Source organism: Electrophorus electricus, chromosome 21 (genome assembly GCF_041902795.1).
Source record: "Electrophorus electricus isolate QZ-2024a chromosome 21, ASM4190279v1, whole genome shotgun sequence".
Taxonomy (NCBI): domain Eukaryota; kingdom Metazoa; phylum Chordata; class Actinopteri; order Gymnotiformes; family Gymnotidae; genus Electrophorus; species Electrophorus electricus.
Window position 1 is genome coordinate 6,935,530 of NC_137517.1, and position 72,076 is coordinate 7,007,605.

Genomic DNA, 72,076 nt, shown 5'->3' on the forward strand with positions numbered 1-72,076 from the left:
CAAAGACACAGAATGTATTTTTACATTCCATTACTGCACAGGTGACATTAACTGGTCTGTGCGAGTTAGAGGAAGGAGGCTGGATATCATTATGGCACTTAAAACTCAACTAAGCTGAGATGTACTCGTGAGAGAAATCAATGACCTGCAGTAAGTGTCAGATGTTTTACTGGGAACTGAAGCCTAATGCCAGTCTTTAGGCTGAGGAGGAGCCTTCATTTTCTACCCATGTTGCCTTGATGACATTCTCAGAGACAGTAACGCTATGAGGAGCTGACGTGCAGTTTTAAGGAGCGAACTTACGCTTATTTTCGTAGCATCCTTTGACATCTCATCTTGAGGCACCACCTGCAGGATAAAGGATACAAGGTCGTTAGGCCCATCTAATTAACCGTTTCAAATAGTCCGCAAAGAAGATGGCATCTTGTCATGCATCTCTTGTGCTGAATTCTTTTACATACTGGTTAAAGGAAAGGTCAGATCTGCGTTGATCCAGTGACATTTGTTCCCGTGTTGCCATGTGAATTTTTCCCTCTCTGAATGTTGATTTGCAAAAAGTCATTAACCTGCTATATTTACAAGGTCTCTGCTGCACTTTGTAACATTACAGTTTATTTGAAAATTTCAAAACAGCTCTCAAGCACCCAAAAGAGTAAGCCCAGTTTTGAACAAATCAACAAAAATATGTAACGTAGAGAGCCTTGAAGAAGGATATACGGCCAGTAGGTTTTCATCACTGACACATACCTTTCCACTACTCCAAATTACACCTCTCGCTCGGTATGAAACCAGCGGCAGTGTTGTTATCCTCTAGTACCAAACCCTCCTTGGTCAAAGGTCAAGTTTCCTGACCACCAGGTGCAGAAGGAAATTCATCTTACAGACGGCACTGTGTAGAGTAGCTGTGAGGGTGGAGCATGGATACTGGGATGTGAGAAGCAGTGGGTTGTGTGTGTGTGTGTGTGTGTGTGTGTGTGTTTATGTGGACCTGGTACACCTCTAGCTAGTAGCAGGCTGCACCCTCCTCAGGGGGCTGGATGAATAATGCATGGTGGGGAGGTGAGCGAGAGTTCCTCCACCTCTCCCCTCCCCTCTTCTCTTTCGCCTCCCTCTGCCCCTTCATCACTCCCTCCAATTAAAATGTTTCCTGGTTGCGCACGCGTTTCCTGTCGGCAGCAACCCCCCTGCCACTCCCTCGCTGTCTCTCCCCTCCCTTCCTGTCCACACTGAAATGACTCCATGCCACCTCTCACTCCTGCATTGTCTCTTTCTCGCCACCTCATTCAGAGCCCATTCTATCTGCATCTCTTAGCACCTCTCTCTCTTTCTCTCTCTCTCTCTCTCTCTCTCTCTCTCTCTCTCTCTCTCTCTCTCTGTCACACACATACTCTCCTTCTCCTTTTCATGGTGCCTAGGGAACCTGATGCTATTTCTACCTCTGTGATTAATGTGTAGGTACTGTTTCCTCCTGCACACTCCGCGGTGCATTGAAGCCTGTGTATTTTTCTCCACTGTTCTCCGTCTCCCTTGTTTATGTAAAGCACTTGGTATTATCCGTGTGTATGAAATAGGCTGTAGCAATGAACCTGCCTTACATTTGTCTCCTCTCCTCTCCTCTCCTCTCCTCTCCATATTGTTTCTCTTCTCTTCCCTTTATCCAATCCTCTTTCTCACTTCTTCTCTGACAGTATAGACGCATATAGAGCTGTCAGGCCCCCTTGTTGTCCCTGCTGAGCCAGGTCTCACTTCACTCAGCATGGCCTCTGCTGTGCCGCTCTCCGTGGTGCTGAAGCAGTTCTGTGGCTTCCAGAGGGTTCATTGTAGCCGCTGACCATGGTACTGGCCATTCACATGCACTTTAAAAGCCTGTCCTACTCTTCCTTGAAGCCTCCACTTGCAAATTGGAAATTGAAAAACATTTTCGTAAAGAATTATCTGCATGTATGCCTGTGTGTTTGACTAATGGTTGATTATTCTTATTGTGTAGTCATACGCTACCAAATAAACACAACACAATGGTAGTAGGTTAAATGAGGAGATCATTGATTATCACTAAAGATGGGTAATCAGCTCAGAAGCAAAACCAAATGGAGTGGATTTTTGAATGACTCATCAGCTCACAGAAGAGAGGACAAGAGTAACAGAAGGGGGGATGAGAGAGAGAGAGAGAGAGAGAGAGAGAGTGAGAGAGTGTGTGTGTGTGTGTGCGCAATGGTGTGTGACAGTGTGGTGGTGATGACTGAATGTGACAGTCACACTGGGTAAGAGTATAATAATTAGAATTGTTTGCTGCTTGGAAGTCCATTGTTGTTTAAACACCACAAAGATTTTGAGGCCCTGTGATACCCCATTTAATGCCTGAAGAGATCAATTGGTGAAAGTCATGGAATATTATATGGAGCTTTTAAAATTGTGTCTCATGAATGGATATGCGCAAAAAGGCCTCACCTGATTGGTGGTCCACGTCTGCTTGTCTGTCCACTCCCGATGATTCCTGATGTACCACCACTGGATCTCCAGCGAATATGAGGGTGACCCTGCCCCCCGAAAAGAGCATGCCATCTCGACGTCCTGCCCACTCTGTGCTGTGATGTCATGAGGGACTTCTGTGAACAGAGCTGAAGCGAGAGAGAAGAGGGACAGAAGATAAATTCCATTATGCTGAAACACATTTAAATAATGACAAAACACCCCCTGTATCATCTCCATTATAAATACACTCTGTCTATTAAAGCTTTGCCAGAGATTATTTACTGTTTCACACAATTTATGCTCTTAACAGAGTGCTTCCCTGCAGTTGAGATGTCAAAGCAAAACACCTCACCACATGTAACCACCTAGCACCCAACGCTGGAGTCATCAAGAATCAACTACTGATATGTTAATTCCCTCCGATGGTGTTGGACAAAAAGGTGCACGACATGCCTGCTTCAGCAAAAGCACAGCGGGTCTCCGGGGGACTCACGAGTAAGTTGTGCTCATCAGCAATTCAGACAGGCACGGTCCAGTTCCACGCCACATCACCCCCAGCCAGAGAGCACTCCCATAACAGCGTCTTTTCACCGTGAGAAAAGACGGTCCAAACACTGATCCGCAGTCAGCGTTTCCCATAACAACCCGTCAAAAGGCAACAGCCAGGCTGATCACCAAACAGGCTAACACGAACGGGGCACTTTCACCAACTGTGGAAGCTTATCAGGACGGACACGCTCCCTACATCCTCCCCCCGCAGCCTACCCGCTTCTAAGCAAGAGAGCCTCCCTCCCACACTTCCCTGTCAAGCCTCAGACTGCACGTGTGTGTAAAGACCCAAAGTGGCCAGGAGGTGGCACGACTATATGGCGCTGACTCCGGGATGAGGCGAGGGAATGGGGCATTTGGCCTGACTGGAACGCGTTGTCTACAAAGACATCCGATCATTTTGGGAGCAATGGGTCTAATGTTGGGGAAAAGTGGACATTATAGTTGACCTGAGTAGGTGTGCACTCCAAAGTTACACAAAATCTCCCAGCCCAGCAGTTTTTGTGGAAGTCGCTCGCACTTTCACAGGAATGCTTATCTTGTAATGGTCAAGATCAAACAAACCAAACTGAGCCTGTGCCCTGTGCCATCTGATCTACTGTACATAGGTCAACAATAGGTTACTAGTGCATTTTTGTTAAAGGGATAGCTAACTTTTAAAAAGCAGACAACTACTGACGACTATATAGTATAAACTGAATTACTCCTGTGTCCCAGTGGACTTATTTCATTATCATCAGTGTTTTTAAGAGATGAACTACCTCTTAACTAGTGGAAGTTCAAACAGCTAAGCCGACAAACACCAAAGTGTAAAGGCTTGCCTTTCTGTAGGGGTCTGTAGCTGTATCCCTGGGCCTGAGCATATGTGCTGTCATGTACAGAAACTGGCAGGGAGTTCTGTGGCTAATACCGCCTCTGATAGCGGGTAGTGTAGAACCAGCCCCATGTGGAATGAACACATTAGTCTAGCTGATCCCAACCCATATGGCTAATAACTCTACCCGAATCCTCTTAACTGCTCCCCTCAGAACAATTTTAATTTCCCCCATAATCCCATTCAAACGAGCCAGGGCACTGCGGGGGCCACCAGAAGGCCCCGAGGGTGTTCTGGTCACTTCCGTTCCACACAGGGGCCTGGAGATAAGGCTGCTGTCGGAGAGGAAGAATAAGAGGAGCTTATGGAGAATGCGGCAAAGGAGCAAGTAGGGTAGGGGCATCACCTGAAAATACTCCGTTAGCATGTAGGTGCTGGGAACTACTGAAAGAGGACCAGACCCGAAGTTGCGAAGAATGTTGAAATAGATATACTGGTGAAGGCACTGATAAGGCACTAATCCGCATTTCTGCATGAAAGGATCGAATAGACTTGGGAGTTGAAAAGAAATCCTTAAGCTCCAGGTAAAAACATCGCAACCAGGGTCCCAGCCCCGGTCCATGGACTGGCTGGGCATGGCTGAGAGATTTACTTAATCTCAGGGGGGCGCAGAAAGGGGTTCACCGAAAAACCAACTGCCACAACTCTGTTTGCCTGCTTCTTTTGTTCTGCGAGCACTTCAGAATGCCCATGCATTTTCAGAACGCCCATGAAACTGACAAATCACAAGCGAGCTTTTCTTACGGATGCTCTTTGACCAAATCCATTGCTCTGCGGCAGCAGGCCAGGCTGGAAATGCCACAGACCCAGACAGACTCTAAAGCAGCCCCAATCCCCACGCTGCTCTGGCATGGGCTACCGGGGGGGGAGAGAGGGCCATTATAATACAGCTGCCAGCACGTTGTCCAAATAGTGCCTCTTCATTTGGATGACTCAGTTAAAAAATATTACTCGATATCAACTGTTGACCTTCTAGTCAATCCAGGTGACTCCCCCCTCCTGCCCAAAAAAAAAGGCCACCAACGACATTTCAGTCTCTGTAAGATGTTTCTATAAATTATGTTCTACTACAATTGGGGAAGAGGAGTTGTTGTATTATTTTATTATCTTTTATTACTATTACTATCTACTTTCTATAAAGTTTTGGCTCTTGTAAGGGGAAACCAGGCCAGCTGAGAAATATTCAGTCCACTCACTACTCCATCCTGTCTGTCGTTTCGAAGGTGCTGACGTTAATAGCTTTTTAAAATCTGCAGGCCCACTGTATGTCTGATAAGGAGGAGGACAGTGCACAGCCTAGCTACATCATGACCCGTGAGGCAAACTGCAGAGTGGCCGTGAAACTCACTGGCTGGAACCCATTATAGTTTTCACTTGTGAACGTACAGAACCCACGATGTATCGATTTGACATAAAAGCAGAGAGATGGGGAGGGGGGTGTTTGCGGTCCGTGCCCCTCTATGGTCTGGGAAGAGCCATGTGGTGAAGTGTCGTATGGTGTCACCCCACATATTGTCCCCTCGTTTCAGCAGTTGAATGTGTTCCTGCTGCGAACACTGGGACACCTCCTCAGACGCATGGCTGCTACTCACAGTCTGCAGCTTTTCTCTACTCTGCTACACCCGATCAGGTTCACTAAGACGCCGCCAATTACCTAAAGGGACAGATGAGGGGTGCCGAAGTGCTGAAAAAGACGAAACCACTCAGGCAACGGGGAAGAACAGCACATGCCGAGCAAAAAGCACGCAAGATTCAGTGCGGAGTTTGATTGCCTCTGCTCTGTGACAGTTTGCTGCTTCAAGGGATGATTAAATACAGGAAGTGGAAATCCTACCCCATTAAACTGTGTGCATCCACAACTTCTTCTCTCCAACAATGAGCGCCAGAGACATTAATTAAGGGACCCCTATCTGCGCATCATAATTGTGGGCCTCAAAGGACTCCGTAAGCCATGTTCAAAAAGAGGCCCAGAGACATCATTATCTCCGGGAGAAATGAAAGAGCCGATCAGATATGCCGCCCCCCGTCTCGTCATCCCTGTTGGTAGTGGGAAAGCCGTTCTAGGTGAGAATGGAATGGGCCTATCCTGTCGGTGAGGAGTGCGAAGATCGGGCCTGCCCCCTTTCCTGTGAGACGGCCTCTTAACCTATTGCCTTGATATGTGAAACGCTGGATTATTAGCACGAGATCAAAGGGAAGACTCATTGTGAGGGGCTTCGGCGTTCGTCACGGTCTCACAATCCACCCAGTGAGAGTGAAAGCGAACTGCACTGAAATCTGATCATGGGCTTACAAATCAGCCCAGAAGCACTGCGCCGAGCTCAGAGCCAAGAGCGTGAGTGAACGCGGAGGCTCGAGCGGCGCTTTAAACAAAGCTCGTCTGGTGTTGGGCAAACAGGGGGCTGCCAAGCACCGGCAGGTACGCCATATGTCCGAGGAAAACTGTTTGATTTTTCCACAGCGGAGCCACAAAAACATGAGAAGTGAGAGAGAGAGAGAGAGATAGAGAGAGCGAGAGCGAGGGAGGGAGAGAGGAGGAGAGAATGGAGCAATCAACAACTCCGATAATCTGAGCTGAAACTAAAGGAAGAAGAGGTAGACGTGGAGGTGTGGAGGGAATGTTGTCAGTCTGTCTGTCGACAGACCTGTCTGTACTCTCAGTGGTGAATCCTCTTATTCAGAGCACTCTGCTCACACTGACCTGCACCACGGGCCATATTTAAGTCATGTGATTACTGGGGTGCAGGATCAGGGGCCTTGCCCATCAAACCTTTTCATATCTACTAGCAAACACATGTATGTCTTGATGGAAGAAAGCCAAGGCTGATCTGAGCTCAGCACTTAATCTGAAAAATTTACATTCAGACCTAATAGGAAAAACAGTCCATATGCAATTAACAAATCATCAACTAAATATAGAGTACTACCTTGATTCTCTATGTTAAGTAGGACAAAAAACCTTAACATCTGTAGGATTTCCTGCACCTCTGATTATTATATTTGTTCTGTTGGTGTGAGCACAGAACAGGAAGAGAAACACTGGAAAGCAAACCTCTGCCGCAAAGACTCAACACAGTACAACACAGTGCAGCTCAGCACAGTCATATGCTACTGTTGTCCCTGGAAACGGGAGGGGGACCCGATACTGAAACCCTGTCTTCCGAGCAGAACCCTGGGTGTGGGTCGCCAGGGGTGCATCAGCAGGGGTGTGGCGTCAACATGTGCAGGTCTCATTGACATTGAGTGAGCTCACTCAAAGTGCTGTCATCATACAGCCATGTGAATGTGAATGAAAGACGCACATTAAAAGAGACGTACATTGTAAACACTTCAAAATTCTGAGATTGATTGTATATCGGGGTTGGCCTGAAGAGTCTAATCCAGATGTGTGGATTCCCTCCTCTTACATACCTACTAAACCTGGAAATTACACAGCGAGTTGAACCAGACTGGGTTCCACTCTAGATCTCCATGACTGGTGCTGGGAAGCTATGTTGCAGACACGGAGAAGAGTCTCTCAATGTTCTGACTGTAAATGAGGATAGCTCTAGAAGACCCAGATCTATGTGAGGAAAACTAACCATGGTAGGTCTACATAAGCAGATGCAGTTCTGGTATGTTTCATCGAGGTTAGGTGTACTTGCTGTAACAGCTCGGAATCTAGGTGAGGAGAACCAACTCTGGAAGCCATGGGTCTATTTACAAAGAGTCGAGCAATCAAGATGTGTAATTTGTTGAAATTAGGATAGCTAACTCTAGAAGGTCTGAATCTGGGTGATTGGAGATTTGGAGATAGGCTTCCAACTAGGGTGATTGGAGCTAGCTGTTTGAATTGAAGCTAGTAGAGACTCTATTAAGACTGACTCTGAAAGTAGCGCAGGCAGTGTTTGGGTTGAGTGTCTGCAGTGTGGGTGGACAGGCAGACACACAGCACACAAAATGATGAATGTGCTGCTGCTCTTTCACATCATAGCATTATTGTATCCACGGTGAATCCGCTGATATGAATCACAGCGGCATATGCGCTATCTCGCGTGTCGGAGTTGGGCGGTGCAGGTGGCTGCACAAATGAACTACACTTTTCAGTTGAAGCCGAGGCATAGATATTTCAGGGCTCTAACATAAGGCTTCAGAGAGAGAAGGAGGTTGGGAGTGTGTGTGTGTGTGTGTGTGGGGGGGGGGGGGGGGGGACAGGTGCAATATGAAACGACTTAGACATCTAAAAGGAGATGAGGGCGAAGGATGGAAATAGACCCAGCCGGAAAAGTGAAGGGCGCACAACGCAGCGTGGAGGGGAGAGAGACAGCAGAGGGAAGTAGAGAGAGTGAGTGGGAGAGAGAGAGAGAGAGAAAGAGAGAAAATTTATACGGGGCTATACGTGAGAGTGAGCGCATGAGAGAGTAAGGAGCGAGGGAGCAAGGGAGAGTCATGAATAGGAGAGAAAGAGTTAGTGAGGATAGAAGGGCTGCTGTGGCAAACATGGGTAAAGCAGAGGAAAATTATGAAGCAGAGAACGTTGATCAGGGAGAAAACCTGCAGGGAAAAAAAAAATCCCCATTTAATTACATATTTTTACAATGCAGTAACAAATTACCACCATGTCAACCCAAATGTTCTTTCAGTCTCAGAGAGCAACACAGGCACGTTTATGAAACTACCCAGAGCAGAGCATGAGAAAACAAATTATGCCATGTTATGTTCATGTTGTCAAGAATTGACAGAGGACACAGTTGAGCAATTAACCTCACCCGCCTACACACAAAGATTGGGTCATCGTCCAAATAACGCTCACTCTTTCCGTAAACAAAAGGAGGTGTAGCACTTCACCAAGGTGAACAGAGGAAAGTCGCTGATCACTCCTCCTGCTGCAGAACACTTCCTTCTCACTTCTCACTCCCACTCACATTTACACACCTGTCTTTACCTGACTTCACTTTTTCATGTACTGTACTTTAGCACACCTTTACCCGACATTCGGTGTGTGTCAGCGCTCAGTTCATGCAGTGCAACTACACCAATTTCTTACTGGGCTTTCTGCTCTTCCACACAGTTCACTTATCCAGGAGTCATTTTCATAACACGGTATATTCTAATAATAACTAGAACTTTTGCTTCTTTTTGTTTCTGTCATCACCGTTGACAAGCAACCTACACAAATAAGAAGTGCGAAAATCACTGCCAAATCACTGTGTTAAACTGATGTGTGAAACAGTGTCGTGTAAGCACAGGGAAGCGTGTGTGCACTGAAAATGCCAGTGTGCAGCTGTAAGGCTGTTTAATGGAAAAGCGCATATGCTATGTGTAGATGGCCAGTATCAGGACTGCAGTGCAGGGCTCCCTGAGAGAACGCCTGTGTAGATTAGCCCTCGGTTCCGGGCCAACCCCACATAACGCCGTTTAACAACCAACCAGTTAAAGCTCCATAACACATGACCTTTGCGAGCCTAATGCACCCATATTAAAAAGGATTTACCGCCCGCTCCTTTTATATTTATGGGGACAGCAAAAGGCAGCTTTTACCAAAATCTTTAAAACATATAGCAAACCATTCAGGGGTCTTCTCAGTCAGAGCAGAGAGTTGTCATAATCCTTACACCCAGCGCTGTACGCAGCTTAGACTTTAGTATATCACGGAAACATTTATTCGCTCTGCTCACACAGCAGAGCACCTTTGCCCGAACATTTTCCAAATGGTAAGATGCAGACTGAAGTCAGCACTACTGGCTTGGATAAGCTAAGGGTATATAACCTTACACAGTCGCACAGCATCGACCTGTAAATGGCTTCCAATGAGTTCTATGGTTCATATAATAATTATCATACCAGTGAGTGGCATTTCATTATTCCCGCAAAGACTTTGTGGCAAGTTGCATTCAGTGATGCATTGATTGTTAGCTAAATGCATCCATACTACAGGTACCTCTCATTTAAAAGCAAGAGGCACACATCAGATGTGTGTGAGTGTGTGCGTATGTGTGTGTGTGTGTGTGTGAGCATTCCAACTGAGCATTCCAAGAGGCCATAAGTATAGCAATCTCCTCTCCTCTGCCATGCAGGAGGCTGTAGTCCAGCTACGGACACACCGACGCTTAGCAGGCATGTCCGAACAGAGGGGCAAAAGGTAGCTGATGTGTTCCAGCAGGCAAGAAAGCAGAGGTGGCAGACTTCAGTTCGCGGATGATAAATGACGGGGCTGCCGGGCCGTCGTCACTCGGCTTTCTTCCTCTCTCCTTCCAGTGTGTATCCTGTTTGACATATTCTACAGTCTTAGAAGTGACTTGTGTTTCTGCGCGAACTCTCTACATTAGCTTTCATTCTCCAGGTGCAGGTATGCCGCCAGTCAGTCACTGAGACGCACTTTCAAAGCAGGCATGCTTGACTACTGAGACAGGATCGGCTGAATGTCACACTGAGTCAGGTTAGTCATGCCACTCAGTGGCTATATGTAGAGCAGCAAACCAGAGCCAGTATCAGCGTACAGGCAGAAACTGCCACCCCGCACCTCTGTCTACACCCAAAACAACGGCAGAGGACTTCAGAGCTCGAAATGATGGCTTGTACCTCGATTCTCATACAGTGCTTGATCTGTGATCTGCAGCCCAGCAGTGGAGAAAAATCATTGTTTTCAGTGACATTCAGTGACCTTATATAATTTGATGGAGATTGAAAGCTCGAGCTGTCAGTCAAGCTAAACAAGCATGCCCATGTGTTGTACGGAACTGCCGCGTAATTAGAACAGGGATGGGTGACACATTAAACTCAGTGCTCAGAATTCAGAATATTTAACAATGGGAGGGAAAAAATACCCCAAAGGACCCGCCCAGCCGAGCAGCAGCATTGGATCCGCCCTGAGAGCGTTATTCAAGAACAGGTGCCAGCTTGATATCGCAGTGCATCCAAAACCACCCAAATCCCAACCAAAGCCTTCAGTAGGCAAGACAGTAGAATTCTGCACCACGTTTAACAAGGGTGGCAGAGAGGGAGTGCTGTTTTGGAATCAGCTTTGCCTTAATCCTGATTTCAGATCTCTCTCTCTCTCTCTCTCTCTCTCTCTCTCTCTCTCTACCTCCCTCGCTCTCCCTCCTTCTCTCCCGCCCCCGCCCCTCGTCCTACCCTCTCCCTCCACTCCTCCTTCTCATTCCTCTCTCTCTCTCTCTCTCTCTCTCTCTCTCTCTCTCTCTCTCTCTCTCGTGCCTTGGAGGATTTTGTCAGTAGGTGTCTCTGCATGCCTGCACCTGGGAATCGGGGCAGGGCTCTTGGGAATCACGCAATAGCAGGAATTCAACAAAGCTGATCTCACCCCCCCCCCCCCCCCCCCGACAGCGACAGGCAGCGCAGCATGGGCTATGTGATCTCACAACCTACTCTGACCAGAAACATAAAGAGGGTGTGAGGACAAAGGAGAGAGGGATGAAGAGAATGAGAGAGGCAGACAAAGGGAATGAATGAACGAGGGCAAAAGGGAGGATAAAAAAGGAAAGGCAGAAGGAAAGTGCTTTGGAAGAGTGCTGTGGAGGAGTGCTGTGGAGGAGTGCTTTGGAAGAGTGCTGTGGAGGAGTGCTGTGGAGGAGTGCTTTGGAAGAGTGCTGCGGAGGAGTGCTGTGGAGGAGTGCTTTGGAAGAGTGCTGTGGAGGAGTGCTTTGGAAGAGTGCTGTGGAGGAGTGCTGTGGAGGAGTGCTTTGGAAGAGTGCTGCGGAGGAGTGCTGTGGAGGAGTGCTTTGGAAGAGTGCTGTGGAGGAGTGCTGTGGAGGAGTGCTTTGGAAGAGTGCTGCAGAGGAGTGCTGCGGAGGAGTGCTGTGGAGGAGTGCTTTGGAAGAGTGCTGCGGAGGAGTGCTGTGGAGGAGTGCTGTGGCTCACTGCCACAGCTGGGCGTCTGAGATTTAGGGGAACGCTTTGAGGAAGCCCGTGCCGCATGGCCATACTGCAGTCCGTCTACTGCCCCTGCAGAATCTACTTCCAGTGCAGCCTGAGCACAGCAACAGCCCTTTTCGGCCCTGTCAGGGGGTAAACGTGACAGGTTCTTATTATGGGCTGAGTAGCAGTAATGCTTTCAAGTTTCTGATCGTGAAGGTGAAAAGGTAAAACTGAGGCAAAGCCACACATGACCTGCAATCACGCTGATGACGTTGTTGTCGTTAGTGGCATTGTAGTGAGCAGCGTGTTTCTGTAAGTGGGCTTCATTAACATGCACTTGCAGAATAAGCTGCCTTGACTTATACTGTGCGTAACTTGTGTGATGATATTTAGCGGAGGAGATGGCGATTCAGGCTTGTCTTATTACAAAGAATAGCAGAGGAGAGAAGTGTGTCACATTCAATCAGCCTTGACACAGCAGCGTGGCCCGGTCCCATGATGGCCTCAAAAGCCAGAATACACACACGCACACATACAAAGAGAGAGTGAGAGAGAGAGAGAGAAAGAAAGAAAGAAAGAAAGAAAGAAAGAAAGAAAGAAAGAAAGAAAGGAGGAGGGAGAGAAATGGGATGGGGTGAAGACTCAACAGCGTTTAATTAGAAGGGATTTTGCACCAGACTAGATGAAGTATGCTGAATTTGAAATCTCACCCTTTATTTATTTATTTTTTTCTCGTTCACTATTTATTCTGCTCCTTATTGTCTATATTGTTAATATTCTGGTGACCGTTGTCGGCCAGAAGAGGACGGGCCCCCCCCCTTTGAGTCTTGGTTCTTCTCAAGGTTTGTTCCTCATTCTCTAGGTTTTTCCTTTCCACTGTCGCCCTTGGCTTTCACACTTGGGGGTTTGGACTTGGACATTTGTAAAGCTTTGTGACAAAATCTGTTGTAAAAAGTGCTATATAAATTTTTGACTTGACTTATCTGTGAATGAATGATGTAAAAATCACTTCTTCAACCTGGACATCGCTCATCTACACAAGGCCTTCGCTGGAATCTCAGACAATCTCACACCTTCCGCACAATCTCAGACAATCTCAGGTCCTCTCTGGAATCTCAGATAAATCTCACACCTTCTCCAGAATCTTGGAGGATCCTCCCCACCACTGTCGCCCTGAAGCCTTCTCGTTCCTGGTCACTGAGCACCTGAATGTGAAATGAAGTGAGCCTGGCTTGAGGTGACTCCACCCCAGCTCCCACTCACTGTAGCTCGATTTACACCTGCTTGAGCTTGCTGGGAAACCAAAGGCCTTGGGGCCATGCTGAAGATGTACTCACTGAGAAAGCAGCAACATGGCTCTGGTTAGTGTCCACATGGAGCACATGTAGGCACTTCCATGACAATGTTCTGGACATCTCCCTTACCACACTATGCCCTCAAAGCACTGTGGCTGCGAGCTGTATTCCTGGCACTCCAAGTTGATCCGGTATTTTCAAACAATATTCAGTGACCTGACTGCGAAATCCACGTGTCCTAGTCCGGCCTGCTAATCCCAAACATGTGTGAGCACAGATAAGCAGCCAGTGACGAAGGAGACAGCAGGACGTGATTAGTCGCAACGTCTCTGCAGCGTAATCGCAGATCGATCCGACACTCCGCGCGCACTCGGTCCCCCTTAAGCGCTTGACGCCACGCGAGGCCATAAACGACCCTGGCTGGTTACGGCTCCGCCTTCGGCTGGGGCCCCTCCCTCCATCCCCACCCACAGTCCACCCGACTCCACTCACAGTGGTCCGTGGTCACTGTCGACTGCCGCCCGTCAGCCGCATGCTCCACGTGCAGCCCCGCGGGAGTCTCGGGTGTGACATTTCTAACAGGCAGCGCTTCATAAAACCTGATCCATAGCATGCCGTTATGAGACAAACGGGCGAGACGAAGGAGCTGGCCGGCGGCGGCGGAGTTGACCACGGTAACGGCACAGGACATATTTCACCAGCATAAGCACAAGGGCTGGTCACCGTGCTTCTTCTGCCACAGAAGAACCGGAGGGATGTGTCACTACCCATTATGAAGACAGAAGGGTCCTTCATAACAGAGGCGTAAAGTGTCCCAGATGAATGATGTTACATGTCTCCATCCCGCACTAATATTTATATGAGCAGATATTAATGAACACAAACACAAGCAAACGAACACACAATCTTAAACAGGATTAGTGTGTGTGTGTGTGTGTGTGTGTGTGTGTGTGTGTGTGTGTGTGTGTGTGTTTGTGTGTGCATTTGTGTTTAGTGCAGCTAGCAGAGATGCAACCAAAATGAGGGGCAGGAGGTGTGTTCAGGGGCCGGGCTGAGTATGTGAATGGGGCGGAGCCAGTGCCAGTCCTCCACCACTCTGGCACACTGGTGCCTGAAGCTCCATGTCTCTGAGCTTACTCTCAACATGGACTCCATCGCCTGGTAACTGTTATCAAAGTAGAAGAAGGGAAATGAGCAGGAATAATGGAAAAGTGATTGGACTGTGATTGGGGTTGTGAGGGTTCTAGTCTCCAGAAAGGCAATATAAACAAAACAAGCTGATTGGCTACAGTGGAGATCACTTCCTTAGCATGCAAATTAGACTCACAGCTAGGATTACCAGCCTAAAACAGAGGACAAAACCTCTGCCACAATGCAAAGACAAATGATCAAAAATATTGCGTGCATCAACAAATACATAGGCACTAAATACAAGTTAATAAATGTTCTACCCCTCTAAAGAGAAACATTGAAGAGATGCGGTCTCATACCAAATAGCCGAGTGGCTTGGTAGTGAGCAGTGGGAATGGTTCTGTTTGCCACACACATGTTCATTAGCTCCTGTGCCATTGCACTGGGACATCGTGGTCCTTGCAAACAACGCAGGGCTTAATTAACTAACAAAAGCCTCTCCCTCTCCCCTTTTAGTGAGTTTTCCTGAGGTTTCAGCACTCCAATGCAAACAAAGGATCAGTGAGGAGGGGCTGCAGAGACGGACTAGCTGGACTAGCTCAGAGAGAGAGAGAGAGAGAGAGAGAGAGAGAGAGAGAGATAGAGAGAGAGTGATGTTTAAAGAGAGGTTGCGAGAAGAACCGTCCCTGTGTCTCTCTCGTTCTCTGGCATGCGCTGCCAGAAGAGCATGCTGCCAGCCTGATCCCAGGAGGTGTGGGATGGCAAGCCTGGCTCAAATGTGTCTAATGTGAGATAAGCTGTTGGGATGAAGCTCTGGAGGCTCTACTGAGGATCACGCTGCCTCCATCTCTCCCTCTTTCGTGCTGTCTGTGTCCTCTTCAGATTAAGTCAGTTGTGGGGGGGGGGTGGGGGGGGGTTGGACTCACACATAGAAAGCGGGCATGACAGACCGCCACAGCTCAGCAAGAGAGAAAGAGTGCGAGAGATAGGGGCGGGGGAGTTACGGACAGATAGATAGATAGAGAGAGAGAGAGACTGCAAACATGCTGATTAGCTTCTTTCACTGTTTATATATAGATACTTGTATCCAAATCCAATAAATACTGGACTGGACCGGCGTCCCATTTGTCTGCTGACTGCTCTGGAGCCTCAGAGACGCCATCAGCCGCTGAGTGTGTTTCCGCCAGCCTCCTCCCAAAGACACTGTAAGGACGAGCTAACCCACAGCACTGAAGGACTTGAAAAAGCAGGAAGAAAAGGCCAAGTGCAGATCTGAGCGCTCTGAGGCATTAGCTCTCCACAGGAATACTTATGTAAAGATGAGTAGCCTGCAGAGGAGAAAAGAGAGACAGACAGGGGAAGAGAGACGGCTGTCTGTTGCCTGACCCAGCTATTTCAGACTTGCTATTGAAGTGAAAAGCATTTCATCTCTCTGGAGAGGAGACCCATGGAGAAGAAGAGATGGAGGTAAGCCAAAAACAAGCCAATGCCGTTGGTGGACGTAAACACCGCCTTGTGCTCCTGTCTTCCCTCCGGCCCCCAGTGCACATCCAAGATTGCCTCTTAAGTTCGATACATAAAGTGTTTACAGTGTTGGCTGATCGTTAAAAACCAGTTTCATTTTCTTGCCACGCTAGGAATGTTTAACTGCTGTGCATGCCCTACAAAGACTGAGTATCACTTCACAAACTGTATTTGCTGAATATGTCAGAATTGCTTTGCTGGAATCGGAGAACATTAAAACCTGTTGAATGAAGTCGAATGAATCTGAAAATGCTAATCTGAAACTTCGCCTCACACGCAATCAGAACTCCCCTGTGGTGACATGTGACTCCCTGCTATGTGCTGATTGGCTGAGCTCCAGAAAATTGCGCTTCCTTCTGCAGTGTCACACTGAACATCCAATTTCACATCCTAGTGCATCACAATGCTCCAAGCGAATGCAGACAGAACCTCACACTCTCAGAATAACACATCGGCAAAAAAAAGTCCAGTGCTGATCCTTGTTGCTAGTGCAGTAACAATGAGATGCTGTATTAGAGCCCACCGGTCAACTGAACGCATGGATGCTAGTTCTGAGTGAACAGGACGGCTGTCAAGCGTCCACAGGTCATCATGTAATAAGGTTTCTCACTCGGGATTCTGTCATTTGCCCGCCTGTGTTGGTCCACAACACCAGATGTGTTTATATACACATTTCTTGTTTTTGTGTCTGATGATGTTTTTGTGGCCCCATGAACAGACAGGAAGCAGAAGTTAAGCAAATCCATAAGTCATCACTTTGTAATCAAGCAGCTATTACGCATATGCACACAGTTATTTATACGAGCTACACATTATGTGGTACATCTTGGCAAGTTTCATTAAGGAACTGCTCAGGGCTTCTGTATGGCATGAGGAAGGTCATATGCATCTTTAATCAGTCTGAAACGGGGCAGCACACCTGTGCGATGAGCATGCGGGACCTGTATATTCAGGCCTCTGGTGGCTGAGTTGTGGCAGTCCGGCACGCCGAACAGGAAATTGTCACACTCCAGGGACCATGTATCTCACACCTGTGCACCTGTCCAAAACCCGCAATGCTGCTAAGTTCTCTCTTATTCTCTCTCTCTCTCTCTCTCTCTCTCTCTCTCTCTTTCTCTCTCACTCACTCACTCACACACACACACACACACACACACACACACACTTGTAAATGGTTCTGTTGTGAAAGTAATTTATGATCTCAAATTCTGAAAATGTGTCTTAGATAGTCTTAGAATGGGCAAGCAGTATATTATCAGAATCACATGCTTTAGTCCATGACATCAACAATCACATTCAATATAACAAATTCTTTATGATAGAAATACCCAGGGCAGAGTCACCATGAGGAGGCATAGAGACTGCAGACAAAACCATGTAAACACATATGATGCTTATCAGACCAAGTATATCTCTAATAACACAGCAAACAGTACTGATCTGTGAGCAAGTCAAAACATCCCCTTAATGGCATCATATAATAAAAATAAACAGCAATCGAATATTACACAACCAACAAATCAATGCGGCATTTCCTAACACACAGTTTAATTTAATCTAAGAAGGATCTAATTGCATCACAGGACAAACGCTTCAGCCAACAGAACAAGCAATATCTAATCTAAAATATTTAAACAGCTACAATAAAGGATGCATTCTAAATATCTGACAAACAACGAGACAAACAAAAAACTGTCAGGACTATTGTTGTGACGTTCACAAACTCCACATGCATCACCTTGTGGAGAATCGGCTAATTTTTGATTTCACACATCTTAGATTAATGACTGGTGGCCTGCCAAGAATTCAGTGTTCTCCAACATATCACCCACATCACTACGATTGTCGTTTCCAATGTCCTCTCTAATGTCTGCCGTTTTGTCCAGAGGTGCAGCCACCTAGACTGAAGCTGGTGGCATAAGCATTTATCAGCAAACCCCAGTAAACCCCAGTACTGAGCTGCCATCCATGACACCAAGGAAGCTGGACAAGCTTTTCACTGTGAATTTTCCAGCACAGTCAAAGAAAAGAGCCCTACACCTCCAGCCAACAGACAAATCCTGTTTAACAAGGAAAGCCATTTCATTCCAACACAGGAATGAGTCAGGGTACGGAAAAGCCTGCGACCATCAGTGGGCATGAAGAGAACAGGGAAAGGAATACCCCGGAGTGCTCTTCCAATCAACACACTTTTCCCTCCGTTAAGTGTGGCACCCGACAGAAGGACGCACAAAAGTAAAAAATTCTGAATGTATGTGTAGCCTGGGATTTGGGCTATTTAGGGGTCCTTGGGGATCATACCTTGGGGAGAGGCAAATGCATTGTGTGGCATCCATGTGAATGCCCAAGGAAAGCACAACAGTGATGTTTATTCTGTACAAGAAAACAACTGAAGTTTCCCAAATGCCCAGAGTTGGCATTTTACTTTATAACATCTGTTTAAAAAAAAAACATCAAATGGTTTGAATGAAGATGTGCAGGACAGACAGAGCATTTAATTCTGGTCACGCAGGTGAGTTGTTTACCCCCTACAGAGCCTTTTTCTGTCCACACTCCATTACTTCCCTTTGTTACAATCACAATACAAACACACACACACACACACAAATATATACACACAAACACAAACACACACACTTCAGCAGCAATGATGGTCATAGTGATTGCAGGCCTGATGCAACATGTTGTAAAGGAAAAACACTTTGAAACCTTAAGTATAAACAAAACTGCCCTTCTCACAGCAGAATCGGTGTGGCCATTCTGTGGTTTACTGAGCTAGACACTAAGGTGTTTGCCTCTGTGTTTTATTAAGCTAGGAGCAGCACCAGCATCACAGCCTCTGTCAGTGTTAATTAGAGCTACTTACAACAAGCCCAGGCCAGTCTCATGCCCCCAGTGTTTTGTGTATAAAAGGCAATGGCATTGATTTCCAAAGATTCATATTACTCAGGGGTGAGAAAACCATTAGAGGAAAATCACTGGACGAGAAAGCACTTGTGTGAATTGTCAATACATCTAAAAAGAGCTTAGGCAAACAGTCACTAGCTTCAAAAACAGTCAAGACATTCTACTCCTACTTAATAAACTCCTGGGATGAGTATGGGTCACACAGTCCACCGCAAACAGGCATGTCACCTTTGTGCTAGATGCAAATGGAATCAGATGCCCAGCTGCTACTGAATGGGTTTAATTTTTTTATTGAAGGAGTCTTCATGCAGTTAAAAACTATTTTTAATATCAGTGATGTTGCTGAACACAATACAATCTTCCGGCTGCTTTTCATATTTTAACTGTGTTCAAGCTGATTTTAAAGTGAAGGTAAAGCTGTATCACAGGTATACAACACGTTGGGAGCACTTTAACGCCCCCCTTAATTTTGTGGCGAGAGCACCTGGACACGCCTCCTTTCCAAATAGCCCCGCCCATTTCATTATCCATCAGCCAATCAGCTAAAATTAATAATTGTATAACAAGGTGGGGTTTGCTTCTGTCACTAAAGCTTCTGTATAACGTTTATAGTGGATGCCTCCAATCAGATTCACTGCACAGTAAGTCTGTACCATGTCCAGATACTCACATGGAAGGAGTGGACACTTGTGAAACCTGGTCCTGTGACACATTACCTGACAAGCTGCACCACAGCTATGAACGTTCTGGAGACAGAATGTTCTGATATTATATTTTAGCATGCTAGAAAAAACAACAACAGTCTTTTAAAGACAATATTTAGAGTAATTATATGAATGAATCAAATAACATGGCCGCGTGGATCTGCGATTATAACTATCCCAACGGGATTTTCAGTGGAGAGAAGATCACGTATTCTAAATACCAGTATTTACAGTCTGCCATAACATTACTGTTAGAGGAACATTTAAACGAATAAAACAACCATGCACTATATCTTTCTTTATACCCATACACTGCTAGGCTGATGAATAGTCAAATTATGCCCTCTGCATTCTAGCAAACAAAGATAATCGCTCTCTGATGGTGTCTGTGCCCCTCGTTTCAACAGCTGCCAAAAAAGACACTGTTTATGTCTCTTTTTCCCCTTTGAACATTAAAGCCCTTGTGGGATTTACGGAATTTTTACTAAAAACATTAAACCTGTTAAATAAATTAATAGAGCGTTATCATAAATCTTGCTGGTGAAGAATTCTTTTGTTCTTTTCCCCGTGCGCACACAACTGCATCCAGGCAAAGGTAATAAAACCATTCTCCCGAATTCGGAGATCTAAAGATTAATTAAGCTACATTAGTTTTATGGAGATGACATTCGTCAATCACACCAAGAAATGCAGGCTGACTCGAAAATATGATTACGCTCCTACGACTTGCCTGTTTTATGAACGATCAACCGGATTTAAACGTTATGTTATCAAGTCGTTTCTTTCTGTCTCAGTGTAGCAGGACACCGGGCTGGGTAGAAGCCTACCGTTGCTGGAGATATGATTCTCCACCTCCGCGTATCCACCTTGTCCGATGGAGGCACTAAGTTGGATATAGAGTCCCATATAATGTAAACTCCCTAGAATGACTCCAAACGCGCCCATCGCTTTTGCTAGTGACCACTTTCTGGCATTAGGTGAAAGGAGTCTTTGAAGGCTAGATCCAGGTAACGTGAGGATTTATAGGTGGCTTTTCAAAGCAGTTCCTTCTTAACACGAGTCGTAGCCGCGGAATGAGGAGGTCGTGTTGCAGTCGCCCGCTGATGCCGGTGGATGCTTCATGCGCTTTGCGTCTCACTGCGAGGAACTCTCGGGGTCCCTCGAATACGGCGGAAGAATACAATCATGAATCGGGTGTGCCTCGGTTGGCATTAATGAATATCAGTAATATATAATTACCCTTTCTAGAGGTTTTGAATGTTTTTTTTTTTTTACTTCAGAAAATATAAACTATTATCTTCACACAATATAGTCATATGTTTTGTCATACCTTAAATTTTTAGAACCAACATTTGGTCTGAATTGGAAAAGACTGACCATAATACGAGTAGCCTATTGTTTTTGGTAATGCAACCATGTGCATATATGCGAGTCTTTTCTGATTCATATTTCAGTTTCGTTTTTGTTCAGCACCATGGACAGCGAATCTTAAAGCCTGTCAGCAAATAAAAGCTTCCCTTCAGTTTTCCTAATAAAGACCTGAAGAATCAGATTTTTACATTTTTTTTCCCCATACATGGATTTTCTACTTAAAACGCAATCACGTATACCCGCATGTCTACCAAATCACGTACGCACTTTTCTATTTGCTACAGTAATGCCTGTCAAACACGAAACGTGCAACGCATAGATTGCCTTAGTTAACAACTTTGCTCTGAGTAATGGCACAGTTTAGTCAAATTATCTCAGGCAAAATGGTGCACGTTACGCGCCTTGTTTTCTTAATACCTAAGAGTAGCCAGTATTTCTGTTACTGGTCACATCGGGCAGAGAGCCATTAGCTTTCTCAAGCCTTATGACTACGCATGAAAGTAACGATGGAGGCACGTCGGAGTGCTTTTATCTTTTCGACCCCGCAAACTTCTGGTAAACTACTTTGTGACGAAACACACAAAAGAACAGAACGACTGCAATGTGACAATTCAGGTACTCGGACGGGTGGAAAATCAATGAAGAACGAATCTTTTTTTTTTTTTTTCCTTCCCCTGAGTGCAGCCATGCCAGCATGGCAGATGGTCGCGACGTGGTTCCTTACTTTAAAAGAGAATCTATTTTAACTAACATTCTTATAACCGTTTTGTTTCAATTTAGCCGTAAAGCGGGAGAGGGAGTAGAGCGCACAAAGAGCTCAACTCAATCACTCGGAAAAGACAATTATTCCAAGCTCTCCGAGCTGTGAAATTACAGTCAAATCACCGTTAGCGCGCTGGTGTCATAATCACTGATATGAGACGCATACCAGGGTACCTTCCCGCCAATTTAATATGCAAATACCGTTATAGGTGATATTTGAAACGGAGCAGATGTTACGCCGCGTGAAGAGCGCCCGCCGACCGGCGGCGACGGTGCCACGGCAACCGCCGAGACAAGAATGATTGGCACGGTGCTATTGCTCCCGCGCACCCAAACACGCATTGCTATGGTAATGACTGTGTCCTTGAAGCGCGGCGGGCGCTCACCCCGGCCCGGTAGTTACCACTCATTTGCATTTCAAGTTTGATGCAGTGGCAATAATGTACGAGCCCGCGCATGAGCACCGAAACTTGCACGTGGCCCCTTTACCGACTCCCTCGCGCTCACTCTGAATTGTTTTTAAATCAGACCGCAACAGACTGATACCTGTGGCTCACTCATTGCATAGAGCCTGCCCAAAGAATCTTATTCTTTTTTTTAAATGCACCTCTCACAAATTTAGAACGGGTGGTGGATTCCCTCATAAGGCCGGTTCCCCTAAAACAAGTGCATCGACTTTGTGAAGGGAAGTCCTGTGTTGTTCTTTCGCCTCACACAGAAAATACTTACCTGTACTTCCTGAATGGAGAAATAGTTGGGATTATAGGCCAAATTCTGTTGAGGTAAATACAAACAGCACATCGTAAAGTCTGACACAAAAGAAAACCTTGACAAGAAAAACCGCTGTAAGCACGCAGCGACCAGCTAACCATCTCCGTGGAAACAGCGCAAAGTGGCGAGGATAAGTGACCTCCAGCGCTATTGAGCGCGTTCGATAATAACGAACACAGCGGCAGCTCCCGCAATAAATACACACCGGTATGAGAGGCCGGGGGAAATTTAATAAACACACAAGCCCCCGAGGGGCGAAGAGAATTTAATATGCCACAAGCGTGGGCCTGAAACGCGGCTGCAGCACTCCACGGAGGATAAAGCTGATGGATAAACAGAAACGCGCCTACAAAAAAACAAGGTAATTCCTCTCGTGGTACAGCAATGAATCGTTATTAAAGATACGGGGGGGGGGGGGGGGGACGACGACAAAAAGTGGTGCCAGCCCTATCTTAAATTGTTCTAATGCAGAATGCTTGGATGAATTTCCTCCATATGTATTCTTGTGAGGTCTCATACATTATCGCCCATAGGTCCTTATTAAACAAAAGGGCTTGATAATTCGGCCATGCTAAAGGACTCGCAAGATACAAACCATGTTATTGCCAAAGGGCACTGCACAAAATAAACACTGAAAAACGATAGAAAGAACAATAGCGACAGAAAAGAACAGAGGCGCTCGTTGTGCGCTTGTTCTTACTAGCTCAGCATGCAACTTATTATCTTAGGAGAGGGTCTGTCTGGCTCATCGCCACTGGGCAAACATTACATTACTGACCATTAAAACCATACAAAGCAGCCCGATCTTGGAGTTTTTTTTTCCTCTCTCTCTCAAAGATCAAGTGGAAAATACAATAAAGTCCTGTTCTTTAACCTGAAGTAATTCTGCTGAAATGCAAGAGTTCATGTGTGAAATTCCACTCCATGGTTTTCACAGCACCACTCGAAGATTCGCTTACAGAAGAACCTGATAAACACCCGAAGAGTTGAGGTACTGTAATTCATAAGGCAACTTATGATCTTTCCAGCAGAACCAAATCGCTTAAGTACTTAAGTCTGTACTAACCCAGTTTACTATACAGTATAGACAATAAAACATGTTCACATTGTAATTGGCATCACCTTTACAAAATTATTTCTCATAAACATGTACCTCCCTTTTGATACAGCAGACCTTCTGTATGTATTCAAGCAAGTTGGTCTGTTTACAGCAAGTGTTCTAGTTTCACAAAAAGGAACAAATTTCCAGACAGTAGACATGGAGTGATGTGAATGTTTTTTCTAGGACATAGTAAACAGAGACTCACTAAATGTAAATGTCAAACGAACTCTATTAAATGACAGACAACTATGACTCGAAGACAACTACTTCTGGAGCAGTGACCATGATGGGATGTTAAACAGATGCTGAACATATGAGACTGCCATGACCTACAAGCACACAGACAATTAAGACCAATTAACACCAAGCACACACACAAGATGTAAAGAACATTTAATTAAACATTAAATTTGAGTTGCTCTCAACCATCTTCATAATAAAGTTCATTTTAAAAATGGCCCAAAAGACAAAATGTTACAAAACATGTCTTCACTGCTGATTAACATGTTTAACTCTCTCATACGATCATGTCAGACCATGGCAGCAAAAGGCATTGTCCAAGGCAATGTGCTCTTCCTTTGAGCTCTGAAAGGGCTGAATGGCTGAAATCAATCCCCATGGAGCCCACTGAAGGGTGTCTTCTCCAGGCTTCTAGCAAAAATTCTTTAGACACTCCAGGAGTCCAATTGCTTGTCCAATTGCTTGACCCCAACCTCTCAAGGGTAACCATTATGAGAAGACATAATGGAAGACTATTTACAGAGGACATTACTGTAAGCCATTCAGCCATTGGTGGTAGGATCCTTGCCTGTGTTCTTATTGGAGGTTTAGAAGTTCTCCAGAAGATCCATGATGCGCTTCTGCTCACTCTGGCGGAACTCCTCGTTCTTGCCATCACCCATGCTTTCTGCGTACTCTGAAAAACAGGAACATGAAAAAAACCACTGCAGGCCACAATGCATAAGTGATCTAATTTCATTTTGTTTATTCCACAACGTGCTGAAACCTAATGCACGCAATTCTACAAGAAGAAAAATCGCATTAAGTTCAAATTATAAATATGATATACAAAGGCGTTATCTCCAACTGCCTGAGTCTGTGGGTTCAAACATGTATTGCCCCAGCACTCTGTACCTGCACGCCTGAGTATAAAGGACTGTCTGCTCCTGCCATTAAAGGTGAATGAGGAAAAGGCATATGCCTGCAGCTGCAGAGTTTTGAGCTGAATGCTAACTCCATGCCTTGTACACAGGGGAGAAATTACATCTTTGTATGTATGCTGGTTGCGTTCCTTAGGTGTCTGAGATCACTACTGGTTGCCACGGCTGATGTGACAACATCCATCTAGTGCATTACTAGACCAGTCAACCTGCAGCTCACTGCTATAAGAAGTACTGGCAAAACCATGTTGGATAAGACACTTATCTATATATGGTCAAACGGCAAATATTTGAAAGAGAATTAAAATTACTAATTTTAATGATTAACTCTAGCATTAACATGGCTGTTTAAATTAACTAGGTTAAGGTTACAACCAAAAGACTGCGATTACAACCAATTTCACTGCGAGTTATACTGTGTATGACTGGTTTATTTTGTCACATACATAAACTTGAAAAGACATTTTACAAGCTGTTAATGTTAACTAATGATTCCTCTGAAATCTCTTCCCTTTCTCATGTTGGTCACTGCATCCATTTTTTTTAAAAACAGGACTGAAAAGATCAACAAATCTACAATCAACTCTTCATCCAACATTTCAAAGACCAAGTATCTGATGGATGCCAAAAAAGACAATTCACAGTGGAAGAAATTATGCAACTTGTGTCCCACTACCTGTAACTGGCATCAGAAGCCAACATACTACATCACACCTCCTTTGCCCCCTGCCTGGCAGCCACTTCTTTGTTTGTCTGCACTGCCAGCATGGATGATGCACAGGGGCTCTGGGGCCTTCAAGAGGTCAAAGGGCAGGTGCACTTGAACATGCACCTGTGTGCATGTGGAAGACACGCACAGAGACGTGCATTCCTGCACTACTTCACCTGCTGCCTTTCCAAACCCTGTTGCCCCTTTGGCTCCCTTTATCATCTGCCACACACACTCCCTCAACCCATGACGCACACTCTCTTCCTTCAAACATTTACTCTTTTCCAACATTTTCTCTTTTCACGCTTCAACATGGTCGTTGATATGCCCACACCATCAATAACTCGCACGCACACGCGCACGCACACGCGCACACACACGCACACGCACACGCACACGCACACACACACACACACACACACACACACACAGAGAGAGCGAGAGAGAGAGAGAAACACTGTGAGTGAGCACTCTTGCTGATGCTGGACAGACACAGCAGGCCCTCTGGGGCAGAGCCATGGTCTATGGTTTGAAGGCAGACTGACAGGGTAATGGTTAGGACAAGGCAGGCGTGGAAACAGTGCTCTGACTGCGCTCAGAATCCCAGCTCAACCTGTGAGAGCAGCAGGTGAAGGATTAAACCAGCTAAAAAGGTTCAATCACCAAGTAGAGGAAAAACTGGCATGTGGGGAGTGCCAACAAAGGAATGCTGGCAATGGTGTCAGGGTGGGGGTGCACATAGCAGAGAATTGTGTTATATTTGCATACTGTATAAACAGAGGCGAGAAGGATAATCCCTGTTTGAGCTCAGAGGTGTTGGACGTGCAACCTTGTGTTCCATGAATTCATCAATACACAGCTCAAGGTCGGTCTCTCTCTCTCTCTCTCTCTCACACACACACACACACACACACACACACACACACACACACGAATGCGAATGGAACAGAGGCCTGTATGGCATGGTAGTTGCTTGAGACAGCACACACTGAGAAGGGGTTGTTGGTGTGGGAGTTATTGGGGTCAGTGCCCAGGGCTTCATGCTTGACCCCTGCCATCACGCTTCGTCATGTTGTTTGATGTAATCTGGCCTGTGCGACCAAAAAAAAACCCCCCCAAAAAAACAAAAAACCATGCACTTCACCCTGACAGTGTTCTGACCAGAGATGGTGTGCTAGCATTCAGAAGCCAGAGGTGCACTGCACACAGGGCAAGACATAGGTGCATTATACACAGGGCAACACACCAGAGGATTTAAGCCTTAAACTAAAAAACATCCTTTGCTTGACACAGTGACCACATGTAACCCCCCCCCGCCCCCCACCACACACTCTCATATATATATATATATATATATAGATAGATAGAGGATAGGATATAGGATGTGTGTGTGTGGGGGGGTTTATATATATTATATGCACGCACACACACGCGCGCGCGCACATGCGTGTACATTGCAGTAAACACCATACAGTGCTGCCCATGCGTTAACACGCACACCAAGGCCCTCTCTCTACCCAGGTCATCGCCGTGCCCCAACATGAACACCCTGGTGACCATCAATCTGCACTGGCCCCATCAGTGCTGCTGGGTGAAGGATCCCTTTGGCTTTGCGCCAAGCCCTCTGGCGAACCTCAGCTCCACAGCAAAGTGGACGAGCGGCGCGGCACCGCTCTACACCTGCTCACCGCCGGCCGCGAGGATGAGCTCCCTCATGGCGGGCTAGCTCGAGGGCCACAGCTGCTCCAAGCCGGCAGCAGAATGTTCCAATTCGTCAAGCGGTGGCAGTGGAATGGCAGCTAAAGCAAGCCTCCCACAAGCAAGCTGCTTTCTCAGAGAGAACGAGCGAGATGGGGAGGGAGAGTAAGTGCTGGTGAGAGCACCATCTGCTTAGAGTAGGGGTTACAATGATCGCCACCAATTAAAGTTGCAATAATAAGGAGAACTGTTATTAAAACTTGGCACATATACACTGGCTTTGTACATATACACTGGCTTCATAAGTAACCCCCATCACTTTCACATTTTGTTGTGTTACAACCTAGAACTGAAATTAATTGCAATTATGTTTTGAACCTACACAAAACAGTCCATAATACTCAAGTGTGAGAGAAGTCAACAATTTGCAAGTCATTTCACACACAAAAATACACTGTGTGCACAATTACTAGGCGTGAGAGTACTTTGACAATATATCTTCATTTTTATGCATATTTTCCAACTTCAAGTTGTATAAACTTGAATGCTTATTGGAATGAGGGAGGGTGTGGCCTAAGGAGAGCAACACCCTATGTCAAGGTGTGTATAATTATTAGGCAGGTTCTTTTCCTCAGGCAAAATGGACCAAAAAGAGATTTAACTTACTCTGAAAAGTCAAAAATGTAAAAAGGTATGCAGCACTCTTAAAATTGAAAAATATATTGGGGCGTGACCACAGAACCATCAAACGATTTGTTGCAAATAGTCAACAGGGTCGCAAAAAACATGTTGAGAAAAAAAAAAGACGCAAATTAACTGCCAAATATTAGTAACAAACGTGAAGTGACCAGGAACACATTGTCCAGTGCTGTCATATTATACAAGGTGTTCATTATATACAAGGTGTTCAGTATTCAGAGACATGGCCAAGGTATGGAAGGCTGAAACCACACCACCACTGAACAAGACACATAAGGTCAAGACTGGGCCAAGAAATATCCGAAGATTTTTCAAAGGTTTTATGGACTGATGAGACGAGAGTAGCTCTTGACGGACCAGATGGATGGGCCCGTGGTTGGTTCAGTAATGGGCACAGCGCTCCAACTCGACTCAGACGACAGCAAGGTGGAGGTAGGGTACTGCTATTGGCTGGCATTATTAAAAGATGAGCTAGTTGGACCTTTTTGGGTTGAAGATGTACTCAAAATCAACTCCCAAACCTACTGCCAGTTTTTAGAAGACACTTTCTACAAGAAGACCATGATTTGTATGCAGGACAATGCTCCATTGTATTGCATCAAAGTACTCTACTGCATGGCTAGCCAGTAAAGGCCTTAAAGATGAAAGAATAATGACATGGCCCCTTCCCCACCTGCCCTAAACCCTATTGAGAACTAGTGGGCCCTTCTTATGTGGGAGATTTACAGTGAAGAAAAACAGTACAGCTCTCTGAACAGTGTCTGGGAGGCTGTGGTTGCTGCTGCACAAAAAGATGATCATCAACAGATTAAGAAACTGACAGACTCCATGACTGGAAGGCTTATGACTGTTATTGAAAAGAAGGGTGGCTATATTGGTCACTGAATTTTTTTTTAATGTCAGAAATGTTTATTTGTAAATGTTGAGTTGTTTGTTTATTATTCTCACTTTAACAGATGAAAATAAACAAGCGAGATGGGAAAATGTCCATTTTTCATAGATATTCTAAGAAAGCCAAAACCTCACTTTTACTTTGTTTACTTTGTTAATAAACCTCAAACCTGGCAAAGTGTAACATTTTGGATTGACCGAGAGCACTGTAGTTGTTCAATAATAAAATGAATCCTCAAAAATACAACTTGCCTAATAATTGTGCACAAAATGTAAAGGTGAGTGTACAAGTATTCATACTTTTTGCTGTGAAAACACTCATCATGAAGACCAATTAGCTATTGAAATAAGCATGGGAAAAAATAGAATAGTATCAATCAGGTTATGGTTAAACAAACTCCATCCATTATTAAGAAATTGAAAGAATATCGTACAACCACAACTTTGCCTAGACAAGGCTGCCCACTAAAATACTGTGACTGATTAAGATGAAGGTGGGGGGGGGAGCGGAGTAGCAACCAAGAGGTTGCTCTGTACTGAGCTGTGTACAGGACAGCTATTCCCCGGACACAAAGCCAGGCTTTATGGACGGGTTGCAAGAATAATATTTCAAATCTCAAAATATGAAGAGCTGCATGTTTTTGCAAGCTGTATGTTTTCAAGCAAGTCTAAAAATAAGCACATGGGGGAAAAGTGGCAGAAAATAGATCTCTCTTTTTTTGGGGGGAAAAAGTTTTGGGGGTGTTCCCCTTGCCATGCGCTATTTACACCAAAGACACCATGCAGCTTCATACAGATGGGGCACGTTCGGTCACCCGTGGCCGTGTTTCCTCTGGCGGCCATTTTGGAGTCAGCCGGCAGTTTTAGCAGCACACAGGCCAGAGCTTCCAGGTCAATTAATCATTGATGACCGGGGCTCACCGAACGTGCTCACTCCGGGGTAAAAAAAAAGAGCAGTACTCAGTAGGGCAGGGCTGCTTCCGAGGACCCGTGCTGAAACAGGAGCCGTAATTATGTTCAAAGGACATGGCGCTCTTGTGCTTGGCGTAGCTAATTGCTCACTGAAAGCCTGCCACAGCAAGGGCTTGTAGTTGTCTGCGTGTGGTGAGCCGCCGTCAGTGGGGTGGCGGCATCTTTGCCTATACGAGTGCAGCAGGGCAATGTTTTAAACTCTGCCAGAGCACGAGAGGTGACAAAGATGCAACAGGTGCAGAGCACGACATCTGCTGCTTCCTCCAGCTTCCTGTAATAGTGAGTGGCTCAGGGCTGGGTGGACCAGGGATGGAAATCGAATAGAAACAGGAAAACCAGCATACATAAGGGAGCAGTCTGAGCTTAGACCCACACAACAGCACACTCACTGCTACCCATAACACCAAGAACAGAAGACAACAACATGGCCAAGGGGGGGGGGGGGGGGGGAAGACAGGGAACCAAGAGGCAGTAAGCCACAATATAGGAACTGAAATAAAGGTACCACTACATCTTTTACTAGATATTGGAGTTGAAGTCCAATACCTAGTCTGTGATTTTAAAGTCATGAGTAAAATTGATTGCTCACTTGGTCACTATACCAGGACCTTTGAAATATTCTGTGTTCTATGACAAATGAACTAGTTATAAAATCTATGACTGAATTTTGAATTCAAGATCCAAAGCTAAAAGACCTATGGTTGACTCAGTTGTAACGTAATTTAAAATTTTCATTTGGATACGCTCATAAAACAAATGATGTTCATATACCAGTTGTGTCTGCAATGTCCAATTGTGTGGCTTACTTGGTAACCACATTTTAAGGGTGTGCAGAAGCTTATTTTATGGCCTGTTTCGTTAATCCAAGTAAAAAAAAACAAACAAACAAAAAAACCAACTTCAATACGATAGTGTTCTGATAGACAGCCATCACCAAATATGCACTGCTGACTGCTGGTTTAGAATGTTCTACCTCTAGTCAGTGTTTCCCAATGTGTCAGGTGTAGAAAACTGGCACAGCCCAGTTGATAAAGAACCTCTGTCAAATCTAGCCCCGTTGCTCTGCTACCCTGTGTATTGGACTGCAATGTTTACTACCCCTACATCTTATACTACAGTACAGTGCAGCACTGCAGAGGTACATCCTGGAATTTATTGTTTTCACACACACACACACACAAATTACATACATAGAATATATATTTATCTGTATATATATTTTTTTTCTCTATGCATCCCTGGTTCTCTTCCTCAGTTTGGACAGAGCACTCTCCACCATTTCACTGCGTGTTGTACTGTGTATGACTATGTATGTGACAAATAAACCAAACTTGAAACTTGAACTTGAACTTGAAATTATTAATGTTACATTCTTTTATGGAGCTCTAAACTTTGCCAATCACCAATATCTGACGGACATTCTCAGGGATTCAGCTCTACTCTCAGGATGACCAATTAAAACGTCAATGCTAGACTTAAGAGTGTGAGCAGTATGACAGTGAAGCAGAGGAGGGAGAGCAGGAGTAGTGCAATCAGTGATGGAGCGCCGGGGGGGAGCGTTGAGGGAAACGAGAAAAAGAGGACGGGTGGGGTGTGGGAGAGGGAGGAGCGTGGTGAAGTGGAGGAAGACGAGAGGTGCGGAGAGTGGAGGTGGAGTGGTGAGGGAGTCTTGCTAGCTCACCTCTCATGATGTGCCGAACAGTCTTTACCGAACCCCCCCTCAGATTCAGGATCTGATGCACTCTCTGTTGCAGCTATGAGGGCAGAAATCACACACACAAACAAAACAAAATTAACTGCAGCAGAGACAGTGGCGGGAGAGGAACGTCACACAACACATGCCTTCTTACATATGGAAGTACGGAATGACGTGTACTTGGCTCAGCGTCACGGCGTGCAGAACCGAACAGAACATCTTTGGATCACGATGCAGAGCACACGATGTTCTGCACATTGCTACTACATTCAGATGTTTTCTCTACAGAACAATAACCACAGAACAGAGAGGTGACGGAAGTGTGCACACCTGCGGGATTCCTGCACTGCTGATCTCCACCATAATGTAGCAGATGAGCTGTAAGACGAAGAGGCCAGCGTCCAAACGGCGCAGGTAAAACTCGTCCTCCATAGAGTCATCCAAGATTTCCCCACGCCTCACCATGTCCTGAGCCCCCCCCACCACACACACACACACCGCACACCCACACCCACACACACCCCAGACAAACATACGTTCACCAGAAAGAGAGCGCAAAACGCACACGAAATCCTGAGAGAAAAAAGGAAGCCTACACAAAGGCCGCTTGGCAAGTGGAACCTGAGGTCTAATCTCTCCACTGATCAGCATGTAAATCAATCGGTTTAGGACTTAAATGGTGTGGAGAGACTCAGTCACTCATACCCTTGCACCGCTTCTCACACACCCATACCCACATACCCCTTCACCTATACTCAATCAATTTGAATCACTTAGTCCATACGTCAACTTCTTGGCCCTGCCAATACACTCTAAACAGAAATTCATCACCATTATAAAGCAAACAGAGGAATTCTGAGGCTAGAGCACACACATGCATGCATGCACATGCACAAAATTTAGCAGACAGCAACTTTCATCTCTTCATTGCTGCGAAAACCTTAAAGCCTAAACAACTAATAACTCACTCTTAAGTTTTAAGAGGAAAAACAGGTCCAAGAATAGGTAAACACGCTCCAGCATCTGGGATAAGTACAAAATATGGAAGCGTTTAAAAGGAAAGTTTTCCTCAAGATGGATCGGCAGTCAGATTCTTATGGTCTCGTTATGGTGGCTCCTTGTGAGCCATCGGTGAGGCCGAGGTCTTTGGCGGCAGCAGGGGGCACAAGGAAACCAGACGACCCCTGCAGAGCACACTGTAGAGTTTGGAAGAAGAACTGAGCCCACATGGAGCGGTGGGGCAAGCTTTGCACATCCAACCACGCCCACAAACTCCACCTCAAGCCACTTCCTGCTCCTTCAGAGCATCTCCGAGGCACAACCCAGCACTGAATTACTCTGGTGGGAAGAACTGGTGGGAAGAAGACAGCCAGCCTTCCAGAGAGTGCCATAGCTGCAATGGCTGGCATCACCATGCTTCCTGGTAACACCAGGTGTTAGAACCCCTTTGTGGGTGTGCGCATGTGTGTTTGTGTATGTGAGGGAGAGATCTATTTTTTCCCGACAGAAAGCTCCACCTCAGCAGTAGCTGTGCTACATGCTTTAAGCAAATGCAAGATACTATGAACATCTGTAACTGTTTGAAGAGTAAGGGGGGGGTTTGCAGTTGCTAATCACTGAAAAACCTGAAGATGGCAATCTCTTTCTGAGAGGTCTGAGAATGATGAGCTGGGGGCTCTTATTAGGCCAGCAGGAAAGCACCTCAGTTCAGATGAGCTCAGACATACAGACATCAGAGTAAGAGAGAGAGGGAGAACCAGAGAGACTGTGAGGAAGAGAGTGAGTATGAGAAGCACAGCAAGAAACAGACAGAGAGAGAGAGAGAGAGAGAGAAAGTATGAGGTAAACAGAGAGAGAGAGCACAAGAGCAAGCGAATGAGGGAGAGAGAGAGGGGGGCATTACTTTCTTCTCAGGAGCAAAGAATGTCACAGAGCAGCAGTCCTGTTTCCCTAGATCGAGGCTCACTTTTCCAGTGTTTAATGGGCTACTGGGATCAAAACAGTTGCTTGTGCATGCAAAAACTCTAGCGTGTGAAACACACACACACACACACACACACACACACACACACACACACAGAGAGAAGACATCTCACACTCATTACTGCAGAATGACGGAAAAAAGAAAGAGTTCGAACGATTCTCTGCAAGTCAACCGCACCCAGCAGAGCCGCGGGGTGGGGGGGTCAGGGGGCAATCTTTAGTCACTTCATGCTAGAGCATTGCAGGTGTTTAATATGACAGTGGGGAAATGCAAAGTGCTTTAGATCTGCGTTTCTCTGGCTCTCCCGGAGACTAAAATTAACTTGACTAGTGCTGTCAGCATTTTCCTTCCAGACACCATCCCAAAATAAAGAGGAGCATTAGAATGGAAAGAAAGCAAGGTAGTTTTTTGTTGCTGCTGCTACTGTGTGTGTGCGTGCGTGCGTGCGTGATATATGTGTCCATGCTGTAGAGGAAACCGTGATGGGCTGAGAAGAATGAGCTAGTTTAAATGGAAGGGAGTGGGACAGAGTCGAGCCTGCTGCTGTCGCCAGGCCCTGAAGCCAGAGGGCGAACCCGAAACCAAGTGGCAGTGATGAGATGCCCACGCAGCTGAAACTCTGTCCCAGCCACTGCCGACGGGCTTTTTATAGCGCGCACAGAAACTCTCCTTCCCGGCGTTCCGCTTTGTATGATCCAGACGCATTCAGGCAGAACTAACTAACTAACTAACTAAATAAATAACCAGGAAAAGACATTTCTGCAGTCATATGCATTTCTCCACAACAGAAACACAGCCATGCTGAACTTGGTGCACGCACAGGTCCCTTGATAATCCGCACTAGTCTGTAGAAGGCATCTGTAAAGGCACACTATAACCCCGATCCCTGCCTACTTCCAGAACTTTAAAACAAAATGAGGGAGGGAGGGAAAAAGATGAGAAAGAAAAAGCAAGAGAATCAGTCTGTGTGAGAGAGAGAGAGATAAGAAGGCATTCCAAGCTAAAAGTAGTTTCTGTAGTGTCTGCTACATAAAGGGACCACAATCTAATCTAATCACTGTACAGCACATTGAGATGGAATTCTAATCAGTGCGTGATAGAATCTGTCACCATCAATCGCATGAAAGATCAGCACTAGAACACAATCTGCCTGATTATTTAACAATCCCGGGTGAGCGCTTGGAGCCATGGCGATTACTTAACGGTCTACAATAATTTGATGGCACTTCTCTTCCCATAATGCCTCTGGGTGAGCGACCGGTCCACCTACTTGATCAACGGGGCCAGAAATAGTGGTCTGCACTTCAACGTGGCTCGACAAAGTGCCTGTCCAGCAGAACCCCCAGGGGTCACATTCGAGCCGGTGACCTTAGACCACTCGTCCGTCATGGCAGTTAACAATGTCAGTTGTTTTAAATTCAGGTTTCAGTTCAATGTGCAGCAGTGTGAGACAATTGGGTTTAAAGCTCCAGTCAGAATTGACCATAGCACACTGTCCAAGTAAACTGCCCAGGGTACCCCTTAGTCCCCCTTAGCAGGGGGCTGAAGGTCCTGTTGCAGTCGGGCTGATGGCGCAAAAAAAGCCACCGATCGCCTCGTCTGTGTGAGACTCTTATGTCTCACAGTCACATCCCACTTACTACTTCCATCTGACATCACGCCGCAGATAACAGCCCAGCAAGGTGAGACAGAGCCTTAACACAGGTGTGTGTGAGGGTGTGTGTGACCAAGAGACACAAAGCAAGAGAGCTAGTAAGAGATGAGAGTGTGCAAGTTAGAGCACGAAAGACAGAGAGACAGAGAGAGAGAGAAAGTTCTTACATGTTTCTCTCCATCAATCCTCTTGTCAGCGAGCTGAACACCTTCCAGGTACTTAAAATGCAGCTCCATCAGTCTGTCCACCTACACGGAGAGAGGACATATCACATACGTGTGAACACACACACACACACACACACACACACACACACACACACACACATACTTTACATAACCAAGCATTCGCATGCGCGCACACAAGCACATTCACAAATAAAAGCCACTGGCTTGTACAACATGCACACCAGCCGAGAGCCATGGGAGCATCTGGCCCACTTTGAACTTGGCTGATGATTCTTCCGCTAGTCTTTCTAGTCTCCGCTGCAGTCACCTCAAGTTCCACTCAGGCAGCTACGACCCGAACGTGTGCCGTTAATTTTAAGCATGTTTTTGTTATTATTTATTTCATTAATATGTACAAAGTACATCAAAAATGCCTTGAAGTCGCCCATGTTTGCACACGCTGCATTTCCGACGATCAAAAAGGAAGAGCCAAAATTCAAACGCCTCCTGGCATCGAACTGCGGTGCTTTGAGAAGCACGGCAGCAGCTGATTTTAGAGGCCGAATCATTCCTCTCTCATTCTTGTGTCTGGGAGCTTATCATCCAGGGTGGGTTCCAATGAAAGGCGGAGGGGCGATGGCAATCCGTCGGCTTTGATCATGAATACAGCTGGAGCAGGTTTCAAATGCAAGACAGTGCACTTCTAAAGCAAGACTGCGTGCTTTGAATGTAAGCTTGTGCGCCTCTAACACAGGAGTGAAAGAGTGTGTGTGTGCGCGCGTGTGCATGTGTATGCGTGTGCGTATCTAACACAGGAGTGAAAGAGAGTGTGTGTGTGTGTATGTGTGTGTGTGTGCGCGCGCGTGTGCATGTGTATGCGTGTGCGTATCTAACACAGGAGTGAAAGAGTGTGCGCGTGTGTGTACGCACACTTTTACCTTCTCGCAGTCGTTCTCAGTGAACTTGCTGAGCAATCGGCTCCTCTGCTGCCCTTTCAGGTTCCTCAGCATGGAGGCCAGGATGGAGCAAACATGCTCTAAAGCAGAATGGGGGACAAAAGAGAGAGAGAAGCAAGGAGCAAAGAGGACAGAGTCAGTCGTTTACTCCGACAGCTAAAGTGCGTCCTTCTAACGCACGAGCTACAGTCTCGCACAGCACCCACACAGGTGCAGGCTAATTCCAACAGCTATTATGCACAGCAGGATTTAGTCTTGGTTTTGATTTACTCATACCGGCAATCCTACTGAGGATTCACCTAGTCTTTACATTCGAGAGACTTCAAGTACACTTTCAAGAGTCTTTATAAGAGGTGCATGGAAAACAATTACAAAGCAATGCTCCCCCAGTCCCTGAAAAGGGATTAAAAAGTAGACAGAAAGACAGGCTAATGAACGTGGGTGTCAGTCTTCATTTGTGCTTGCAGGAGAGACAGCAGGAGATTCTTCGGGCCTAACAGGGCTCTGAGGCCATCGAACAAGGCTTAATCCGGACTCAGGCTTATTCCAAAGCTGCTTTCTTGACCCCAGGAGAGACAGAGGCTGCCTCTCCGGGGGCCCGACCCGACTCCGGTGCTAATGAAGCCGCGGTCATGCACCAGTGCCAAGGCCATCACCCCTGCGCCAACCTCCGCCGCGCCTCCATCACCCATGCGCCGAGCTCCACACACAGCCGCAGTCCTTGCAGTCTAAATGTGGCGGATTGAGACTGCAAAACAAAGTCAAATTCATCGACATCAAACTGCAAGCCAAACCGGAGGCTTTGTCTGTTACAGTGAAGTCGTTTCAAACCTTGTGACATTAAAGTGTGACATTAAAGCACAAAAGTGCTGCCCTAATGCCCGCACGCTACACTGCCTGGTTTGCCTGCAGCCTGCCGGCAAAGGGCCCTGGGGCGGCAAGCACGCGCTGGGTGGTGCTTTTCGGACCATTTAGACCCTTAACATATCTATTAGGCAGACTAATCACAGGAGGAAGCCGAGGGGTGGGGTGAATCAGAGGACAGGAAGAGGAAGTGCAGAGTCAGCGGGGCTGAGGCCCCCATGGGCTGCTTGCCTCCAGCTCCTGGCAGGACGGGCTGAGTTAGAACATCGTTACAGCTGATACAAACTGTGCGGGGTGAGAGAAGATAGGACTGTGGGGGCAGAGAGAAGGAGGGAGACAGGGAGACACAGAGAGACAGAGAGAGAGAGAGAGAGAGAGAGAGAGAGAGAACACATTGGCAGGACAGGAGAAAAGGTTTTAGATAAGTGTGCTCTCTGGGCTCTCCCTGGGACATGGAAACAGGAGCAAAGGAGTAGAGAGTGGGGGGAGGCACTGAGAAGGAGGAGGAGGGAGGGAGGTGCTTGAGCTCCTGGTCTCCGTAGCAACTGCAGAAAGGCTATTAGTTGCAACGATGTAGCGATGAAGCAGTGAGATGAGACAGAGAGAGAGAGAGAGATAGATAGATGGATATGAAATAGCCCTAATGACAAGCATGCAGGAGTAGAGGGTAGAGTTGACGTTCGGCTTGGCTTTCGGTTCTCATTACACTTTATTAGGACTGCTCATATGTGTCAATGGCAGGCACCTCATCATAAGAGCACACAGGCACAGTTTAACCATGAAAAACAGTGTGGCCTAGATCCTCTGACCAACCACGCAGGGTCTTGTGATCCATGTTGGCAGTGGAGGGAGGGTATATATGTGTGCGTGCGTTGGGGGGTTCTACCCTCGCCTGGCACCCGGAAACAAGTGCAGCCTGTTCAACGTTAAAAGAGTTCTGGATCTGGATCACCATGCAGATTGTGTCAGATGGAGTTTTGGGAACGCCACTGGCCCTGCTGCATGCAGGACAGGCAGCGCTTTAAACAAACACCTCACCACATTAAGGATTCAAAATCCAGAATCACTGCACCAAGATCTCCCCAACAAACAAAAGTAGACTGTCAGTAGGCGATTCTTGGGGGAAGGGGAAAAAAATATTCAATTACCAAAAGCTTTAAAGGGAAACAAAGGGAGCCAATTCAATTTTGTTAAAAACAAAACACACCAATGGAGTCTTGATTTAGGAAGATGGAGATGATTAAGCAGGCTCTTCCCATGCCAGTTACCCAGATCATTGGTCCAATTACTAGAGATAATGCCAATCCGCTTTAGAGAAAGAAGGTTAGCAGAAATTATTTAAAAAGCCCCAGACATTTTTTCTCCATTTAGCATGATAATCTCTAATGGTAAATTATTTCCATGGGTGCGAGATTCAAAAGCAATCACAATCAGTCCCCCACAAGCACAGAGTGGACTACATTTTAGTTAATCTCAGGCATTTGTGTGTTACTGTCTAAATCCCAAAATTCTACTAAGCATTAATGACTCATCAGCCAAACAGAAAAACCTGTGACTCCATTAGTGTGTGAGAGTGTGAGTGAATGAGTGAGTGCATGTGAGAGTGAGTGAGAGCGCGAGAGTGGGGAGGGGAGGGGGGGGAATGAGTGAGAGCATGTGAGAGTGAGTGAGAGCGCGAGAGTGGGGAGGGGAGGGGGGAGAATGAGTGAGAGCATGTGAGAGTGAGTGAGAGCGCGAGAGTGGGGAGGGGAGGGGGGAGAATGAGTGAGAGCATGTGAGAGTGAGTGAGAGCGCGAGAGTGGGGAGGGGAGGGGGGGGAATGAGTGAGAGCAAAAGCGTGTTTATAAACAGGGCAATAGTTTCTGATGAAGACAAATCACCTAACAACTAGAGATTGAACAAATGTGTGGGAATCTGAGACATTACAATTGGAAATCTTAAAAGGGCAACACACATACAAACAGAGGCAAGCTCACAATCCATCAGGACAGTACAATTCATCAAATCCAGACCCAGTCGAGCCATAAGACATAAGAGAGTTCACAAATCTGACCCACATCTCATCAGCAAAACATTTATGTACACAGCAAAGCCCCCCTTTAAGGCTTCCCTTGGGTTGCCAGTCTTCGGGATCCCTTCATAATGCTTGATGGCGAATTCTCTCCAGTGGCTCTTGGACCATGATGAAAACAACGCATCTACATGCACAGCCAGCTGGCGCCTTCTGACCAAACACAAGGCTTCAGAGGACAACTCTCGGTTCCCAGCCATGATCAATGGCTATGAATTAATGACCTAATATGGCATCTCTTGGCAGAATCTCATATGCTTAAATGCAAAGAAGCCATTAATAGTTTACTTCATTATATGGTTCATTATAACCAATGTTAGAATTTAGGAGGACTGTTTTAGTTCTGTTCTACTGCATATGGTGCATTTGGCAAATCAACATGCCCTGCTCAGGTTCTGCTCAAGACTGGAGGCTTTTTAAACCCTAGAACTTAATAGCCATAGTCAGGCTTTGTTTGGCAGTTCCTTAAAACTTCCTTAGGGCAAGGGTGTGATTAGGCATAAGGGGCATTAGACTCTCCATCTTGCCAACACGTATCCTTCAGCCGGAGACGCCATGTAGCCACAGCCTAAGCCATGCTCCTCACTGCACACCACACGCAGTGAGACTCTTGTGGGGCTTAAAACTTGTGCTGGGCAACTGGGCATTTTGAAATGACTCTAGATGCACATGCACAGGAGGAGATTGATCGTGAAAAATGGCAAGGTCAAGATCTGAAGTCTAAACTGCTCTGATGCTGGTGAAACATCGCAGCTGCTCAGAAACAAGACGCGTCCGAGCTCCACTGTAGGTCAGCGCAGAAGGAGGGGCTGCTTTTATGGCAGTGGAGGTCAGGTGCACAGGGAGTGCAGGCTGTTCTACTCTTACTGAGTGAGAAGTTGCTGATGAGAACAGCAGCAGTCCGGGGTGTGCACCGGTTCAATCGAGACACTCTACCAAGCTCACCAAGCCGCTCTGATGAAGAGCTGCGGTTTATGGTTCCGGTCTTGGAGAAGGCTCCGCACAAGACACAGGTCGCTTAACAGCATGGTATCAAGTACGTGTGAAAGAGAGGAAAAAGCCCTAGAAAGATGGTGAAGCCTGTTCGACACTGGCATTAGCTGTGCAATTTTTGCTAAAGTTTGCAGAGTTTTTAAATGTGGGCGACAGGAACCAAGCATCCTGCTGGGGCCCTTATTCTGGGTTAATGAGCACAGGGGTGGGCTGCGTACCACAACAGGCGCATCATTAGGTGGCTCAAACTGTCTGTGTCTGAGATAGAGCTCCCATAAGCCCCCTCCCCCCTCTCCCATGCCTCAGGGGCATCACTCCCAGGCATCAGGGACGTGCTGCAATCAAAGGCACGGTCTGTGCTTTTTGATGCTCACCCTCACAGTCTTTCGTTTTCCTAAAATAAGCTCGTTAGGAGCCGCAGCGGTTTCTTGGTGGAGCCAAAGTAACTAAATGCAAGTTACAGGCAGGGCTGAACGGCAGAGTGATGGACACAATCTGTACACAATCCCCTGTCTTTTGGCTCTCTCTCTGCCGCTCTCCATCTCTCGCTTTCTCCTACTGCCCGTTCTAGATGGATGCGGCAATTACAGCTGGGGGAGGACAAATCATATCCCATGATGCAACAAATGTTAGTGCTTTTCTGCAGCTATTTGCTCACCGCCTGGCTCTGGCTTTGAGAGCAATATCCCTCCTCTTTGGGCCATGCCACTTCTGCCAAGTGCTACAATTGTCAGGGAAAATGTCAATTCTATTATTAGTGAGAGCTTTGTTAATGAGCTTGTTACAAAGGCAAACTTAGACCCTTAATCCCCTCCTCGTGCGGGAGTGCAAATTCAAGGTGGGATTTTACAGGATCAATCTCAAAAATGCTTGCCGTTGAGCATAAGCGGGTTGCTTTTTAATGACTTCAGAACTTTGGTTTGTTATAAGAATGCCCGCTGATTAATTATCCTGTCTGCCGTTGTGTTCCAGGAACTCCTCTCCTGCTGTCAGTCAGCCACAATGCTCATCGCACGCACGCACGCACGCACGCACGCACGCACGCACACGCACCCACCCAAAGGAACACCCATCCAAATCCAATTAGGAAAAGGGATGTGAGGTAAAATAGCGACAAGTGTTCTTTAGTTTTTAAAAAAACCCTCATTGTTCTAAGGACAGGAGATGAGGGAAAGTTCACAAACGGGGCCGATTTCAGAAAAGACTCATTTTCAGGAAGTTCAGAGCCCAGTGAGAAAAAGCGTATTAAAACACAGCGAGACAACATGGACACAAGGCTCAATTCGTTTAATTTAACAAAAGCGTCCCAGAAAGCAAGGACATCCAACAAAGACCGAAGGCAAACACCAGAGCCGCCCCACTCCAGGGAAGCGGCTGCAGAGATGCTGCAGTAAACGTCCAGAGGCCGTGTTTGTTTGTGTGTGTGTGTGTGTGTGTGTGTGTGTGCGCGCGCGCGCGCTTGCCATTCTGCTTCTGCCGGCCAGGCAACACGCGAAAGCCAACTTCACACTCCAATGTGTTCCACCCTTCATGGCTCTAGCCCTCACCCACTGGCTCTCTGACCTCCATCAGCTTGCTCTCTCATTTCATCCCTTCTTCACTCCTCTGTTCCTCTTCGTGACACTCCTCACTGGAGTTTTAAAAACGTGAAAGCAGCCCAGACGTAACCCTGCACCCACACAGCTGAGAGTGTGCGACTGTCACAGCACAGATGGAAGCTTTTAGAGATAACCTAATCAGTGTGGAATTTGCCAGAGAGGTGCTGAGAAAGAAAGGCTACTTAGAGAAACCTGTTAAAAACAACAGATAAACAAACAAACATTCACTTGGGGATACCCTGCCCATTATAAAACAGCGGTAAACAAAATAACTTGTTAACGGTGTTTTTGGGAGCGAAAAAAAGGATATGGCTTGGTGAGATTTAGCAGAGTAGGTGCAGAGCAGAGTGTGTGGCGGAATTCCGACCTACCCTCATGCTCCTTGTCGGAGATCCCAGTTTTCCTCATCTTTTTGGGTGTCTTCATGAAGAGAGGGAAGATGGTGCGCAGGCCGAGGATGTCGACGAACTTGTGACAGTTGTCTGAGCCCTCGGGCCCGATCATGCTGTGGTCCAACACTTTGAGCGCGCTTGTCCTTGACTGCTTCTTCTCTCTATGTGGACAGAAAGGGATCAGAGTGGTGACTGACTGAGTGAGCGTGAGTGAGAGAGAAGTGTGGGAAGCCCCGCATCTACATGAAACACTTCTGCCAGGCCAGTGCTATGAATGTGGAAAACAGCAGTACTTTCTCACTAGCACCCTTACACATGCAAGAAATAGGGGAAAAAATTGTTTTGTTCAAATATGGTTTAAACAAATAGCAAAGAAAATACATAAAATATGTTTGTAAACAATTCATTTTTGCACTGAACCACAGAGAATAAATTTGCTCCACACATCAGTACAAGTTATGAGAATAACTTTTTACAGTAAAGGAAAAAAGCATGCACACACAGATGGTGTGGTCCAACAGTAGCTGCAGTTACCCGGCGGGGGCGAGCTGTACAAACAGGACCGTATCAGAGCTCTCAACAGAGCAGGCGTGCACCCTGGGATATGTATCTGTCTGTCACACTGCCACTCTCCTCATCCAGAGATGACAAATGACACTGTTTATCTAACGTGCGGAAAGTATTTCAGATGTCAAGGTGGAGAGATACAGAGCCCCAGAGAGCCAGGGAGAGAGAGGGACCAAGGCTGAGAGTGATTGAAAGAGAAAGAGAGAGAGAGAGAGAGAGAGAGAGAGAGAGCAAGCAAGAACAAAGACAGCAAAAAAGAAATGCAAGTGACAGTTACAGAGTTGGGAGGGGAAAAGAGAGAGTGAGTGAGTGAGTGAGGGATATGTATGAAGCAGAATCCCTCCCTATGCTGTGAGCTCAGTCATACAGGTGTGGGATGCAAATATCTCTGCTTAGTGGTAATGCGCGCACATGCAAACACACGCACGCACGCACTCTTAAGTTCCTTGCCTAAGGTACCACAACACTACCTGCCTACCTAACACAGAGTTCAAAACAAGAGAGTTACACTGGCTCGGACACTGCCCAGGTCAACAAGGTCCAAGTCAGATGCTGGGCCAAAAAGGACCAGGGCAATTTGATGAAAAGTGGGCTACTGGAACAAATACAAGTCACTCGTGGACAAGATTGTAGAACAGAGAACAGCTGGAAGCTACCCTAGTGTGAGAGCCTATATGCAGAGGATGTGCGGAACTATGGACACTTCAAAACCCAACATTGAGACTAACACAGAAACAACTAGTACCACAGCAAACTCCCTGAACCGGATCCAGTAACCATCACACTAGCAGGTATCTAAGAAAGGGTCTCAAGTATGAAGAACTGGTCAGCCCCAGGCCCTGACATGGTCCATGTCTACTGGCTGAAGAAGCTGGCTGCACTCCATGAGTGCCAGCAGCACAAAATGAACCAGCTACTAATGGATGGAACTCAGCCTGAATGGTTAACTGAAGGCCAGACAATCCTGAACCTGAAGGACCCCAAGAAAGTGACAGTTCCATTTAGCTACCGGTCGATAACCTGCCTCTGCACAACATGGAAGCTCCTGTCAGGCATCACTGCAGGCAAGATGAGTAGGCACATGGCTCAATACATGAAAAGCATTGTTAAGAACACCAGAGGTGCCAAGCACCAGCTACTGGTGGATAACACAGTCACTCAAGACTGTAAGACCAGACAGATCAACCTGTGCACCACATGGATTAACTAAAAGAAAGCCTATGATTCAAAGCCCCACACTTGGATCCTGGAATGCTCGAGGCTGTATAAGACTAACAGGACTCTAAGAACCTTCATCAAGAACTCAGTGAGGCTGTGGAATACGACCCTAGAGGCCAACATCAAGCCAACCGCATGAGTTCTCATCAAGTGTGAGATTTACCAAGGAGATATCCCCACTGCTATTTTGCATAGGCCTGAACCCCCTCAGTGAAATCACGAAAACAGGCTATGGATACCAGCTATAGAATAGAGCAACCATGAGCTACCTCCTTTACATGGATGACATCAAACTACATGTCAGACGTGAAGGAGACATCAATTGACTAATCCACCTCACGAGGACACAGCAACTACAGAATGTCATTTGGAGCGGATAAGTATGGTCAGATAGTTACAAGGAGAGAGAGGGTAGCTAGAACAGAGAGGATCATACTAACAGATGGTAACAACATAACAGATGCTGAGGGCAGCTACAAGTACCTTGGAATCCTACAGGCAAATGGGAATCATGAAGAGGCCACAAGGAAAGCAGCTACAGGCAAAGATCTACAAAGAGTCAAGAATGAAACAACCAATATGATATGGAGAAATCCTACCAATGGCTGGAAAAGCCTGGGTTAAAAAACAGCACAGTGAAACTAATCATGGGAGCACAGGAACAAGCTCTGAATATGAGATCAATAGAGGCTGGACTCTACCGCACCAGGAAGGACCCCAGATGCAGGCTGTGCAGACATGCCCTTGAGACAATCCAGCACATAACAGCGGGATGGAAGATAGCAGCCAGAGCATAACAGTGGCTGGAATTCCAAGTGGCTAGAATAGTATACAGAACCATCTGTGCTGAGTTCAGGCTGGAAGTTCCAAGATCTACGTGGGATATACCCCCAAAGGTGGTGGAAAATGATCATGCTAAGATCCTGTGGGACTTCCAGATACAGACAAACAAGATGGTATTGGCTAACCAACCAGACATGGTAGTAGTGGATAAACAGCAGAAGAGCGCCATAGTGATAGATGTGGTGATCCCAAGTGATGGCAACATCAGGAACAAGGAACACAAAATACCACTTGAAACACCAAGGACAGAAAGACGAGCTAGAAAAGATGCAGGCAACTGTGGTTCCTGTGGTAATCAGAGACCAAAGGGATGTGACCCCCAAACTGGGAGAATAACTCCAACAGATCCCAGGAAAAACATCAGAGATCGCCGTTCAAAATCCTGAAGTCCTTGGAACAGCTAAGATACTATGCAGGACCCTCAAGCTCCCAGGCCTCTGGCAGAGGACCTGAGCATGAAGGAAAAAGACCACCCTCATGTCCTCTGCCAGAGGCCTGGGAGCTTGAGGGCTGAGACATACATACATATGTCACATTTACTTTTCTTTCTACCAAAGAAGTAATTCTATACTGTTTGGTACTGATAGAAAATGGGCAGGGGTAGATCAGTGGTTCAGGTACTTGACTTGTAATTGGAAGGTTGCCAGTCCAAGCCTCACCACTGCCAAGTTGCCACTGTTGGATCCCTGAGCAAGACCCTTAACCCTCAACTGCTCAAATTGTATTCAGTCATAATTGTCTCTTTGGATAAAAGCGTCAGCTAAATGCCTTAAAATGTAACAAAAAGGTTAAAACATGTTTACCCACTGATAAATCAATAACAGGAATATACTATAATAAGAGGTCCTTGAATGTTCAGATTCAGATCGCAATAATGTGGAGGGCGTCTCTGGAGCATCAGAAAAAGCTCCCAGTATTCTCAGAGCTGCAGTTTATGGAGTGGCTAAAGTGAGCCCTTCTTTCAGCCTCCAACAAGCAATACTAGAAGGGCACCCAGAATCCCCAGGGACAACTGTGTGGTCACCCTCAAAGACAGCATGGTTAGTGTTGGCATGTGAAAGCTTCACCTGGTGCAGTGCCAAAACTTACCAGTTGCTTAGAACTTTCAGTAGTTCTTGAAGTAGCTAGTAAATAACTAAGCTGCTGTATTCTCATGCATGGAGCTGACTTCTAACAACTGACTGGGTCCCCATGCAACCTGGGAAACATTCCATTCTATAGAATTCCATCAGCTTATCATAATTGCACTCTCATTGATCACAGACCTGAGCATGAGGTTCATAAGCTGAAGGCCCTCTCCCCGGAGGAACCGGTCACGATTGGCTGGCAGCATGAGGCAGGAACAGAGCCCGTCAAACAGGTTCTCCATCATCTCCTGCTCCTCCACTGTGGAGGGGTTGTGCCTCTTAAACACCTGCCACAGACAGACATTTCATTACATCCTAATTACAAGGTAACACGGGCCTAATGGATGACAAAGCATTCTATACCGATCCTTAAAGAGTTACACTGGCTAACTGTCATTGAGAGTTGACTTTAAAAAACCTACTGCTGACCTTTAAGCACTCTGAATTGTCCTTGTGTATGAAAAGTGCAATGACTGGAAACATTCTAGAGCAATGTCTAGACCTTTTTGTGCTGTAAGGCCTTTAATTAAACTGCTCAGCCCTGACCGTTTCTGTACTTTGCTCATTTTTTAAGTTCGTTTACTTTGCTTTTAAACTAAGCTTTAATTAAACTTTTGCTGCAGTTTTATTTTCTTGAAGGGTGGCAAAGTGGTTTCTTTCTGTGTTTTATTTTAAATTATACCATCTCTTATTTGCTTTTATAATATGCATCTTTCTTTGAATACATTTCCTATTAATCTTCATTTTTCTGCAAAGCACGCTAGACTGTGCAAAAAAAGGTGCAAAAAAAAGTGCTATACAAATAAACTTTACTAAGAACAGGATTCCCTCAATTCTCTTTCCAACATCCAAAGTGACTGAGTGTACATTACTGCAACATTAAAATTAATGTATTATATCCAACAGTGTCTGGGAGACCAGTGTATAGATACTATGTTTATAAAGGTCCTCTGAAATGCTACTACTGATCCTCAAACTAATATCATTTGAACATGGCAGTGAGAATTTTGTCCAGTGAGTGTGAGGTTGGATAAAGAGTTACAAAAAGGCCTCTGCCATTTATATGCAGTGTACATATAAACATTTATCCTCTTACTTGTGTGAGTGATTCATGTGGGTACCAACTTACTCTCTAAGCAGCTCTAATTGGCATGTGACTTTGCCCTTATCTCATTTCAAATCGAGAGGTGAACTCAAATAGTCTTTAAAAACCCTTGTCGTCATTTCAGCGAGTGCGAGAGGAACTGCACTTCTTTACTGTGTGTAATGGAGCGGCACGTACATAAAGAGTCCTAAGAACAGGAGGTGCAGATGAGGGGCACGGCTAAACAGGCTCTGCCTCTCCGCCAGTAAACAGTGCTAGCAGCGGTGGAGAAGCAAAGGGCAGGCACGGCGACACAGACGGGGAGAGCAAAAGGGTGGAGGACTTACTGACAGCTGCTGCAATAAGACATCAATGCCGTCCATCTCTCCCAACAGCTCCCTGGTGCCTGACAGAGACGGAGAAATTGGGGTGGATATTAAGAAACCAGGACATGGGGGTGGGGGTGGGTTAAGAGAATAACGTGGGGAAAGGGAGGTGTAGCCAGAGTTTGTGCTACAGGTATAGGGACTGGTTGAGGATGGTGTCCAGGGTGTCTGCGGGGGTTGGGGAGGGGTGGGTGGGTGGATGCATGGACAGATGTGTCGGGAAAGAGCCAGAGGAGCTTAGCTCCTTAAAGAGGGTGACCCTGGGGAAAACTACACAAAGTTGCACCAGTGGCCAACCACACACACAGAGACTTGGTAAAAGGAGTAGATATCCCCCAGTGCATGCATATCTTGGGTTTGGCTATGTAGAACGGAGCTGTCCAATATTCCAGCCATATTGGCCTTCATTTTTTCACATGACTGATGAAATTCAGCTGCAAATTTACATGCCTTTCAACACTGTAACAGCTGATAATTGGTCGAAACTCCAATTTTTCCAAGCTATATTCGTCACCCAATTTTAAATGTGCCAATCAAGGATGAAGCACAGGAACATGGCTGTAATCAGGGACTGAAAATGGTTTCCAAGCAGAGCTCAGACTTACTGTCATTGTTCTGTAGAAGGATGGCCAGGATCTCACTGCAGTACAGCTTGTTAGCATCGAAAGGCATCTTTGCCTATTTGAGAATTTATTAAAGAAAAGGAAAAAAAAAGGCACACCCAAAACTTAGACACGCGCTCACACACACGTTCAGCTTCATTTTCATCATCGAGCTCCATCAGCATTTTTTTTCCTGTCACTTTTGCTGTGTCCGTTTGTGTCTGTGAACTCATTCTGTGCCTGTTGTCCAAGCACCTGTAACTGAATCAAACTGAAACTGGCCGGATGCTCCCATTAGACCTTTAAATACATTATTTGGGAGCAATTCTTTTCAGGTCACGGTCCCCATAACGGCACAGGGCGTCCAATCGGCCTCCATCAGCCCTGTGCTTCCAGTGTTTATTGGCTCCATGATGTGTTCTTATGTTCAATGCAGGGACTTCCAATCTATCGACTGCTGTTGAGATCAGCTGCTAAGAGCTAAATCCTCAGAGCCTGGGCCAAATGTCTGATCAGAGCAGATCAAAAGGCTGGAAAGTTCATTCCACAGCTGAGAAACTACATGCTTGTCACCTACTCTTGTGCTATAAAGCATCAGCCATATCCTCAAGCTCTGTCCTGCCATATTGAAACTACTAAAATAATTGAAGAAGGTTTCCTCTCATTATAACTGACCACCATGCAAGGATTAGCTGGTACAGATGAAGTCCATACACGTGTATTTAAATACTAATCCAAGACAACCCAATATATGCATTTGGTGATGTCTTTCCTCTCTAGACACAAAAGAATGAACTCTACAATGATATCTAAATAACAACTATAAAAATGAGCAAAGCTAGATGCTATGTAAGAATGCAATTTTTTTTTGGGGGGGGGGGGGGGGGGGTTGAGGAGGAATAGAGTGTGTGGACACTCCTCCTCCCCTGAATCTAAAACCCCTTTGCGTGATCGGGTATGGCTCTGATAAACAGCACGCATAGCTGATCGATTATGTAGTAATGCCTCGGATGATTATGCACATTGTGATGGAAATCCTACACTGTGTGCAGCATCCCGTATCTCACTGCCGCTGCCCGCCTTCATCAGACATAGCTCTGGCACGTTTGATACGTATAATATCTGCATACTGGTTGCAGCCATCCAGTTAACGTTTGCATCTGTGCAACATCTGGCATGCGATGTTACAAACTGCTCCCTCCAACAACCACCCCCTCCCCACCGAAAACCAATGCTCAAGAAGTTTCTTTAAAAGCAGCAATGGTAGACTGAATAAATAATGCAAACATTTATCTTAATAGCTGCATAAAGTCTACACAGTTCAGAGCGATAATTCTGAGGCAAAACACTTTTGATGTTCCTCAGTACCACAGTGCTGCGTAGTTTTATTTCCACACTTGTGCGCAGCCCACCTGATTCAACCAATTAGGTAACTGGCAAGTCCTTAACAGGCTGAAGCCTGTATGACCACCACAACGAGATCCGAGGACCTGCAGTCTAGACCCTTATTAAGGGGTTTCCCACAAATACATGCCACAGTACTTATTAGGACAAGCAAATTGAGAACAGCAGTGTAATGAGAAGACTAGAATAGACTAGTTTTCATTGCGTTAACTCCACTGGCTTTGGGGTTCTAGTGCAAAAATGAACAAGTCAAAGACTGGATCACGAGACATATCTGTTTTGAATAGTTGACTGTAGTCAAACTGACTGGAAAATGTATGCAAACATGATTTGTCCCCCTACACAGCTCCTTTAAATGCACTTACCTTAATCCTCTTTAGCAGCCACTGCATAAGACCCTGTTGGGCGGCCTCCGCGCACAGGCCTGGTCTGAACTCTGCCATGTTCTCCACGATGGCTGCAGGGAAACAGCAGGGCAACAGGATCAGTATTACAGCAGCAACGTTTGGGTCACTGAGAGCAGCTGTAAACAGCCGTGAAGTGCCTCAAAAAGCCCCAAGCGGCTCCAAATGGCCTGGACCTGACTCTACACACTCCCCTTTCACATCTAGACAAGAGGAACACGTGCGCACACATTATCGCACACGTGCGATAACGTCGTCTAGGGATTATAGCGGAGCATTCAAGACCACAGTCCCATTGAAGCTCGACATGAAAATACATGCTCTAGGTCTGAAGAGTTTGCTATGTAGCTGGATCATGAACTTCTTGTCAGGTCAACACTATGTGGAAAGGATGTGCAGCATCACCTCCTCCTCAGTGACAGGAGCACCTGAGGCCATGCGTTCATGCCTCCCCTGTCCCCCTTTTAAACCCTCGACTGTACAGCCATACACAGTTCCAACATCATTACATTTTCTGACGACATGGCTGTAGCAGGTCTTGGATAGTATTTCAGGCCCATTAGTATCAATAGGACTAATGTGCAGAAGGTCAGCAGCTTCAGATTCTTCAGTGTAAACATCACAGGTGACCCCACATGAACCACTCACAGGGGTCATGTGGTAAAGAAGGTGCAACACCGTCTCTTCTACAGATGGTTGCAGAGGTTTGGCCTGAACACCGACATGCTCAAGACATTTTACACATGTATGGTGAAGGGCATCCTGTCAGGCTTCATCACCGCCTGGTACGAGAACTAAATCGCTCTGGACCGGAAAGCTTTGCAGAGTTGTGAGCATAGCACAACTCATAACCAGGGTTGAAGCAACCCAACCAAGCCACGGTATGTTCTGGAACATACAAACCAGGATCAGACAGGACTGGCAGGTCATCAGGTTGCTGCATAGTCAGTAGTGCTCCAGCAAGGCCTGTACTCATATACCCACACTCACATGGAAAATCCCTCCTTCTCCGCCAAACAGCCTGTATGATCATAGGCAATGTCACATAAAATAGCTTTTATATATATATATATATATATATATATATATATATATATATATATATATATATATATATATATATATATATATATATATATATATATAAATCATTTGAACAGCCTCAAACAGCTTCAAATATCCAAAACAGCTTTGAAGAGCTGCACACACCTAAATAGCCTCAAGCAAGTTCAAATAACCCCAAAAACACTAGAACTGCCTCAGTCTCTGAATAACCACAAACATAGGAAGTGTCTACTCAATGATGATGGCAACACAACAATTCATCAGATCCAGACCGGTTGTTTCACCAAACAGCACACATCAGGACCAACACAATCATAATCCAAAAGGACCAGCGAATCACACAATACTAAGATGTTCTACAGGCAACAGAGCATGAAAACTACATTACATTTTATTACAGGATAACCTCACAGGGAAGGTTGCTTGATGCATTCAGTGCTCTCTCTTTCCTTCAACTGAGCATTAAATGCTGGTGTTGATGCAAAACAGTCTGAGATAAATCATCAATACTCACATTAACGTGCGTACATACACATATGTGCGCACACAAACACAGAACCCCCCCCCCCCCCCCCCCGTCCTGCATGTCTGACCCAGTTAAGAAGAATCCAACTCATTGACTTGATGCCAAACAACACCAAACAACTTTAAAAGCAAATACACCTCTGCAGGAAAGTGGCCATTGCTATTCATACAGCCAGAGGCCCAGAGAAGTTTCCTAAAGCTAATCCCCCAAGATAAATTCCCTAAAAAAATAATATACAATTACCTGAAATAACATAATAGCCTCCTTATAAATGGTGCTTTCTATTCAGCATGTATATACAGCAATGAGCTGAATGTTATTTCCATGTAGGAGCTCTGAGGCTGAGCACTTAGTGCTGCCAAAGAGAGCTCACGTGAGAGACCCCAGGAGCAAAAGAGAATGAGGAAGGAAGAAAGAGACATGAAGTAGCAGGACAGAGAAAAGACAGAGAGCATTCAGCATTCTCTTTTTATGATGCAACACCGACCAGGCACAGGGGCAGCCGTCCTCATTATACATCAGAATGAAGCAAAGTCGCCTGACAACTCGATGACTGCAGCAGAGGGGACAGAAGGCTCGCAGCGACAAAGTGGGTTGAGAAGGAAGATGCGGACGCGCACACACACACAAGCTACAGGCAGACAGTATGCTAGAAGATATTAATGCAGCAATAAAAGCACAACAACTAGTATAACAAACCAACAAACTATACCCAGCCACAGGCCATTCCCACTGTCGCCCTTGAAAACGGCAGCTGGAAACCAAGATAAAGACAACTAGGATGGAAGTCAGCAAATTGTCACAGCTCCAGAAAGGCATGGAGAACAAAGACGAGGCACGGCTACAGAATAAATACAATTATGAGGGAGAATGAATCATCACATAAAACCAGTGCTCAGTGGTTAAGAGATCTCAAATCAGAGCACCACAATGTCCCATAGCAGAAATCAGTCAAGATTACAACAGCAGGTCAGAAACATTAAGAACTGAGCAGCCCCATTTCTGACACAATTCATTCCTACTGGCTAAAGAAACTAAGAGCTCTGCATGATTAACTAGCAGAACAAATGAACCAGCTGCTAAATACCAGCTCCCATTCAGGCTAGCTAACAGAAGTCAGGATAATACTGGTCTTGAAGGCACCAGTGGCCAAACATCCAACTAAAGATTAATATACATGCTTGTGTATGTAGTAATTCCTAGCTCGCCCTTCCTGTGGGTGGTCATATCTGTGTCCTCACACTTGGGTCGTCTACTAGAGGCCTGGGAGTTTGAGAGTGCGGCACAGTGTTTTTGCTGGTCCAATGATTAATCTCAGTCCAGAAGAGTGTAATGTTATTCCTGGGACCTGTTGGAACCACTGCTCCACCTTAGGGGTCATAGCTAGAAGTGTCCCCATCACTATTAGCAGAACGTTACACATACTTTCTATTTTGTCCACATCTATTACAACTGCTGTTTTTGGCATCTTGTCCACCAACACAATGTCTGATAAGTTGGCCGTTACTTGTTTATCTTTTTGGATCTGGAAGTCCCCCAGGAGAATAGCCCTATTGTTCACCACCACACACTGTGGTTCCTCCCATTTAGCATTAGGGCTGTGCAGCTGACATACTTTGTATACAGTCCTGTCTAGGATCCCTGTCATTTGGTTATGTCTTTTGATTTATGCTTTCCCTGCCTTCATCTTGTTACTCCAAGGTGTCATACTGTCTCAGAGGCTCCATTGTACCAGTCTGCATCTTAGGTCTTCTCTAGGTGTTACACCCCTGCTTGAATTAACCTATGGCATAGTGCTTGATCTTGTGCTGCTCTGATTAGTGCCTCTGTGCTCTCCTTCAGTCCTGCCTTTTCCAGCCACTGAAACGTCTTGGTATGTCTTATGTCAACCACCTCAGCTATCTGTTGCTGGTGAATTCCATAGTGGGGCTTATCCTGCCATGGCACCTCCTCTGGAGCCAGTGATCACTTCACCCATTTGAGGCTCTTCCTCATCAGTACGTCCTTGGGGGTCACTGAATGGACATATTCATGGATGTTTCATGTCTCACCATTCTGTTAATACTTTCCCATACTGACTCTTCAAGCCCTGCCTTGCTGTACAGAGCTACTTGGATGTTGCTGAAATTCAGATGTTGCTGAATGGAATTATTGCTTTATGGTTTCCATGTGACTGGAAAATTCTCAAGAATTAGTAACTGCTCTCTAGGTCAGTTATACGGCCTTGTGCAAGCTAAAATCTCGTGGAAGTTCAAAACAAGTTCTGTCCTGATAACTTTCCCTTTCACATTAGCTGGCCATACATCTCAATCCCCCATTCCTTGCTGTAGATGCCAGTCAGGTGGATCAGTGAGTTAATATCCCTTTCCCTCTTGGCATACAGTTTGATGTCGTTCATACAAAGGAGAGTATAAATTATACTCCTTACATTCATACAAAGGAGAGTTCAATACATGTAATTGGCATACTGTAAACCTCAAACTCTGTACACATGTAAATCCAACATAAGCAAAAACCCGAGAATGTTACTTAACAGTCTTGACTGATTAAAATGTACACCTCTAAAATTTGAATACACCAGTCCATGTTCTACCTCAGCAACAGCCAATATAGTTGTGATGAACAAAACTGACAATGGAGCAATGGGCATAATGGTCAGAGCTGCCCAAGTTTGCAAAATTCGATGGTCATGGGTTTTGATACAGCATCTGTAATATTCTCATACTTTCCTTAAACCAGAAATGGTGGAAATGCTTGCTTTTCTTTTTAAATTCACTTTGGCTCGGGACACACTGACCCGACAATCAGCAGGCATCAGGCTGTAGGATGGCATCGGTCACCTACCATCGACTGTACTCAGTGCAGTCTTTTCCACACCTTTGGCTCTAATCAGTCTGCGTCAGAGCCATTTTGGCCGATTGTGCATGTTCAGTCAGTGTCGGTATAACAATGTATAAATGAATTTTAAAAAAAATTATATATACACACATCTCCAGAAAAAAAAAAAAAAGACCACTCCAATTTTTTTCTTAAATCAGCATCTCCACATGTACAGCAGCCATTCCATTCAAGTGTGTGTGGAATTCCTTCACAGACACACCTCATTCTATTTAATGAGATGCTGAATAAGTGAACACCTTAACAAAATCCTATTCTAACGAGCAACAGTATAAAAACCACTGCTGCTGTCATCACTATTCACTTGTTATAGAATCAGCTGGATGGGAAAAGGAGCGCTAGGACTACCCAAAAAGTAAGTGTAGTTAAAATACAGCTACAGATCATGCCAAAAGAGTTGAAAAGAAAGGATCTTAATGAGAAAAAGAAGGGTTCAATTGTAGCTTTACTGGCAGGGGGATACAGTGAGCATCAGGTTGATTCTATCTTGAAAATTTCAAAAACTACAGTTCATAAGAACAAGGTCAAGCAGCAAACACATGGGACAACAGCAGCTACAAACTGGCAGAGGTCGAAAACAACTCTGTACTGATCGTGATGATCGACACCTCATTCGAATGTCACTTAACAACTGTAAGATGACGTCAAGTGACCTACCAAAGGAATGGCATGCAGCAACTGGGGTCAATTGCACAGCTAGGACAGTTCGAAATAGGCTTCTGGAGGCAAGGTTGAAGTAATGCAAAGCTAGGAAAAAGCCCTTCATCAATGAGAAGCAAAGAGCCAGACTGAAGCTTGTGAAAGACAATAAGGATTAGACCGTAGAGGACTGGAGAAAGGCCATCTTCTCTGATGAGTGCAATTTTCAGCTTTGTCCAACACCTGGTCATGTAATGGTTAGATGGAGACCTGGAGAGGCCTACAAGCCAGAGTGTCACATGCCCACTGTGAAATTTGGTGCAGGATAGGTGATGATCTGGGGGTGTTTCAGCAAGGCTGGAATCAGGCAGATTTGTCTTTGTGAAGGACACATGAATCAAGCCACTTACAAAACTGTGCTGGAAGAAAACTTGCTTCCTTCTGTTCTGACAATGTTCCACAACTCTGAGGATTGCTCCATGTCACACTACCAGGTCAATCAAAGTGTGGATGAGGGACCACCAGATCAAGACCCAGATCATGGCCAGCCCAATCTTCAGACGTGAACCCCACTGACAAACTCTGAAATGTGATCAAGAGGAAGATGGATGGTCACAAGCCATCAAACAATGCAGAGCTCCTGGAATTTATGTGCCAGGAGTGGCGTAAGGTTACTCAACAGTAATGTGAAAGACTGGTGGAAAGCATGCCAAGAGCAAAAAAATGTTGGTGAATGGTTTGAGGAACATGACAAAAAGCTAAATGTGTTAACTTGGCCGCCAAATGCCCCAGATCACAATGTGATCAAGTGTGAAATGTGCTGGAAAAACAAGTCCTATCCATGGAAGCCCCATCTTGCAACTTACAGGACTTAAAGGATCTGCTGCTAACGTCTTGGTGCCAGATACCACAGGGCACCTTCAGAGGTCTTGTGAAGTACATGCCTGTGTGCATCAAAGCTGTTTTGGTAGCATGAGGGGGGCCTACACAATATTAGGTAGGAGGGTTTTAATATTATGGTTAATTAGTGTGTATATGTGTGCTTCATGTAGCCCCTTTCATTTAGATTTCAAACAAGTAATGGCGAACCAAACAGACATTGATAGATAAAATGCAGAAACAGCAGTGGTGATAGATGTGGCAGTCTCAAGTTATGAACACATCCAAAGTAAGGAATGTGAAAAGTTAGAAATATACCAGGGACTGAAAGAAGAAATGGCGAACGTTGAGGGTGAGTACCAAAGTTTTCCCCAGAGCGTGTGGACTGTTAGTGAAGGGAGGCATACCTAGCGTGTTGTGGACTCCGTCTGCCTCTTCTTTAACAGTCTCATCCAGCCTCTCCATGTTCTGCACGAGAAGAGCGACCACTTGGCCCTCCAGCTAATAAACAAGTAACAAATAAGACTTCTCAAACAAAAGCAAACAAAGGACAGACGCCCTGCCAAACACTGCATAGGCTCAAATGGATATGACGTAACTGCTTTGGGGCTTTTGCCTCCCAACATTCTTATTTTATGAAACATGCAGTATGAGATTAAAACACAAAAATATAAAAACAAAGCAAGAAGTTACATGAGTAGCACAAATCACAAATATCACTTAAGAGTTGTGGCTCTGTGTGATCCTGCCTCTCCAAGAAAAGTAAGTGGGGCCTCAACATTCTCTCCAGAACATAATGATCTCTCTGAAAAGCCAAACCCAGGTGTGCAGGCATGGTGCAAACGTCAGTGGGATTGTGCCGGTTTCAGCACATGTCTGTGCTGAGCATATGCACTTTGTCACTGCTAAAAATTCCACCCAAAGGTTGCCCCAGTGTGTTCTTGCATAAGCAGCACAAATGCCATAGTTACAGGGTGCCTTGGGCTTATTAACCCCTACCCCCTCAAACCCCACGTTAACTGATTGGATGACTCAGCCTTTGCTTTTCTAAATGTCAGTACATACACACAACAAATCCCCAAAGCAGTAAAAAAAAAAAAGAAATTGCTGATCAATAGAAAATGGTTAATAATGCAATCATTAATGCAAGTGTTATTACATAGAACTATAATTGAATAGTGTTGGAAATGTTGGTTTAGAATGACATTCAGGCTTTTGGTCAGTCTTTGCATATGAACATTATTTGATTGCAGTCATTCAGCACCCCTGGGATCATGTCCCTGAGTGTGATAACTAACAGCATCAAAAGCCTCAAAGCACTTCATCTACAAACAGAGCATTGGCACATGACATTGCCTTAGTTAAAATCAAGCATTAAAGGCCCAATAAGGAACTTCAGGCACTGTTGCCACAGAAACCACAGAACATCTCAAGAGTCTACGCTGCTGCAGCACTATAAGATGCCCAACATTCCCAATGGAGTCGTTAAGGAGCAGGCTGCGTTCTCCTCACCAGGGCGTCAATGAGGACCTCGGCCCCTTCCTCGCTTTCGTGCAGCGTGTCTATGTCTGTGAGCTCCTGCAGCAAATCCACTACTGCGATGGCGATATGTGCAGCGGGTTAAGGAGAAGGTGATGGGTGTGCAGGACATACAGATGATGCACAAGGCAGTGTGAAACACTGCAGGTAACAACTCATGCACCCGGGACTTTCTGAGATGGAGTGAACTGGGGAAACGGTGTAGGCCATCATGGAACCAAGAAAAAAAAAGCTAATTTAAAATAAACAGTGATCTACCGAGAGCCAGACAAAAGAAGCTAAAGATACCTGATAAACATCTCAGCAAGTCATAACCTTAACAAGCCCAGACAATAACTCAATCCTAATAACATTCTGATGCTCTGACATCCAAAATTTCTTGGTCCACTGCAGTGAACATCCAGCACAAAAATGTGATGAGAACTAGATTTATGTTCAAATCTTATGCTGATGACATATTAAAAAAAAAAGGAATGTTTACTGCTTTTGCTTTTAAATGATATTTCTCATAAATCTAGTAGCATCAGCTGCATTACATTTGTAAGAAGATAAAAACCAAATAAGAAAACAGTCAAACTAACTATAATTACATCAATGTGTCTGTGGAATTAACTGAACTGCAACCTTTAACGAGACTAAGACCTTTGTGTAGATGCATATCTACTGCTCTCTGCATAACTCTATACATGTGCCCTGTTTGTGTGAGAGGATTTCTACTCGTCTCTGTAACTCTGTGTAGCTGCTCTGTAGAAGTGAGAGGATATCTGTGTTGTCATGGCTCAGCAGCCCCAGAAGGGAGTGGACAGCATTCAGTTCCACCAGCAGGTGGTACAGCTCTGGAATGGTGGCGATCACATGCATCTCCTGGATGATGTCATTCAGGTCCAGCTCTGCCTCCATAAACCTGCCCAGAGCCACATTACAAACATGAACTGACTCAAATCTTGTTTTGTTTTTTTCATGGCTTTGTGGATACACATTTGATTTCACATCTGAGTTATTTTCATATGTGGCCTTAGATTGGATTTGTGGCCATGTGACTTCAATGAGAATCATCAGATCAGTTAGTGTGACTTTTTCCTCTCTCATTATATATATATATATATATATATATATATATATATATATATACATATACACACACACACACACACATACATACACACATACATACATACATACACACATACACACATGTTATGCAGTTGCAAAAATCTTTCAATGTGCACATACATGCCGTTTCAGAAGATGGATAAGTTCATATTACAGACAGATACAGGTCACTTGCAATTATGAGTGTGAACCAGCAAAAGAGGAAACTCCAACTGAACAAAAACTGGAATTAAGAAATGTGGCTTGCAATGTGAACCTTCGGTATATTATTTTGTATGACACATATGGCTTTTTGGCACTGTAAAGTGGACACATATTCTTGTCTGTTTAGTTTCCTTTTCATATGTGAATGTGACAGACATGCCCCAGTGGTATTATGGAGTGTGCACCATTAATACCTACTAGTGCAGTGAAAAATAATGCATGCAGTTGGAGTGTGAAAAGAATGTAAATACTCAACTAAAAGAACAACAATTTTCTGGCAGAATTTTTCAATGCACTGGTACTATTAATGGCATGCCCTCCACAAAGGCAGTAAAACATTCCATTTCTACTACATTCATTTAGGAAAAGCAAAATAAGACAAAAAAGGTAAACCTGGTGCTTGGTTGTTAACTCACTTCTCTGGGTTGTCTGGGAATTTAATCCTGAGCTCCTGGTTTTTGTACGACCTTTTCTCAAAGGTCAGGATCATTTTCTTCACTGTGCTCTCATCCACCAGCTCTCCCTGTTAAAGCAACACAGACAGCCCTACCTTCAGCACTCTGCAACAACACACTAGCTTACTTCAGTCTTACCATACACTCCAACACGTTCAACCAGGTAAATATTTCAGAGAAGATCCATTAATGAAACTGAAGTGCCCCGTAAATGAGAATATGCTGTCTATTTAACTGGATGGGATTCACTAACTGAAAACTCAAACTCTAATAATGGGTCAATACAACTGCTAGTTTTTGGAAGCAGACTCCTTTAAACACACTTCTTTTTAATCATTCAGTATGCATTAAATGCAAATGTGCTGTTAAATGCAAAACTGGCCCTGCAAGACAGGTTTCCCGTTTACATCTGCAGTTCCCAACATGAAACTCAAATATACACAAATGCAGCAGCACCTCTGGGTCAACCTCATCCTGGTCCATGAGCTTCTCCAAGATCTTCTCCTTGCTGTCTTTGTTTTCACTCTCTGCCTCCCCAAGCACGGCGGGTCGAGGAGGCTCCCTGCTGGAGGTCTTCTGCTTGACCCGGGACTCCTCACTGACATCTTCCTCCCTGGGCCGCTTAGCTCCTCGGTCAGGCTGTCAATGACAACAACAAAATGTTTGGCAAGACATGGCAGGTATTTGCACACTGTTGAGTGCCATAAGATGTCTTGACCTAGCAATGTTTACAACTAGGAAGATGTATAACCGATTTCTAAAGTCCATGAGGTGTATGACACATTTTGTTTAGCTATTATTACAAAGATTTTGCTAAATCCCATCCAAATGCTGATTACTCTGAGCGTTAGTCAACTGTCCCAAGTTAGCTTAGCTAGCATGGCAAAGCTTTAGTAGAGTGATGTATCATTCTCTGAGACTGCATACGAAAAAGAAATAAAAGTTATTACCCCGCTGCTGCCTATCTAGCCATCTATGTTAGCTAACTAGGTACTTGTTAATAAATTTCGCAGTGGCTAGAGGTGAAGTTAGCTAGCCATCTAGCTAACCTATCTTAGCTAGCTACTGCCACACCATGCTGGATCCTGTTATTGTTACCAAGGTTAGCTAGCTAGGTTAGCTGGTTTCATGAAAGACTGGTGGCTAACTCGAGGACACATTTTGAAATGTAAGAATCTAGCATGACCAAAACAGGTTTACTCTCGCAATACCTGATAAGTCAACAGCTCGCCGACATCCATGACTTACAACGTCTAGACTTATTCCTCAGAAAACCTATTTAATTAATAGAATTAGCTGCAAAATGAACGCAGGCCAACAAACTTATCTCTACTTCGTCGGTGGCGCCTACCGACGAGTGAAAACTGGAGCGACTTCTTGCAAACATTGCCATCTACAGGCTTGGAATAAGATAACGCGGGACAGTTGCATTCAAATCCACATTTTACAATTTAGGCTCAAAATGTATCGTTTCTAAAACATCTGAAACTCTTCCTACCGCGGTTCCAGAGTATTTGAACTCTGCATGTTTATTTTTTTATATTTGTTTTATTCTCAAAATGTAAACTAGATGGCCTTAACTAGTAGTAATTGGAAGTTCTGTGTTTGTTTGTTTGCTTGGGCATAGGACCAGCCCAAAGTACCCAGACGTCCAAATGGACATGTGCGTGGAATGCAGGCTGACAAAAGTTTTATTTATGCATTCTGTTCTGTGACCCTATGGCTACCCTGCAAAATCCAGCACAGCAAATTGGTCCTGTCCTGATACTTCTTCATCGCCACCACAGTCTCATCATGTACACAGTTTTCTCCCCCTCCAGCCAGGTTATTGAAGAAACTGTCACTGATCTTTTCACATTCTGCAGTGCAAGACCAGATGCAAGAATTTAAATATTTACATTGCAGGAGACTGTACTAGCCACCTCTAACCCTGCCAGCACAGGAAAAAAAACAAAAAAACAACATATCTGCACTATCCACACTGATTTACATAATCAACCTATCCATTTTGGTCCTGCAAATTTAATGTTCATACAGATCTTCTGCAAGAGGCTAGATTAATGTAATATATGTAGATGTCTTTAGTATAGAAAATAAATATAGTTTATACAGGTTAGTATCCTTAAATGTCAAATGAGGGAACACCATAATTGTAATCTTAAATAAGAGAAAAATGGATGTATCAAATCATACTGTTAAAGATATGAATGTTGTGCTCTCAACACCCCCCTCCCTCTCATCTCTCTTTCAGCCTCTGTCTCTCTGAATAGCAACTTGTTGTGTCTAACTGCTCACTCTGTCACACATCTCCAGCTTCTGTGAGGGTTGACAAGAAGGAGGCGACCGTTCGACATTGCTCGTAAATCCAGGGCAACGTTGTCTGTAAAGTAGTCTTTCTGCCCGGCTCACACACCCAGCTTATTCAGAATATTCATTCTGTCTCTAACAGCGCGCAGACGTGCTACAATCCACTCTGAAGGTCATTCAAAGATGATCCTGCACCTCCTGGTATTCCACCATGACCACCACCACCTCACTTCTCTTTCACTGTCTCTCTCAGTGTGCGAGACCAGTCTCCAGTCCAGTTCTGTGCATAGCTCAATCACCTCAATTTAGGTCCCTTTCCATGGGTGGTTAGTGAAGCTGCACAGCTGTTTTCCATGCTTAATACTCGGTTGCACATTCATATATGACTGCATAGTTCATCACATATGCACTTTTATGGATGTAAAAGTTTCCAGCTGTAAAGGCAGATGCGTAGTGCACTCAACAGCCTAATGAGGGTCGCACTGTGTGGAATGCTGTTAAGCTAATTGACCACAATTATGGATTTCTCTTCTGCTGTGTGTTTCCTTAGTAACAGTCAGAGGTGTTGTTAATGGCACAGCGACCATGGTAATGACTCTGCTGTATTCTAACCATACTGTGGTGTTGTTGTTGTTGTTTTTTTTTAATTATTATTAACAAGGGTGGTTTAATAATATAAATAAGCTCTTTCTCTGAAGAGAATAGAAAACAAGTTTCATGAGCTTAGGCATTTACAAGGAGAGGATGAGTGGAGAAACATATTGTGTTTACAACATCACTTGACATCAGTTACTCACAGAAATGCGCGTAACAGATCATTCTAATGAATATTGAGGTAAATACAGTACATCCACTGTACAGAAGTCTTACTTTGATTTGCCAGAGTGCCATTCAGACAAGGCATCGAAAGCTTTCAGAATATGATCTAAGGCAACATAAAACACTTTTATGGTGGGAAAAGTATCATGAAAGCAGTGATCGTGAATACCAATCAACCTTTATATGTTTTTGCCGAGCAGTGCAAAACAGGTCTCCCTCTAGATGCCAGGGGTTTTGCAATCACACTCACTTGTCATGAGGTCTCTCTCTCTCTCGCTCGCTCGCTCCCTCCCACCATCTCCCTCTCATTCTGGACCAAAATGGCATTGCGAGAGCAATGTTGAGCATTTGCATGTCATCAATCTTTTTGCACCCTCTTTCAGAAGCACGCCTCAGCGGATGGTAACTATAGCAACATTTTCAGAATGAATATTCAGTTGAATTATTATCCTCTGAAACAAAGATTTCACTTTTTTAAAAGGTCACACAAAGTATTTTTATGGCTAGTTACAGAACAATAGAAATTCCTCTCAAAATCATAAAACCTATTTAAATAGATATCTCCAAGAGCTGATCACTAAATTGATCATTTCATTCTGCTTTATGTTTACAATGGTGGTCTATAACAGCTTGATTAAAACTAGCCTCATCAAAGAGACAAGGGGACATAGACACTGTAAAACCCTTCAATATGGATGTTTAATTCCCTCCTCGGTAAACCATGCCAATTAGCACTCCTGCAATTTAATAAGTCCAAGTTCCATGGGAGCACTCAAGCTTGCAATCAAGACACAGATGTCAGGAGTGAAGGACACAGGCAGGAGAGGAGGGGGGCTATTGGACAGATAAGAGAAGACAAGCAGAAGTAAAGTGACCGCAAGGCAGGCTTGAAAGGCAAGACAGCTTAATGGCTTATCCACCGTATTGCTGGCAGTGAGAGCCAGCAAGACCAGCCAGCAAGATTTCCAAGCCTGAATCCAGAGAGAGAGAGAGAGAGAGAGAGAGAGAGAGAGAGAGAGAGAGAGAGAGAGATGGTGGTAGTGGTGGTAAACTCTGGAGGTAGAGAGACAATGAATTAGACAGAAAAGAGGAAATGATGGTGCAGGCAATATGTACATTACAGGAAACACACCATGGAGCGGACAAATAAAAGAGGTATACATCACACAGGACACGCACTATGTGTGTCGGTATAGTGGTCGCAGGTCCTAAGGCCACATTCACAGTGCTTGATTTTTTAAACACTTTCTCATATTCAGTGTTAATATTGAGATAGATGATGAGGATGATTATGAGATAGATATTCTAATGACTGTTAAAGTAGTCAGGTTTACTGTTGCACTGTGGAAAAGTGAACTGAAAAAGGAATTCAGTCACTGCATAAAAGGACAGGGGCTCACCCCAAGTCACTGTCTAGCATCACATGTTAAAGGAGCACAAATAGCTGAGAAGGAGAACGTAAGGGAGGCAGGCACAGCGTAATTAGAGTGACCAAGAACACCCCTCTGGACAGCAGGGCTGAAGATGCAGGCGATGGGCAGAGAGGGGAGAGGAGAGAGGGGAGTGCAGGTGAGGATAAAGGGGGACAGTGTCTCTTTGAATCAGGTGTGAAGGATCAGGGAAGACCTGCCATTAACAGCCTCTCAGACAGGTGAAGGGAGAGCGCAGAGCTCCATTAGCCATGACTCTGCCCCAGCGCTTTTAAATTATCCAAATGCCTCCATCCATATTTCATCTTGAAGCATGGGAGCTTGTGACAAAAATAAAATCATAGGAAAAAAAGTTATTTGAATTGTGCCATGAACAAATTTGATGGTACTGAACATCTTGCAATGCCTCACTTCGGGCCTGGGTACAAAACCCCTACTGCCCAATTAGAGCTCTAGAACCTGAGCTCAGTCTGGAAGAGCTAACTGGGAATCCTGGAGAAGTAAATAACTCCACACTATCTCTGCAAGGTAGTCAGCCGTGCAGGGGCCATGATAAGACCTCAGTTGGAAATTCAATTAAAACCCCGACAAGCAGAACAGCACGATAAAGGAGAGGCGGGGCAAAGGGCAAAGTTGGGGTGGGATCTACCCTAGGCTTTATCCAATAGAGGAATGTAAATTCACTCACCTCTATGACTTTGACTACTGAGCTAGTGGACACTCTACGTGTGGCAGCCAGCCCCTACATCTGCGCATTCATGTCCATGGGAAAAAGCAACGAGCAATTCTGTCAGTAATACTTTCTTACAATAGGGTGTAATGTGGGCGAGGTGGCAGAGGCTTAATATTTTCGTATCTTTATTCTTGAGAAATATTCTGGACAACTCAGTTCTGATTGAAGAAAGGTTTTTTTTTTGATGAATGTTGGTTTGAAAGCTGGATGGATCCTGGTTTGGATGTTTGAATTCTGGTTGGATCCAGGTTTGCACTTATTTCAGTGCTGGTTGGAATGTTGTTTGTATTCTGGCTTTGGTTCTTGATCTTAATGCTTATTTCATGCTGCTTTACCTTCTGGTTGTATTTAATGTGGCAGATCTTTGGGCGTGTGCCTGAATTACTCACTGTGGGTTATGTTTGAAATGACTGAGGACCAGTATCCCCTGGATTTCTTTTCCACAGTATACTGCAAACCTAAACATGCTCAGAAATAAAATTGTGCGCTCACATTATTATTTTAACATATAACATGTGTTTTGGTCATTGTCAGGCACAACACGTGTCAGTGCTCCCATGTACTCTGATTTTTTTTTAGGTCTAATTTTCAACTCACAGTTGAAAACAAACAAAAATGTTTTAATTTATTTAACCAAGATTTACATCAAATAAACCAATCAGTTTTCTTTATTATCTGTCCTGAAATCATCAGCATTCGGCCTCATGATGTGAGGAGATTAGAAATTAGAAGGTTAATGAAATTTTTATAAAGTGTCCATCTGGCAATTTAAAGCTAGATTAAATTGACATGTGATAATTAGAATGAATTGGCCTGTGAAACGACGCTGCCTCGGCACGGTTAGGGACTGATAAGTAGGGGGGGGGGGCTCAAAGTAGGGGGGCCCAGACCACAGGAGAGAGACAGGCTGATAAACCTCTTCAGTGTCTGTGACGCATTTTAATGTACAAATCTGAAGGTTCGAGGGAATTCGTTTCGCTCTCTTCTTCCCAGGTTTGATGATAACGCAAATTACTTTTTGGGAGCATTCTAGTTCATATCTCTGTTTTTAGTTAACCTATCAAAAAGCAGCCTAATTATACGCCCATCATAGTGATTAGTTTATGTTTTCTTATTTTGGAAGGTCGAAGTTCATAGTCTTCCACGAAACCTCAACCAGTCTGTGCTGTCTGAGGCGTGCACAGAAGGAAGCTTGTAGGCGATGACCCATCAGTGGAAGTATCGCACATTTCTTCCTGCGCTAAAACATGCTTGTTTTCAGAAGCATCTCGTGAAAACAACGCAACTGCTCATTGTTATTCCGTGAGCTTTGTTCTAGAAACGCCCGCTTGTTTTATTCGTCACTGGAATGCCTTTTCTCCGTGGGTACGGTACCCGCTTATCTCGCGGCTCCGACGCGTGTTCGTTTGCTCCACGTTTTCGCTCGCCGTGAGGTTGCAGCCACGGGCCGTATAATTCACTGCCGCGCGATTATGATTTTGTAAGTCACTACCTTTGCCGCTTTACAGCTTGTTATTATGCAGATGGTTTTTTTCCCTCCACTCAGTTTGTGACTTTGCATAAAGTGAAACGTAGCATGAAAATGTCATTAATATGTAAATGAACGCTGGTATAAGTGCCGTTAAAGACAGGTCTGTTTGAGCTCCTATTATCCGCAGAGGCGCTTGGATCGGAGACTAACCGCCGCACAGCAGAGACGGGTGTTCATACATTAAATTCGCGATATTGACGGGTTAACGTGTTTATTTGATGTATTGCGGGGTTGTGCGTTTGTGACGATAGAAACAGTCTGTTCCATTATAAGAAATATTTTTACACACGTAGGATGAGTCCGTAGAGGATGAAAACTCAGGAAAAAGCGATGTATAGTAAGTAGGCAGTGCCAACGGAATGTGAAATCGGTACGTAGTACACTCAAAGACTCATAAACCTCTGTTTCACTAAATTTGAGGTTTGAATGTCCTGCTAAAATATGCAGAAGAGCAAACGATGAGTTAACATGGCTTGACCTTTTGTATTGTTTCGTACAAGTTGGTAGGTAATATCTGAATCCTAATCTACTCTGTGCTTTAGGTTAAGTGGTAGAGCATTCGCTTCTTCTCCGCTACTGGCCTAGCCAAGCCCTGCCTTCTGTGAATTCTTTTTGATCGGTTCACCTTTTCCTTGTTTTGTCCTGATCCCCGCAGTGACAGTACGCGCCGTGGATAAAAGCTACCGTGGATTTGTCCCGCATGAACTCCCTGCATGCTCCTTCTCCCGCACCATCGGGAACAGAGTAATGGAATCACATTCTCAGCCAGCAATTTTCCATGCGCTCTTGGCATGCGGGCGTGCGTATGTGTGTGCTGGGAGGTGAAGAAACGCATGGAGAAGAAGGGACTGTAACTCGTTACCTCCTTACGATGTCTTAACTATCGCAGAGACCTAGTTATTGGTGTTATGTGAAATGCGCTCTGTTCCTCAGTGTCACTTTAGAAAAGAAAGAAAACTTGCCAGACTAGCACATTTATAATCATTAGTCCAAGACTTGAAAGAAATGCGCGTGGCACTCTTAACAGAAGCTGCTTTGTGTTTTCGTTTTATCACGAGAGAAAGTAATATGTAACTGAGCCACCATTGGATTATTTTTCCACTTCAGAACAAGGGTAATTTACTACATAGTTTCTAACACCAGTTAAATGTGTCATAATAAAAGCGTTCAGATATACAATACATTTCAGTAAGCCAGTGACTCCTGTACTTACTGCATCACAGCAGTACTTTTTGAACATGTTTGAAATAGCCAATGGGCGATTCCCAGCATTAAACACCTCTTAGTCGCCCCCTGTGTTTCTTTGGGCCTCTCCCTGTTGTGTGGAGAACCATAATAACTCCAAGGGTATCCCTGGGCGGTGTTCAGAACTATTGTCTTCCCAAGACTTAATGTAGGTTAATGTGCGCTCCAAATGGCGTCCTGAAGCCAGTGCGGACCAGGATCAAAAGTTGCTAAAAACTTTTTTGCTTATCTAAAATCAAAAGTATCTATCTTGGCCTTTGTCACTTTGTACAAACAAGTTTGTCACTTTGTACAAACAAGTTTGTTTTAATCTATTGAAAGAGCAGGAAACGTATCCGCTGCACGACAGCCGTCAATGTCTCTGACTTATACCATATCAGCAATAACCCCAAACCACACCATCTCCCAAAGATGCAAATGCTTGCGCCTTCTACAGGCACAACTGAGGTACAGCCTGCTACAGCCTCAGTGAGTGAGTGGGAGGTGTGGGAGCTGAACGTTGAGTGCTTTCTGTGGAGTTGCTGCAAGGTTATTTAAAGCACTTTCTCTGAGTGAGTGGCTTTATTTTTAGAACCTGCACTGCAGCTGTGGTATAGACAGCCATCTTTGAACCTGACCAGAACATACAGAGCACACACACACACACATATATATATATATATATATATATATATATATATATATATATGTATGTATGTATGTGTGTGTGTGTGTGTGTGTGTGTGTGTGTGTGTGTGTGTGTTTATATATATATATATATATATATATATATATATATATATATATATATATATATATATATATATATATATAAACACACACACTCATTCAGTGGTGTGTAAACATAGACCTTAATTATGCTTGTGTGTGTGTGTGGCCACATGTGAAAACCTGTTTTCAGTGGTTTCATAATTAGTTTCATTGTAACAGGAACACAGATATTTAACATCTTTACAGCATGCTCATTGATAAGATGAAGAGAGGACACACAGTTAGGCTATATGTTAGCTGCTCAGTATATCCTCCAGTCCTCCAATGGGAGTAAATATTCAGAATACATTCCCAATATCAATACACTCCCAATATCAATGACATTCATAATCTTAACATTTCTAATAGTAGCTATGTCCAGTCAATAACCCGCAATCTTAAATACATTTTCAAATGAATTAATTGTCAAATCTCATCAGGAGTTCTTATACCATAAGAACATATACGTCAGACCGCTCTACAACTTATTTTCATGAGCATGCAGTATACATGTTAAATATCTGCTTTCTTGTTATAATGAAATGACTTCCGGGAGTCTCTTCAGCCAGGAGCGGTCTGAAATTTCCGTATACACACTTCTACATTCGTACAAGCATAGTGCAAGTGTATGTATATGAAAGTGTAAGTTATCATACAGCAATCCAAGCAGTCTATATGTGCATGTTTAAGTTAACCTATATGTAAGTAGCGTGTCTGCGCATGTGTTTCATATGTATGCACAAGTAGTGTGTGGGCGCACAAGTGTTTCACTGATTTCGCCCTAAATGGCCTTCCATATACTACTACTACTACTACTACTACTACTACTACTACTACTATTCTCTCTCTCTCTCTCTCTCTCTCTCTCTCTCTCTCTCTCTCTCTCTCTCATTAAACAAAAAGCATCCGTACACTGCCTGTAATTCCTAAGGTGTAGTCTAACTTGATGCAGTCCATGCACCAAGAACAAACAGCAACATACTGTATGAAGTGTGATTAAAGCAAACCCACAGAATGATTTAGTGAGTTTACTTTACTCATCTTAGACTGGCCTGAGGTTTTTCACATTCTTGAGCAAGTGGCACACTGGCCCAGTCTTTCAGTCTGCAAGACTTTGAACACACTTGTCAGAGATCCACAGCAATTACTTTGATCCCCTTCTCTACCCAGTTCCCCACTAACTGTGATAAATTGCAGCTTCCAGTCCGAGCCCCTTTTTTAAATGCCAGCTGATGAATTTGTTTTTCTTCTCTGGGACTTTGGAAGAAAACATATCGACTTCCATACCGCTGAGGACTTACAGTCGGTGCTTAGACTTTTTATTTTTGCAAAGGATGTGCTCAGATTAGCAACACCAGGCTGGCCAAATTGGCTCATGTACAATGAGTTCTCAGAGAAGAGGGAGCCAGGCATTCTGGATCCATGCGACCTTTCCATCATTCTGTTGCTCTTCTTTCATGCCTGGCCTGTGTGTGTAATCCCTCTGCCTCTCTCAGGTTTTACCATTCAGCTATTCTCTTTGCAGGTAACATCCATCTCCCACTTATTATCTATTCCTCTCTGTCGATTTCTCCCTCTATATTTCTAAGTGTGGCCTCTATCACTCTACCCGGGCCTCCGCCACCCGTCTCTTGTCACTCTTTCTCTTTTTCTTACCCCCTCTCTCTCCGCGGCTATTAGTGGTCCTTTAGGTGTGAATAGGAGCTGAGCACTGGGAGATGGGCTCGGACAGCTGCTGTCCTCATAGTTACACAGCAGACCTAACGAGAGAGAGAGAGAGAGAGAGAGAGAGAGAGAGAGAGGAGAGAGAGAAGAGAGAGAGAGAGAGGAGAGAGAGAGAGGAGAGAGAGAGAGAGAGAGAGAGAGAGAGAGAGAGGAGAGAGAGAGAGAGAGGAGAGAGAGAGAGAGAGGAGAGAGAGAGGAGAGAGAGAGAGGAGAGAGAGAGAGAGGAGAGAGAGAGAGAGGAGAGAGAGAGAGGAGAGAGGAGAGAGAGAGAGAGAGAGAGAGGAGAGAGAGAGAGAGAGAGAGAGAGAGAGAGAGAGGAGAGAGAGAGAGGAGAGAGAGAGAGAGAGAGAGGAAGAGAGAGGAGAGAGAGAGAGAGAGAGAGAGAGAGAGAGGAGAGAGGAGAGAGAGAGAGAGAGAGAGAGAGAGAGAGAGAGAGAGAGAGAGAGAGAGAGGAGAGAGGAGAGAGAAGGGAGAGCTAACAGCATGAATGAGAATTCTAAAAAGGGCCCTCACATCAAGGGCAACAGAGAAATTTGAGTGTTAAAGATACAGGTATAAGAATCAAGAATGATGGGAAGGTGAGAGAGACAGAGTGAGTGAGAAATGAGGGAGGCTGAGAAATGAAGGGAGAGAAAGAGAAAGACAAAGTGAGACAGACAGAGAGAGAGAGAGGGGGGGGGTGCTTTGCTGCTCATTCAGATGCTGTGTGTGGAGGCCCTTTGTTAAGAGAGCAGCCCATGAGGATTCAGCACAAATCAATGAATGGCGGCAGCCCACCGCCACTGATCAACAATTTATAAGTCATTGATTTCCAGCCTGCTGGGGCTCGTTAGGTCCTGCATCACTGTGCAGCAGGACTCCCTACTACCCAGCATCCCTTAGTCCCTCCACCCCCTGTGCCTCTGTCCCAAACACACACAACTTTTTCTATCTAGTGCACTACTAGGGACGCTAAATGTAAACAGCCTGCACTACAGAGAGAAGAGGGAGATGTTACATAACCTTATAAAGTGAGACGATTTCACTGCAGTGGCAGGTAATCTAGAATCTTTCTAATAGTATATAGGCCTACTGATGCAGTAAGATAATTCAATTTGGTAAGATGCTTAAAATCAGCACAATGCTCTAGAAATTATTTATAATTTCACGAGCGAGTGTAGATATTTTGCATATGTTCCACATGTATTCACTTGCTAAGATGTTTTTGCAGTGTGCAGGCCGCAGTTGTGCTTAGATGTGTGCTGTGGGCCTCTCAAGGTGCCATTCTCCGGTCGTCAGTTAGGAAGGAAGTCATAGGTGCTGGGGAATCCCATCTTCTGCAAGAGGACAGGTGCATATGAGCACTGGAATGCAGTTGGTCAACATCATATGACAAACAGCAGAGTGAATGTCCTCTTCTAACCACAGCGAGGCTCAGCCAAGCTTCACGTCCATGTTTCCGACCGCACCGCCGGCTGGCATCGTCTCGCAGCGCGTCCAGTGCACGGGTGTGCCTGGACACTTTCCTGACTTCCTCTCATTTAATCAACAGGCCCGGCCAAGCATGTGTCATAATCAACACTCCATTACTGTCTTTTAACCACCATCCTTCCCACCTTCTTGGCCGTCTGCCTTCTCTCTTCTCTTGCTCTGTTGCTTCTTCCCTGTTTTTTTGCCTCTCTTCCTCCCACCTCTGTTTTTGTTTCTCTTCCCCTCTGTTTCTACCACTGCCAGTAGACAGAACTCACCCCTGCATCTCTGCCTCCTCTTTTTCTGTGACACCGATGCAATTATGAATTCCACTCAGGCTTGCGGATTAAATTTGGCATGAAGTTTCCAGCCATGCTAGGAACGTGATTCTGTGTTTCTCCCTTCGGCAATGTCTCCTGGGTTTAATTTGTTTAATTTTAAACAAATGCAATGATATTTACATTTCATTTGTGTTCAGCTCAATGTATAATCACCACCAACTTCATTAGAAACATTTAAAAGAAGAAGAAGATCTAGGCCAGACGGAATGTCTTTATTTTGTCATATATACATGCACACTGCTATGAAATGCTTCTCTTCACATATCCCAGCTTTTTTGTGGGTCAGGGTCAGAGTGCAGGGTCAGCCGTGAGGGTTAAGGGTCTTGCTCATCAGTGGCTGCATGGCAGAACCTGGCATCAAACTGACAACCTTCCAATTGATAGCCCAAAGTACTGTCCACTACACTACGACTGCCTCCTCATTGATTATAAGTAGCTTTAAATTAGCCGAATTTAGGTTAGCAATTTTTTAGACCTTCAGTAATGGCTGGGTGTTTTGGGGTGGTTACTTCCATGTCACTTGTGTGCTGAGAATGACCCACCAATCAAATAACATCCATTCAGCAGTAATGAACCAGCAAGAGAGTGCGTGACAAATAGCTCCTTGCAAAATATGGGTTACAGTTACTAACTGTAACACCTTGAAAATGCAGCTATAACATACAGGAGCCTAAAGTAAAGTGGTCTGTGAGATCAGGGGTAAAGTAGAGTTGCCAGATAATGTGTCATTCAGCACTGGAAATGTGGCTGTGGAGGATTTAATTTCTTTTAAATGTTGATTGATTAAAGGAGATTTCGCAGTACCATAATGCAATACAGGCAGATAAAAAAGTAAATGACACTTTAGAAATGAATCATTTAGATGCACAATTTGCTTGCTACATGTATCAATCATACTGTTTATATATTACTGAGAGGAATTGTATCACATTGTATTATAGAAAGAAGGCTACACATAGGCAGCATGGTGGCT

General features: G+C 45.0%; 2 protein-coding genes and 1 long non-coding RNA gene across 3 annotated transcripts in view; 1 reads left to right on the forward strand and 2 right to left on the reverse strand.

Annotated features, from left to right (window-relative positions):
* vstm2la (V-set and transmembrane domain containing 2 like a) overlaps positions 1-20,455 on the reverse strand; it is a 24,801-nt gene extending 4,346 nt beyond the window's left edge. The window contains exons 1-3 of the mRNA XM_027018092.3: positions 20,138-20,455; positions 2,449-2,618; positions 304-348 (exon numbers count right to left, since the gene is read on the reverse strand). Of these exons, the coding sequence (XP_026873893.1) occupies positions 304-348; positions 2,449-2,618; positions 20,138-20,255 (333 nt within the window). The 5' untranslated portion in view covers positions 20,256-20,455. The remainder of the gene's footprint in view (positions 1-303; positions 349-2,448; positions 2,619-20,137) is intronic.
* LOC145652761 (uncharacterized) lies at positions 364-2,749 on the forward strand. The gene is made up of 2 exons (XR_014118973.1): positions 364-1,836; positions 2,521-2,749. It is a non-coding gene; the product is annotated as an uncharacterized LOC145652761 (long non-coding RNA).
* A 3,237-nt stretch (positions 20,456-23,692) lies between the features above and the next one.
* Positions 23,693-60,119, reverse strand: ctnnbl1 (catenin, beta like 1). The gene is made up of 16 exons (XM_081704331.1): positions 59,985-60,119; positions 59,230-59,412; positions 58,735-58,841; positions 57,761-57,905; positions 56,975-57,067; positions 55,870-55,963; positions 49,417-49,508; positions 47,651-47,723; positions 47,007-47,065; positions 45,714-45,862; positions 41,800-41,981; positions 35,885-35,982; positions 34,947-35,027; positions 31,472-31,609; positions 31,127-31,199; positions 23,693-24,232 (listed from the first exon to the last, which is right to left on the reverse strand). The coding sequence occupies exons 1-16, from the start codon at positions 60,012-60,014 to the stop codon at positions 24,144-24,146; spliced, it is 1,686 nt and encodes a 561-aa protein (XP_081560457.1). The 5' UTR covers positions 60,015-60,119; the 3' UTR covers positions 23,693-24,143.
* Positions 60,120-72,076: the final 11,957 nt, after the last annotated feature.

Coding starts and splice junctions, on each gene's coding strand:
- ctnnbl1 (XM_081704331.1), bottom strand. CDS start 60,014: ATGGATGTCGGCGAGCTGTTGACTTATCAG. Junction 35,983..41,799: donor CTCCGACAAGGAGCATGAGG/GTAGGTCGGAAT, acceptor ATTCTGCTTTAG/AGCATGTTTGCTCCATCCTG. Junction 24,233..31,126: donor TGTTCGGCACATCATGAGAG/GTGAGCTAGCAA, acceptor CCTGTTTTTCAG/AGTACGCAGAAAGCATGGGT.